Source organism: Numenius arquata, chromosome 2, assembly GCF_964106895.1.
Source record: "Numenius arquata chromosome 2, bNumArq3.hap1.1, whole genome shotgun sequence".
NCBI lineage: Eukaryota > Metazoa > Chordata > Aves > Charadriiformes > Scolopacidae > Numenius > Numenius arquata.
In genome coordinates, this window is record NC_133577.1 from 98,324,174 (window position 1) to 98,396,262 (window position 72,089).

General features: G+C 40.9%; 1 protein-coding gene across 1 annotated transcript; it reads left to right on the top strand.

Moving 5' to 3' along the window:
* The first annotated feature begins 19,113 nt into the window (after nucleotides 1–19,113).
* On the top strand, nucleotides 19,114–20,679 carry AMIGO2 (adhesion molecule with Ig like domain 2). The gene has a single exon (XM_074144287.1). The coding sequence runs from the start codon at nucleotides 19,114–19,116 to the stop codon at nucleotides 20,677–20,679; it is 1,566 nt and encodes a 521-aa protein (XP_074000388.1).
* The last annotated feature ends 51,410 nt before the right edge of the window (nucleotides 20,680–72,089 follow it).

Genomic DNA, 72,089 nt, shown 5'->3' on the forward strand with positions numbered 1-72,089 from the left:
CCTGCCTGACTTGAACCTTGCAGGACTCCAAAGGGACTTTCCTCGCTGAACAACTCTTCTGAAGGTTGGTTGGAGGACTCTCAAAGCTAGAAGAAAAGGACTTCAACAATGAAACAAGACAGCCTAACATCACAACAACCATTTCACTACCGGAAATGATCCATCAGTCATATCTGCAATTTTTTTTGACCATAGAGGAAAAGGCTTTTTTAGGTTCTAAGTGCTTATAAAGCGTGTAAATGTCATTGTGAATTAAGTGTTTCAGAGCAACAATTTACTACCGCACAGTGTACTAAGTTTGGAATGAATGTACTGTTCCCAGGCCAAACACAAACTCCTTAAAAGCAGATAAAGTCCAGCGGAGCTTCAGATCAGAATTCAGAACTGCAAGGAGGCTGCTAGAATTGTATTTAACCATAGTGGGTAACTTACTATAAAACGTCACCGTGGCTTTAAATTACAAAGTATCAAGCTGTTTCAACAGAGGAATTAATGAGGCTTTGTTCCTTATGGATCTTGCAATGCTATATGTTCCCCTGTCAAGGTAACTCTGGCTTCTCTCCTTGTGATGAGTCCCCTTTGTCTTCCACAGTGCCACCCATCTCCCCACATAACTCCTCACTATCCATGTCCACCAAGCCAGTGCTGGGGATGGTTCCCAGCTTTGCTATGCTGAATTGCTGAGCAGCATTCATCTGGTGACTGGCCAGCAACAGGACAACAGAGACAGCAACTTGCAGGTTTCCTCCCAGGAAGGGTTTCTCTTACCCAGCTGCCATACACACTAAATTTTAGTAACTTAATAACAAAAGGTCTGTTAATCTGAGAAATGTGATTAAGATTGGACAGTAGAGTAAAAATTTGTTCTCATGGAACAGAAATGCACAGATACATGGACTGAGTGACTGCATAGCCCTTATTGCCTTAGAAAACCTGCTTAAAAATGCTGCGTCAATGAAACCCACACAAGGAAATCTGTATTCATCACCTCACGCTTTCAAAGAGAAGCTGAGCAAGGTTTGGTTTCCTGATTTGTTTTTGTCCATTTAGACTCTATGTGAAGGAATGGGCAAAAATCACAAATACAAAAGAAGGCTGCTATTTTGTACAATATCTGACAAATGACTTTGTGCTGCTGATCGCACACACCAGATGGTATACTGCCATAACCAAAACTGGTGCTGACACAAATATTGTCCATACTTGCAAATTTTAATTATTTTTGGATGCAAGACACAAACACGCATTCTTTTTTTCTAGGAGGCTTTGCCATACAACTTTGAAACAACCAAATACTGCTAATCAAAATATTGCTCTAAATTTTCAAACATTCTCTGTTTGTATAACTGGGATGGGGAAAAAATAGCTTTTCCTTATTTTTTTTTTTGTTTTTGCAATGTGGGGTGATTTTTACTTTTAAAAAATCTTTGATAACTTGCTGTATTTTGTGATATGCTTGAATGGATGTGAGGATAAATTGTAAAGCTGATTTCCCTGAGAACCTTGAGTTGTGCCAAGTTAAATCCCCCAGCTGAGTGGGGTGGCTATTAGGAGTGGGTTGTGGCTCTTTCACCCAGCAGTGCCATGCAGAGCCAGGTGTAGTTGAACGAAAGCTTAGTTTCCAGTAAGATCTCCTTCCCATTAGATTAGAAACATGGAAACTGGGGGAAGGGAGGAAAGATAGAGGAAAAGTACATTTCTGGCCGTGATCAAAATGAGGGGAATACAGAAGAGAGCTCTGTAACTCCAGACAGATGCTGTAGGCTACCTGTACACTTCATTTTATACAAGTGACTGTCTTGCAGAAAATTAGTGTCAGAAAGCTCACAAAAAGCTGCCATCCACCATAAGTTTACATGAGAACGTACTTGCTCTCTAACACCAAGTACCCACCAGTCATGTACTGTAAGCCCAAATCAAACTGAAAGCCAAGCCTGGTTAAAATAAAATCTTGATATGACTTTGTCTAAATAAAAGCTCTGAACAGGAATGCGCATGTCTCACAAGCACTGCTTTGCCTCAGGTGATGTTAGCTGTTACCAGAGCTTTGCCAAATATACCATGCTTATTTTTGTCTAACATACCAAATTCTATTTCCTTCAAAAACAACTGAACTATTCCTCCACAGTTATGACAGAGTTCAGAAGAGTGAGAGAAGCAGATGACCCCTGGAAACTCACCATCAGATGTGAATAGGCAAGGTTTGAAAATAGAGTACTGACTGTATCCTCCCAGTTTCCCACCCAAAAGATCTGTAGAAATGCAAAGATGAAATCATCCTGCAGCTACTGACGGCACTAACCAAACTAAGGAATAAAGAGCATAGATGACCCAATAGCTTCAGTAAAACTATTCATACATACTACCTGAGGATGTGCTTTGATGTTTGGCTGGGTCCAAGGCATGGATCACATCACAAAACTCATGAGCATCGAAAGGATAAAAGAAAATACACTATACTGACTGTTCAAGATGAGAAAGATAGCAGTGGCTGAAGATGAAAAAGGCAAAGTTGTTCCAATACAAAAAAAAAAAACTGACTCTCAACATTTAGTTCTACAAGTTAGGAAAATTCCCCTTTGCATTTCAATTGCTAAAAAAGGAACTACTACTAAAACCAGATTCAGATTCTTACTTGGACCTTAATCTTACCATTGTCTCCGCTCACACTGGCCTTTGTGACATCCTGCTGAATACTAACATGAATACAGAAATCAGCACTATCAAATGCACTAGAGAGAGGTATTAATGAATTTATATGAGGCCAAGAATAACCAGAAAAGATACCCGAATTGTCATTTTCTTGCAGCTTCTCCCAATGTGTATGATCATAACTATTGTAGCGATGCCAAAAAAACAGGGAACTATATTTAAACTCCAAAGAAGGTATTTGGAGTTCAAAATGCTAATCATATTTACGTAGAAAGGGAAGGAAACCTTGTAATAACAAACATACAAATTTTATTGGCTTATTTGTGTTCATTAAAATCAGATGCTCTCTGTAGCCAAAAGAACAGGAGCTACAGCAAGAGAAAAGCAGACTTGGATGGTTAAAGCACAGCAGTTATTTTACCTCACCATGTGTTGTTTTTCAAGCTTCTAGCAGTCAGATGTCTGCCGGAAAAACACGGTCATCTGTGAGGGCACAGAGAGTTGATCAAATAATAAAGGCTTTGTTTGACAAAACCCGATCTAGTTCTAGGGGCAAAAGAGCAAAATTCCTTCCACAGGTTAAAATGACATTGTATTTCCACCACTTGAAATGCAGGCTTCTTGTTTAAAGTATTTTACTTAATAATATAAAAAAAATAATCTGTTGCACTGATTTTTTTCTGTTTCCTTGAACACAGTAGTTCATACAAGAATAAACTTACAAAAAAAATCAGCTGAAGGCAGATCTGACATTCTTCTGACATCAAAATTTGCTGCTTTATACATCTTTTTCCTCTGGTTACTTACTGACATGAATGATAGAGATTTGTGTGTCCTGGGCAAAAAAAAAAAAAGGTAACTTAGATACCATCATGATCTTAGGCAACCTCAGACTTTGCAGTAGATCTGAAATGCCAAAAATATAGTCCAAGAAGGGGAAAAATAAGATCAGTTCAGGCAACAGTGATAATGATGAGATGAGTTTACCTGAATGAATAATGGATAGAGGGACATCCATTCTGCCCTGCATTTTTGAAGCTTTTTGAATCAAGCAGGTCAGAAGACAGAAGTGTCATTTACCAGAACTATACAATACCTTTTTCACTTCAGTAAAACCTACCAATGTAACTCTTTTAGACTGTTATCAATTAGATCAGCCATAAACAAGGCTATACTGGTTGCTAAGTGAAAGTACACGCTGAAATCAATTATACCATATGCACATAACCATTAATGCAGCTGACTACAGTCCTCCACACTTAAAGGCACAAATGGCAGAGGTGGTGCCCAGGATCTCCCACTTTTCCTTCTTCAGGGCCTGGGCACTCTAAATCCTATGCTCAGCTCCTCTGTTTCTAACGTGGTGCCTGAAGTAAATGAGGCTTATGCAGACAGGCTGTCTGTCTCCCCAAAGACGTCGAGTTTCAGCCAAACTTACAGAGGAGCGGAATTGTCAGACATAATGGTAAACCTACAAGCTTCATAAAAATAATCGCCCAGGTAAAGGAGAAGTAGCAAGCAAATGCTCTGACTGTGGGAAGAAGAACCGAGCAAGTGAACTCGAGCTTTTTAACTTTACTAGAGGCTCCATCTGGACAGGACACCTGGCAGACTCTCCAGTCATGAAAATTTTCAACTGGAGCTTGTAATCAAGTGCGAAACACAAATATAAATTTTTTTTTCTTGTTTCAGGATTTGGAAGAACTAATTGCTTTTTCAGGACATTGAAATGAGAACAGAAATTAACCAGGAGGCAGAGAAGCTCAGTCTCTTCCATATGGTCTTCCACAGCCCCAAACATTTCTGCTTTACTTAATGTTACTGCAGGTGGTGGCTACAGCAATGGCATGGGGAAACTTCTAATTGCAGCAATCTTTTTGCACAAGATCAAAAGATGTTTCTTTGCTTCATTTGCTGGGTACCCATTTTTTGAAACATTCTTTTCCTCCACTTTAAAATTGGTCTCAGGTTCTAGACTTGTCAAGTTTTTTTCCAGCTACATCTGAAGTTCAAAGGACAAGCTGTTTTGAAATATTTTGAGGTTATTCTGAATATGTTATTGTTTTTCTCAGTTCTCCATTTTTCAAAACCCAAGCACTCGGACACCATCAGGCATCCAGATACCACAAGTGTTTTGGGAATGAATCCTTACTAGCAGAGACCATAACCTCTACTGAGTATAGTGGTAAGGATATATATTACATTCCTGAAATTTACTCTTAATAAAAATGTATTAATTTATATACAGGCATTAACCTCTATATTGAAACAAGGATACTGTCAAGTCCACAGTTTGATCTCATAACTCTTCCCAGATCATATGCCTCAAAACATAGTCAAATAAAAAAACCCACCTCATAGTTATTTTAATGAACCTTCCCCTTCGTAGCAATAGCAGGTTTTAAAGGGGACTCTTGGGCACCCCTTAGTATGAAACTTAGCCCAGAACAGATGCTGATACTGACTTTCATCTTAGTGCAAGATACAAGTCAGACCAAGAGAGTAGGACAGGAAATTCCAGTTTCTGCAAACACAAATAAACTTCAGAGCAAACTCCGCTGCACAACATTACGATTATTTCAGTCCTGAAATCTAAGGATCGGGAAGAAGAAGAGAAAGGTTCTCTTCAAAAACTGGAGTGGGTCAGAGGCACACTCAGTGTGGGAGGCCACCCCAGCACTCCTGCAGGCACTACAAATGCGAAGGCAACACATGGTCATTATGGAGACACGTTGCTGCGTTGGACCGTGCTGGTTTACGGCTGTAACAGAAAGAATGAGCCACATACTGAACTCAACTCTGCATGTAAACTAAATTTTACCCTTATGGTAACCCTTGTGGATTTCAAGATGCATGGTTATAAATAATGGGCAACATGTCCTTTTATTTCCAGCTCATATATTGCCAAAAGAAATAAGCAGGGAAGCTGCATTCATGTCCAGGATCACAGTGGCAGTTCCTTACAGATTTTTTTTCCTTATATCCTTTGGGGTTTTTATTTTTTTCTAAAAGTGACTAATGATAATGGATGGTTGTGCTTATCCCTGTTATTAGTTGAAGCAAAGTCAGAGTAGTTTCAGCCTGGATTAATATGGATCATAAAAGCCTTTGTAAAGTAAGTGTTGTTCACCAAAGTAATACACAATTTTCTTTCTTTCCTACATAGTTTTCCTATGTTATTTGGCAACTGCTTGCTAAATGCTAGTAGTAAAATATCTGCTTTAAAAAGGACACAGGCTTGGGGGGAAGGCATCATAGTAATTGTTAGGAGCTTCAGTTTGTTGTTTTATAAAAAGTAAAAATATAACATTGCTTCACATCTCCCAAAGAGTATTTCTGGTGCCTTGCAGCCATAACGCATTATCGTGAGGACCTACAGATCTGAAACCACTTTTTGCAGGAATTTGTGGGCAGAAAGCTGTCTGTCCCTTGCCACTCTGTAACTACACCCCCCCAGAGCAACCTCAAAGCACTGCTCTACCTAGTGTCTTCATGTCAGCCTGGACGATCCTGTGGCACCATGCTCTGGGGTTCCATGTGCAGATCACAGAATGGGAGCCCACATCTGGCACCTTGAGTCAGATGAGAAGAAAGAGATGCAGAGGAAGGCTGCAGGTGGGGACTGACCTTGCAGATGGGTTTTTTGTTGGTTTGTTGGGGTTTTTTTTCCCCTTCTATACAATGCACCACCTCCTGTACTCTCTCCCACTCCATGATTTTGGGCATCAAGGACGCTCACCTGACAGATCGTGCTTAAGACTAACCATTCATGATCTGCCATATCCAAGATGTGGGGTACTGGATTGGGAGAGAAAATGTGAGGAAGATCCACGAAAAAAAGCTTAAGAGGGAGCAGGAGGTAGGAGCCAATTAAATGAGTAACACATTCACTATGAAATACCTCACAGAACTTCCTTAATCTCCTACCAATGCTGCGTATCCACAAAATGGGTTTGCACTATATCTCCTGAGAAGTATAGCCACTCCAGTGAAGAGAAGTCTATTGCTATATCCCTGAACAATTCAAGTCAAGAGGGTGAGATCGCCCACCTTTCTTTCCTTATGCCCGATATTGCAAATCTAGAGACTATTCACAAATACTTCATATATTGCCATGGGGTAGTAATCAAGTTTTAATAAAAAATCCACTTGCATATTCTCTCTTTAGTTGTTATTTTAGAGTTACTGCAGTAACTCACAACAGCCCATTATACCTCAAAATGAATCTGGTGTTCTAAAAAGCTTTCCTGCTTTTATTTTGGCTGCATGAGAGACATATGGTCTCTCAAGAAATAAGTAATGCCTGAGTGCATTCAAAATCACCTTTTGAAGTCCATCAGCAAAGTTTATTTGCATGAAGAACTGCATTCTAAAGGTTAGGTTACCTACCTGTTATCATAGAAAAGCTATCCTACTGCTTTAAAAGAGACTGCTTGAGGCCATGAGAAATTACTTCCCCAAATGTTCTTACTATTAAAGGCTAAATTCACTGAACCAATAACTTTCTGTTAATTTGTAACATTTTCTCAAGTGCTGCCTTTGGAATAGAAAATGAAAATAAATTATCCTTTGGTGCTTAACAATGCCTTCCTTGCATATAAATGTGCTCCAAAGACTTGAAGACTGCTTAACAATGTCTCTGGGTGCATTTGAGCTCTACAAACTCTAAGACTTAAGGGACCCTGAAAATCCACAAGGACAAACAAGCCACTGACACTTACCTCAGTGTTTTCTAAACTTTTAGATGTCAATGGCCAATCTAGCTCAGAATAAGAATGCATCTCAGAATGCTCATTTACTTTTCATAACACACATGAAACACACCTGTAGATGGTGAACGCCTCAGCTCAAGCTCTTTCAGTGTTTTAGAAATCCTGGACATAAACTGCATGTTCTGTAAGTTATACACAAACTGGATGACACCAGCATACAACAAGGAGACCCTTAAAGTAAATTAATATGATTAAGAGAAACAATTAAGATATATCTGCTGATCTTTTCCCCATCTTCAGTCTTATGAAATCCTTGAGATAGCAAAGATATCAGAGAGGACTGAAGTGACAGCAAACCTGCCAAACTGAACTGACATTTTGGGTACTAAAGAGGCATTTGAATGAAGAAAGGGCAAGAAGTCAGGGCTAAATCAATAAATATAAGTACTAAAAAGCTTTTTGTCCTGCAGTATAGTAATCCCTAATGAGAACCTCAACGCTAGCCAGTCTGACTCCCTTCTTCAACAGTACTTACCATCTGAGGACAGAATGGGGAAAGATGTCACTGGCAGATAGGTGATACTCCATGTCTCTTTTAACATCCCCTCCAGACCTGCAGACCTATTAAACTGAAAATAAGGAGCAATAGAATAGATTTGAGTGACAGAGAGAAAGAAAAGGCAGCTCTGAATGTCTACGGATGGGGAGCGAGGAACAACTTGCCCAGGTAGGGAATGAGCACAATCCTCCCACGCACTGGGCTAAGGAATCAGTCTCTTATTTTCTTTACCCTTAGTCTAATGAATAGTATTCGTTCCCATGTGGGAGTAAAAAAGGAGCTTTTCAGCCGAAAAAAAAAAAGAAGAAGAAAGAGGCTGAGCCCTTGGAGACTGAGCAGCCTGGTGAACAGTGTCCTGGTGGAACAGAAGAGTTGGGCTTAGGGACCAGCTTCAAACTGCTCAGAAAAGAGTTGAAAAGAGCAATGACAGTGCTCGGGTGACAGTCCTGCTCATCATCTGATGTATACCAACAACTTTAAAACTCAAACCTGCCACTGCCACCCCTGCCAGACCTGCCTTTTGTTCTTTGTCCCCTGAGGCACAGCAGGATTTGACCCTAGACTTCCCCAGACAGAACTGAGTCATGTTCTGCTTCAGGGCATGCCAGAAGCATTAGAGCTTTGACAGGACCAGGCATCTGTGCTTGTACCTCATGGATCCAGTCAGGAGCCATGGACCCAGTGTTCTCTGTTAGTTGGTCCACTAGATGTCAAAGTTGTTTGGTTTAGACTTTATTCAAAATACAGTGTCAGCTATCACTTTCTTCTATAACATGACTGGGTACTTGCAAACTGATGTTTAAGTCCTCAGTTTGCTTCCCTGCCTTCCCCCGGGGGTTCAGGGTTCATGCACTTGGGACTGCAGCCCACGTCTCCCAGTTCACTGAGGTACCCTAACCACCAGACTGGACTTACGCTGAAACAGAATTAATTCAGGACCAAGAGAGGGGAATCATAAAAAAGGAAGATGGCTCTCTAACCCTTTTTGCTGTGTGCTATCTAATGGCTATAATGTATATAACCAGACCTTAAAACGGAGACTGGAAATTCTTTTTCCTCCATGAGCATGATGTCAGAAAACTCATGCCCTTGCCAGAAGCAGAGTGTAAGAGGAGAGGTGGAGGATATTCCCTTCTTTCAGTATCCCCTTCCTAATTAGACTGTAGCCCAACAGCTACATTGCTTACTCATGGACTGCAAACTCCCTGAAGCCAATGTGAATAAGGATGCTGCTTTTGAAAAAAAAAAAAAAAAAGTCCTTTTCTGTAGTTGTGGGGGCTTTCAAGAGCACAAGAGAAATATTGTTATTAAAAGCTCTTCTCAAGCCCCATCAGTCTGGTGCTGCACAGGACATGAAAACAAGAACTGAAAAGCTTTCACTCTAATAGATAGTTTGGTACAGGGGCAGGGAAACACAGACAGGATCCCGATGGTTTTGGAAGAAGGAGACAGCTATCAGCAATTGTCTGCAATAAAAGTCTCTACTGGTGATGCCAGAAACCTTACATTTGTACAGATTATCAAGAGAAAGGTTTCACATCCTAATTAATGTACTGTCAGCCTCACACAGCTTGTGCCCATGTATGATCAACAAAGATTTTGGGTAGGTACTGTTTTCGCATCAGTACTATATGGTAGAAGAAAGCTAGTTACCGATTGCTCCCACCCAAATTAGATTTTAAAAAACAATATTCCATGTAATTTAGTATGTAACAAGTGACAAAAGCACCTTCATGTTGTGAAATAGCACAATGAATTAGATTGCATCATGCCATGAGTAAACTTGTCAACATTCAGTGGGAACAAAGAATTGCTGGGCTTACAACCAGCTGTTTCCAGACTTACAAGAATCCTGTGGTTCTGAACTCATTTCAGACCATTCGATGCATCCCTTGATCATGATTTCTCTGCAAAGTCTGCTCATTGGCAGATGGCCTCTATCCGTAAGCTGAGCAGCTCATGTAAGGATCATCACAACTCCCATCAATTTCTTGAGCATCTGGGCCCTGAGATCTCCAACATAAAAAACAAATCCCAGTCAGCATTAGCGAGAAAAATAAAATTGGAAAACAAAATTCCTATTGCCTTAAGTATTAGACACTTCACTGTGATTTGGGTCCTGTCTTCCCCAAAGTAATTACCAGCATGTCCAAATCTCATGGCTGGAATCTAAATAACTTGGCTACAAGCAGTACTGCCACTTTGCACCAACCAGTGCTCCACACTTACTAAGGTCTGAAGAAACCACAATTAAAATTGTTAGTGTTTTAAAACCAGTTTAGTTTAAGGAAAGTGAGCAAAATATTCACAAATGGACATCTACTCCATATGCTACTGCAGACAGTATTTTCATTCCATAAGTAGGTCTTTAAGAAGAATTCAGGCTCAACATTTTCAGTTTTGATAGCAGGGGAAGGAGACTAAAAAAGTTATTATCATCTTCCTCGGATTGTATTGGCCATGTGATCAACTTAAATTTCACCCAATTTTGATACATCGAGGCAACTAGAAGAGTGTAATGTTTTAGTCTAAATGAAGACAACAAGCTTCTTTAAACAAATGAATATTCCAGTGGGAGGTCTGAAACCGACCAATGTTGAATCAATAACCTGGAGATTAAAATTACTTCACTGGTGTATCATCCAAATGCACAAAAATGCAGGAATTCAAGACAAAATAAGAATGATGAAGAAAAAGCTGAAATTTTATGATGAGGTAGTACTCAAAAAGTCTTTGAAATCAATAGCAGTATCACCCACAGCTCACTGGGCTTCAATCTATACTGAATTACATCTTTAACAGATACCTTGTACCATACTAAAGAATTTTAGTTTGCCTGTAGCATGGATTTTAGGACAAGAAGGAACCCTTGAGCATTATATGTAGCCACGAACTCTCATATTAAAAGTCACTTTGCTATGTGCCCTTGGAAGAAAAGTGTGATTTATAGCAGCTTTAATACTTAAGCTCATTTGCTGAGAGTTATTCTGTAAACTGTATGTCTAAATGACAATAAATCCACAACCTCTATTATTTCCTAAACTAGCCCCTGTTCAGTTTCAGTCTCTAAATGTAGGGTACTCTAAATTACGGTGGAAATGTAATGAGAAACTTCGCTGGGGGGTCTTAAAATCAACGTGTATGAGAGGGAAGGGTGTTCTTGGGCTTTCAGTTGCAGCTTTGCCTCTTCCTGACCTGGTCGCGCTTCCCCACTTGCAGCAGCTTTCCCACCGATCCCATGGTCAAGATAAGCCGGGTACACGGCAATTAGCTTTAGATAACGCCTTGTGTCATTTGATAGACTCTTTCATTGTCATCAAAGCCCAGTTTACTACGGAGCCTCCGTGGGGTTTGATCATTTAATTAACTGGAGGACTGTTTCCCACAGCTAGCACGACGCCGTTTAAATTTATCTGCCCCTTACGAACACCCTGCGGTTCCATCTCCGCTCACGGGGAGTTTTCATGCATTTCGCGGGGACCGCATCTTCCCCGGCGCCCTCCCGAGAACCCTCAAGCCCCTGTGGCGGCTGCAGAGCCCGGGCTGCCTGCCCTCCCAGCCCGGAGCTGCCGGGTGGGCTCGGGGCTGCTTTCCTCCGGAGGGGCTGAGCCCAGCCGGGCGGGGAAGCTTTGCCCTGGCTCGGCGGAGGCAGCGGCGCGGTGAAGGCGCGGAGCGGAGCGGATCAGCGGGCACCCCCCCCCCCCCCCCCCCCCCGTGCTGGGCCGCGGCTCCCCCGGGGAGGCGAGGGGCGGAGCGGGGGCAGGCGGTGCGCTCCTCCCCCGGGGCACCGACGGCTCCGTCCCGTTGCCGCGGAAGCCCCCGGGAGCACGTCGGGGCGAAGCGGAGTCGGGTCCGGCGCTGAGCGGCGGGGGGGGACCGAGAGGGCGGAGGCAGGAGGGGATAAAAACGCCGGCGCCGCAGTGACCGGGAGTCTCCTGTCTTCCCTCCTCACCCGCCGCCGGCACCGGGCTCCGGGCCTCGGCTCCATCTCCGTGGGGCATCGGGCTTATCGCTGCTTGCGCCCGCGGGGGAGCGCAGCGGAGCCGCTACCGCCTTCTCGGCGGCCCCCAGTTTCCCCCGGAGCGGAGCATGCGGGGCCGGGGCTGGCGACGGCGGCGGGGCCGGCATCGCGCTCCCCGGACATGAAGCGGCCGCCGAGAGCTCCAGGTAAACGCTGCCCGGCGGGGTGGCGGAGCAGGCATCTCCCCGGCACCTCGGGTATGGCGGGCGGGCAGGCTCCGGAGGGGCAGGAGCCGGGGATGAGAGGGGCCGCCGGAGCCACGAGCACCCGGGAGAGACCCAGCTCCTGCCTCCGCCGCGGAGTGGAGCGGCCCTGCCCGGGGAAGGCGGTCTGAGACCCTTCGGCGAGGGGTGGGGGGGCGAGGCGAGGGGAGGCACGGTGGCTGTGGGTGCCCCCGGTCCGGTGCCGGCTTAGCCCGCCCGGCCGCCGGGCTGGCCGAAAGTTTGCCCTCCGCCAACCCCCCCCAGTAGGGATCTGTGGGGATGCAGTCCCCATCGGGAGGCTGCTAGGAGCAACCCCACCCCATTTTAGGCAGGAGGGTTTCTCTGAAGTTTAGCCCATCAAAGAAGCTATTGGAGGCGGTGAGGATCCTACGCTGGGCAACTAAACTTTCATCAGATCTGGCATTGCTTGGAGACTGGTTACTGATACTGATACTGTAACAGGCATTGCCTCTTATAATTGCATTTTTTTCTTAATTATTTGCTGATCTCCTTAGCAACTGAAGTCATTTGCAAGGTTTAAGCTAGGGTACAGCCTCATTTACAAAGTAACACAGGAAAAAAGATGCATTGCTGTTTCCCTTGTATTCTCTCAAGACGGCTAAAAGCTGCAGAGTGTTGACTTCATTGAGCTGGTACTGCCGTAGACAGACTGCTGATGATTAGTCCAACTCAGGCTCTGTAGTACGTCACCCAGTTGCTCATCTGTGTCTCAGTTTTCTTTAAGCCAAGTGAGTTATCATGGGTGCAAAAAAAAAAAAAAATCTGTCTTCAGAGAAATTTAGTCTTTATTGAGGGATGAGCCAGAGAAGGTAGTTTTAGCTGGCTAAGGTTAGTAGGACAAATTCATCTCTAATTCAGCACTACTGAGGTTGGGCCAGGTGCTGGCCAGAGAGACCACTGCATTTGCCAAACTGACCTCAGGATCGGTGTGCTGCAAAGGTGATGTAAAGCCATTTTTTTCATCACTGTTAGGTCCTGCATCACGCAGAGCTTAGCCCAGTTCAGGGATTTAGTCCAGTGTATCAAGACATCACCCAGATGTAGTTCACCAACAGTCTCTGCTGTCCAATCCATCATGTCACTAAATCTCATGGATTACGACGATTGGGTAATCCAGATCTGCTCAGTCAGAAATGCTGAGCACAGCTGTCAGGCAGATTTGATGCAGAGAGTGCCGTTCCCACTCAAGAGTGATAAAAGCACAGTACAGCCTGGAGACTGGAGTGAGGTGGCCACTAAGGGGGTATTTCCTCCGACAGCATCCCACCCACAAGCGCATAAGGAACGGAAGTTTATGCAGACCTTCCTTACAAGTGTAACATTTTAAAAGATTAATTATGTGGGATGCCACTAGTCTGTTTGTAATTAATGGCTATGTCATGTACTTAAGCAGGATTCATAAAGTTAGGATTAAAAGCATGAATAATTGTGCTTGTATAATATTGTTGTTATAAATTAATAAAACCCCATTCTAACAGTCACTTTTTCTTCTGAGTTCACGAGGAAAGCTTTGTCAAATGCCATGTCAAAAAAAAAAAAAGGGCTGTGAGGAAACATTGCTAACACCTGAGCCATAACCATTTCTTTCATGTCATGTTTTTTATACTTAACTAATAAAGCCCTGATTCATCTGATATGTTGACTGGCAAGAGGGGAGAGCAACTGTGTGGGCATTGGAAATCAATGGGAAGGTGCAAAGGTGTGTGAGTGATTTGTGGTCTGGTGAGGCCGGGGGACAGAGGAGTCAGAGGAGACAGTCACAGGGGATGTGGCACAAAGGAAAGAGCTAGGAAATGTAGAAATGGTGTGGACCTTCTGGAGGGTGGACTTAGATCTGTAATATTTCGTAGTGTTTGAGCTCTCTAGAGGCTCAGCAGTATTCCTGCAGTAGTACAGGGGGATTGTGTGCAAATATTTGCATTTTCACTCTGCAGAAGCTGCCAGCCAGACGTGGGACTATTTGCAGCACCAATGTGCAGGAAGGTGTTATTCCTGCTGTAAAGCATTTATCCATCCTGTTTGTTTAATGCTGAAAAGACTAATGGTAGCATTTGCAAGAGCACTCGGGTGACTTGTGATCTCCAGTCCAATTCGCTGCTTAAACTAAGAGATGTGCCACACAAGGATTTTTTTAGCAAAGTCTCAAATGAACTGGGAAAGATAGCTTGGTGTACAGGTTTCCCTGGAAGAAACAGTCATAATCTTGAAGGTACTTACAGGAGAAGAGAAAGCTGGTGTAGAGATTATTAAGGTAGCATTAATGGAAGAGAGAGCCCCGAGAAAATGGAAACGAGTGTTTAGGACATTAGTTTAGTTGCAGTGATAACTGATGGTGAGGATATTTATGGTTGCCCAGTATTCCCCTTTTCCATAAGCAGCTCTAGGCACTCATTACTTTTAAAAAAAAAAAAAAACAAAAACCAAAAACCAAACCAAAACAAAACAAAAAACCAAAACAAACAAAAAACCCCCAACAACCCAACAAACACATGTATTAAAAAGATCAAATCCAGGAGCCAAATCCTTAACTCCTCTCTAGGAGCTGATCTGTCAATAGAGCTGTTACTGATAACAGAGGATATTCCCTACTATATGAAGATATGTCCTGCATTTCTTCTCAAACAGTTAAGAAGCATATGCACCATTACCGCACAGATGATTCATCTCAGGGAGTACTGTGTTTTTGGCAGTGAACTTAAAATATCACATTTTAACACCACAAAGATATGATTTCTTTGAAAAAAATTCAAGTACAAAACTCCCAGCCATGCCCTTCACTTTACTATAAATCAAAAAAGCTATTTACCGAGCTCATTCAGAAATAATGGTGAAGTACTTAGCCAGAGTCTGTTGGCTCATGTTAGCGGATAGTATTTAATAGCAATAACTCTCTTGAGAAAATATGCAATATTGAAGTTTGTAAAATAGTACATTTCTAAGACCTGAAGTAGTGGTTTTGGGTTACAATATGCGACTTTTTAATATGAGGCTAATTGTAGGCTTTGTTCTTCCATGCCACCTAACATGTACACATTACTAACCTGCATAAATGTTATTTTCATAGAATCATAGAATGGTTTGGGTTGGAAGGGACCTTAAAGATCACCTTGTTCCAATTCCCCTGCCATGGGCAGGGACACCTCCCACTAGACCAAGTTGCTCAAATTTCTGAAAAATTTCAAATTTTGAAGAAGTTCAAATGATCACATAGGTTATAAATATTTATGTTGAGCGTGCTTGCCTTTACAGACCATCCTGTGTAATTTATGCAGAAATTTTGGGGAACACAGGTTAAGTGGCAAGTTGCAGCTCAACAGTCCTACTCTCCCAAAGGCAAAGAACCTGTTGGGAATGTAGGCACTACACTGTGAGCTGGACACAGCAAGGAAGGTTTCTACTTGTCAGGGTACTCTCAAAATAGCCTTGTGTGGCCCGTGGTACATTTAAGATACCTGTAATTTGAATTTGCCTCATCAGACAAGGTAAGTTATCTGAAACAGTTCTCATTGGGAAACTTCAATGAGCTTTGGAAATTCACAACCCAGTTTTCAGCCCTTGCAGAGTGTTTTTGCACCTTAGAACTCAAAGGTATTATGCTGATTTACACCAGTCGCTGATCTGACCTTGGGATTTGGTTGCAGACTATCTCAGAGTACCTGGTGAGATAATTCTAGGTATGGACAGAAACAAATGTGCAAGGTCATTTAGGCTATTTAAACCTGGTAACCTTTCCAAAACCGAGCATTGACCTAGCATGTCCCATTTGGAGTATCTCCAGGATCACAGTTATATTCAGCATAGGAGCTGATTTTTGGAAGTGCCATTAATCTTTTTGCAAGTGCAGTTACGTTAAAAATCAGACTTCGTAGGTTACAAACCCAGACATTCAAATATTAGTGGGAAAGGCAACCTGTGCAACAGTGGTTTGTCTCCCACTGTGTGGATGCTTTATAATTCACTTGTCACACACACGGTATACAGTTTTCAGATATCTCACTTCATGCAATATACTAACTAAACAAGCAGCTATTAAACTCTTTTTTTCATCTGTCAGTGTTTCTCCACTGTGCCTTATGTACTGCATGCCATACAAATCCACACTGAGGTACAGAATTACTTCCTCGCAGTCATTTCTATAATGCTTTCATAGGTCTCGCCCTGTAGAAGAATTTCTATCTGTTAATTGTTGCCATAAAAGGTTAGCTAGTTAGCTAGCAAAACCAACTAAGTTAGGTGCTTAGGACTAGTTAAAAAAATAATTCCTCTGGGTTCCTAACCTCCCACTGGAAACCCCATGCAGTTAGATTCTTCAGTAGGATCTAAAAGACTAGAAAACATTATGAATCTTGACACTAAGCTTTTATTCTAATCAATTAATTTGTTTTTACAATATTCTTATAGTTGGTATCATGTTGCTATATCCCTTTTATAGACAGGGAAGCAAGGAGAAGCCTTTATAGTCATAAGTGCCAGCTAGACTCATAGCATTTTGACTCTCATCTCAGCACTTCTTGAGATCAGTCCCTCCCAAACCTAATACACAGAGGTTCCTTATTTTCTAACTCTCAAGGTGGTGACTGTAATATGTTCTTTGTTTTCTAACAGTCACTAGTTCATATAATTTGCCTGACCTCACAAGAACTCTGTGGCAGAGGCTAGGATATGCTCTGCTTCTCAGGTATAGGCATTTACTTAGCTCTTGATGTAATCACCCTTTCTTTTTCCTGTCCTTCCTCAGATCCCATGCATAGTGAGAGGAAAGGTTCTGGAGAAAAAATTAAGCAGTCGTGTAACTAAGGACTGTATATAAAATCTTAAATGGCACAGAAAACCCTAATTCTGACACTTTAATTTTTGAGCAATTGACTTGGCAGTCTTGCCATTCTCTTAATATAGTTTTTTTGGAATGTGAACATTTAAAGCCAATTTATATATAAATTCTTGTGAAAGGTGAATTCTCCCATCCTGCTGCCTTCATATTTCTTCTTTTAATGGGTCATTAGAAGGTTCAGCTCTTTAGATTCATAGCACATCCTCTACCACTTGACTTAAGCGTAGAAGATCTGTCAGCAGAAGACAGCAGCCTGCCAGATTGGCAGAGGGTTAGAGATGAGGGGAATAAGGACCTGAGGAGGACTGGAAATTAGTGCAGTTCACATATATCAATTAATTACGTAGATAATCTTAGATTCATAAGTAGCAGATGCAAATTCTCCAGAGAAGTGTGTTCTAAGGTTCACGTCCTGAAACTCTTGCCTCTCTTCTGCTTAACCCTCTTGTTCTTTACACCATCCCCATCTGCTTTTTCAGTCTTAAATGCCTTGGCTGACTTCTGCACCCTCACTGCCTCCAAACTCCTCCTCAGTTGCTTCATTAGTAATGATGATGACGCTCCATTAGCATCCTCCTTCCCTGGTTTTGCCCTTCCCTCCCTTCACATCTTTTATTGTCATTTTACCTCTCTCCCCTTCTTTGGCTGCTCTGTGCCCTGCTATCCTCCACCCTTTAGGTCTTGATTTTAATGTTGTTGTACTCAAGACTCATCCTTTCTTCATCCATCTTGCCTCATCAGAGAATACGACTTCTCCTTTAACTCTGCTTCTTTCCCTTTGAGGTCACTGCTCTCTCCTCCTCCCTGCTGCCCACAGGCAGTGTCCCAGCTCCTGGGCATAGCCACCATCAACAGCACACAGCAGACATTGTGGGGTTTGTCGCCCTCAGATGCTGTACCAACGGGTGGGTGAGCTTGGAGGAATGAGTATGAGGTTAATATGTGGGAGCTGAATGCCATGTTTGAGCTGTGAAGGGGTGGGGATGATCAATGCATAAGGATTCACCTGGGAATTTACTGACAAACTCTCAGCAGGTATCCAGGGAGAGCAAGAGTGAACAGAAATCTTCATTACCCTGCTATGTATGTGTACATTTTGTTAGAAGAAGGCAAAAAGCATATCCCTTGGCACAAATCACTACCCTGCCAAATGTTATGTCTCTGCTTCAAACCATAGTGACACTAAAATATTCTCAGAAAAGAGAATATTTGGTTGGGTTTGTTCTTACTATTTAAGTATGAGCAAAATATTTTTTTCCTTTACTAAGTTTTGAGAAATATCTGACTCATTCTTACTGAAAGTTCCTAAAACTTGCACCTGAGCTAGGTACCAGGCATAGAAAATTTTCTCCTCAACAGTTATTTTGGCAAAGGTAGAAGTAGTAGAATACAAAATATTCCAATTGGACATCTTGAATAACTTTAAAAATAGGCTGTTGCTACCTGAACTATCAGTTACTGAATTAAAAAAAGGGGGAAAAAAAAAAAAGAAATAAATTCGTATGACATTTAAAGCTAAGTACTCTGAGAAAATTCTTTTCTTGAAAATGTGTGACATTTTCTGATTGGGAAGAAACACATGTTGAAACTGCTCCCCACTAGACAAGAAAATAGCATTTTTGGATGAGCATTTTTCTTTCCTGTACCAGGAGTTTTCTATTTGGGTTGGTTCGGAAACAGGTAGGGGATGCCATAGCCCAGTCACGTCCTGCAGAGGATTTTTTTTTTTCATTTTTTTGATTCTTTTTTTTTATGAACTGTCAAAAGTTGCACTCCTTAGTCCAAGACTGAAGAACAGTTGGATTGGGTTTGAAGACAAAAAGTATCATATCTGTAGTGCGAATATTCACACATGGGTGCAGAATTTCATGTTAACAATGTTAAGCTTACATCACCTAAGAACAACTAGATTTTATAATTAACCATATGAAACATTAAGGATTAATTCCCAGCATTTTTTCAAAAGGCATGTTTAAGAAACCAGGCAGGGTATGAATCGTAAATGTTAACGTGCTGTACCTCTGTATCCCTCTTTTGACAGCAATTAGTGCAAAGCTAACGGCACATATAATCTGCAGCAAGGAGCACGGGGAGACAGCTAAGAGACAGTGACAATGTCTTTAAACTGGCGGGCGATTCCTACTCGACTTGGAGTTTTTAAAGTGAACTGCAAAGGGCTGGCATGCCTCTTGGTCTTCACAGTGAGCGTTTGTGGCAGTGCCCCAGGGATGTGTCCAACAGCCTGCATCTGTGCCAGTGATATCGTGAGCTGCACCAATAAGAACCTCTCTCGGGTGCCAGGAAATCTGTATAAAAGTATGAAAAGGCTGGATCTGAGTTATAACAGAATTGGGTTTTTGGAGCCTGAATGGGTCCCAGTGCTGTTTGAGAAACTGAACACTTTAATAATCAATCATAATAGCATTAGCAGCATTATCACTGGAAGCTTTTCCACAACCCCAAATCTGAAGTATCTAGACTTGTCCTCCAACAGCCTGAAGACACTGGGTGGCCCTGTGTTTCAGGAGCTAAAGACACTGGAGGTTCTCCTGCTGTACAACAATCAGATAACACAGATAGAGTCTTCAGCCTTCGGAGGATTGTACAAATTGCAGAAACTGTACTTAAGCTATAACTTCCTCTCGCATTTCCCACTGGACTTGTACACTGGAAAACATAAACTGACAGATCTTGTGCTGCTGGACATTTCCTTTAACCACATCCAGTCAATGCCTATTCAGCGCCTGAGTTCAGTGCCGGCCAAACATCTTAGTGGAATTTATCTTCATGGCAACCCATTTTATTGTGACTGTGTGCTGTACTCCATGCTAATCTTCTGGTATCAAAGGCACTTTGGCTCGGTGGTGGACTTCAAAAACGAGTACACCTGCTTGTTGCGATCAGACCCAAGAGGTTACAATAAACTGCCTTTACTGCACGACAACTTTCTGAATTGCTCCGAAAGCACTGTCAACAGCTCTTTCCAAGCCTTTGGGTTTATTCACGATGCCCAGGTTGGTGACAGGCTGATTGTACACTGTGACAGCAGAATCAGCGATGCAGGCACGCACTTTGTTTGGGTTAGCCCGGACAACAGATTGCTGGAGCCAGACAGGGAGACCGACAACTTTAAGGTGTTTCATAATGGCAGCCTGGAGATAACAGATGCCCAGCTGGAGGACTCAGGGCTGTATTCCTGCATCGCAATAAATAAGAAAAGACTATTGAATGAAACCATAGAGGTTAGAATAAATGTTAGCAATTTCACAGTGAACAGGTCCCACGCTCATGAAGCATTTAATACAGCTTTTACCACCCTTGCTGCCTGTGTAGCCAGTATTGTTTTAGTACTGCTGTATCTCTATCTGACCCCCTGTCCGTGCCAATGTAAGGCAAAAAGGAGGAAGAGGAAGCTGAACCAAAGCAGTGCCCATTCATCCATACTGAATTCCACACCACCGCAAGAGCTGCCAGCCGACGAGAAGAAGGCTAGCACAGGTAAACGGGTGGTTTTCCTGGAACCTGTGCATGAACCAAAACATGGTCAGAATGGGAAAGTAAAACTGTTCCCTAATGACAATATCATTGCTGAGAGTATCTTGAAAACTACTCGAACAAAATCTGACTCCGATTCTGTCAACTCCGTGTTCTCAGATACGCCTTTCATGCCATCAACTTAGTTTGCTGCCTGTGTTTGTATTGTGCAGTTACGTTTCTGATTACCTCCTTTGCTTGTAGCAGCCATCAGGAAATATAAATAAAAAGAGAGAAAATGTTTTAAAAAAAGCTATCTATTGTCAGTCCTTGAACTGTGTCTCCTTTCTCTGTGAGTGCAGGCCCGTGCGACAGTGATACCTCGTTGGGGAAAAGCAAATAGGGTGGCATTAATGTGAATGTCTTCAATGCAAGCTTAGCCTTGGCTTTTACTCCCTGGTCCATCCATAGCTATTTCTCATGCATGTTTAGAGACGCTTTCAGTGCATACAGCTGACTCTTCAGAGGCAGAAGCTGACCCCTATGAAACACTCTCAGTCGTGCTGATAACTCAGCTCCTCTGCAGTGAGCACAGAAGCAAACTCAGACAGCTACTGAGAAAAATGCCCAAGCTTCCTGCAGTTCCTTTCACAGGCTCATAAAATCTTTACAGTAAAATCACTAAGGGAAAAAAGTCATGAGTTCTCTTGGACTGATCAGAACAAAAAGATTAGATTTGCCACCAGGACGCCTAGAAGCACTGGATAAATGTTTATCGCCTTCAGCTGATAAAGTGTTTGCCCATAATTTCTTGAAAACCTTAAATGGGGGGCATTGTACTCATTTCATTCAAAACTTAGTCATGGGATTACTCATGAGAAGTAGAGTGGCTATATTTGATTACAAATATTGACACATAATGAGAACAGGTGAAAGTTAATGTGTTACATTTGCAATTGCCTTAGTCAAGAAATGAAAGTTGTCAGTCATGAGGACTCAAGCTAATCAGCAGTAACTCATTAAGCTGCAATAACTGGATTGATTCCAATCAGTTGTCTTAACCTCCGCTGTATGGTTGGCATTACATGTGGTGAACAAGCCTGCCACCATCACCAGGGCTCCTGCTTCTTCTTAGGGCTGGGTAGCTTCTCTTCAGAGGTAACTTCATGAAATAGGGAAAATATTTCAATTAATCTTTTCAGTGGCACATGTTCCAGCAGTCTTATAAAATTTTCTTCCTAAAGATTTTTCTTAAAAGAGGAAATACAGTATTTGGACAAACTCATGAAAAATATAGAAGACTTTACACACTGTGAATTCAGAAAGCACAGCTTTTCTCTAGACTTGGTCCTTGTCTTGTATGTAGTCTTCCTTGCTTGCCCAAATGTGTCGTTGTCAAAGTTTATGAACTTGATAAGACTGGCCTGGACTGGAAAGTGTTGTGTTATTGTAATGAGAATAGTGTTCTATTTGCTATTTCTTTTTCTCTTATATTTGCCTTTTTTGTTGTTTTTTTTTAAAGTTACTTATGTTGGGACTGGGCTGGACTTTGCCAATCTTCCTCACATTGATTAGTACCAACTTCAAAAGAGTTTTGCAAGGATTTGCAGGTTACCGAAGAAGAGTAATTGGAACATATCTGTCTCATTATAACTTTGGGGAATATACTGAAAGGGTAAAGGATAAACAAATCAGAATCAAAAGGCTACATGGTAGGGCAACTATAATTTATTTTTGAGAGGCTTACTGTAACAGCTACTTGCCATTTTTTGTGATTTATTTTAAGAGGCATGTCGTCAAGCCAAAGCTTATATCTGGCTGAGCCAAGGCTATCAACAATTGATTTGCTATGGAGAAATACTGATGTAGCTAATTGTTTGAAAGCAAGCTATCTGGAAAACAGATTAGATCAGGAAACGGTGTTGCTGTGATCTATGCAAATTATGTGGAAATAGAAAACTGCTGGAGATTTTCATTCAGCTGTTCAGGGAAACAGAAGATGGAAATTCTTTTTCTAGGCAGAAGGTAATAAATATTGGGAGATAAAGTTGACATGGGGTTTGGGTCTTTTATTTGTCCATTTATCTGTGCAAATTTAAAAATGGCTTCTGCTATCAAGCAGGTTAGCATCCTTTCATAAAGCTCTGTCCCCCTTTTGTCTATATACATGCAATAAACCAAAATCCTTATATTTATATATAAGGTATGATAGCAAAACAGCAACTGTCTTGTTAAAATCAGTGATACAGTTGGGTCATCTGTCAATTAGGCAAAGGCTTGACACTGTCTCTTCTCAAAGATTCTCTTATAGAAAAGATTCAAGTAAGCTGCGTGACCTGCTACTGTGCCATGCCCGTGGTGGGTGGGTGTCCTCCGTGTTGGGCAAGGAGACGATCAGTAATTTGGGGCCAAAGGACTGAAAGGGTGGTGAGGCAGAGTGGGAAATGGAGAGGCGAAAATTCCTATAGAAAGTTGTACAGATCAGTTGCAGTTCTTGGCAGATATTATGCTCTGTTGTCCTACATGAGGTTAATTGACCCAGATTTTGGTGTTTACACAAAAGCGCTGACGGTCAGTTCCAAATTGGGCTGAAAAAAAAAATAGGCTGTTGTCGGTGTCTCTGGGAGGCAGATGTACACATCTCCTTAGCAGCCTCTTGCCGTTGGCAGTGCAAGCCAGTGACGCCGTGTATTGGACTGACCGCACATTTTAAACTGCATAGTAGCCCTAAATAAAAAACATAGAGATCCCGCAGCCTGCCTTCCAGAGGGCTGCTGTCCTGCAGCAAGAGTGTGGGGATTTGTGGGATCAGAGTAAAGTTACCAGGTGACTAGAGAAGCTGAGCATTGCTCTAAAGAGCAGATATTTACTGTGATTATTAAGTGGCTGTATTTTACTGTCTGCTTCAAAGTGCTCATAGTTGTAACTGTGATTAGGAATAAGGTGGTAAAACTGAAGCTTTGGAAGGAGCTGTTCACTTGTTTGCTACTTTTTTATTACAGTCTCTTGAGTTCAGTAGGCGCACTTTTAATAAAGATTTTTAAAGTCTTTACTGAATATTTACCATAAGCACTAACACCACAAATCTACAGTCCCGGTCCTCTCCTTGGAAGGCTGTGGAAAGACAATGCAGCTGTTCCTCTTTTCCCACCGCAACAGAAGTCCTCCGAGAGCTGTTAGGAGGGAGCTGCCATCCAGCTCCACAGCCGCAAAGTACCCTGGGGTGGTTGCATGGGCAGGAGAGGAGGCTCCCCAGATGCCACACCTGCACTTCCCCATTACTCTATGTCCTGGATTTCATGTTGCTGTCTCCAGCAACTATCGAAGACTTGAATGATATTTTTAATACCTTCTGCAAGGTGATGAGTGCTCTGGCACCAGTCCAGCCATGCTCTTAAAATGGGTTTGCAGCAGGGCAGAGGTACCAACCCACTGGCGAGAAGCCTCTGGCTGGGCGTGGGGCCACTCACTGCCTCTGCAAGCTGCCCAGAATGAGATATTCCCCATACAGCTCAGATAACCCCGGGTGAGTTCTGCTCTCCCTTGTCTTCTTTGCAGTGCCTAAGACTGTGCCATACAAGGTCATATACAGGGCTCTAAACTGTAGCTCAATACTGTGTCTTTTTGTGGTCCTCCTTTGAACCTGGGCCCTCCACCACTTCAACGGTGGTGAATAGCTTTTCTCTTACGCAAGGGCCTGTTGCATCAGTTCCAGCTGTCTCACAGATCAAAAATAAAGGTAATGGCCACAAACAGCTCTGGGAGGTCATGTCCTTGCTTCTCTGTGTTTCCAGTACCACACATGCCTGCAAGGTATAAGCTTTTGTGGAGTGCATTAGAAACCGGTCATATGGGGCCATCATGAAACCTCTCAGGCCAGCCCTGAGCAACAGCAGCAACTGTGTTGTCCCCATATTACCCACCTGTAGTGGCAGGTGAGAGGGGAGGCTGCTAGTCATGTCTCCTGACCTCAATAAGGTTAAGTATCTGACCACAGCCACCTCACTAACAATGAACACATACAAAGGCTGAGTGCCCCTCAAATACACTGAGCAGCTGTGAACTACGCTGGAAGCTGAGGGTGAACCAAATCAGCCCTTTATCTACTGTTGGTTTTGACAGCCAACGCCATGTCCTTTTAGACCAGATGTTCACTCCCTGCTTGTTAGGCAAATAGTGCTCCTGGTTAGTAATATGTCTATCTCCTCAGCGTTGCTTCTTCAAAAAGTCAGATTTCTGAGGACTGCTAATAACTGTGTCAAAGGACTAACAGACTTTATAGCTTATTTTTTTTAACAAGCAAAACCCTAGGGTCAAGTTGTGATTAAACCATAGGCTTTCATTTGGAATAGTACAAGATTATTTCTTCCTGTTGGACTAAGTCAATCTCCTTCAGAGTTCTTTTATACCTCAACTGCAGGTGTTCCTAACAACCTCTCATGTCTCTGAACTGGGTGAGAATAAACCAGCCTCTATGGGCCAAAGCATGCCATCGTGACCATCTCTAAAGCAATGTAGAATTGACAGTTCCCTATGGACTACAGCCACTGGCCATCCCACCCAGCACACGCTTCTTCTATCTTCATCGAGGCTGAGCCATCACCATCTGGCAGGTTCAGGGACTGTTTCCAGCCTCTTCCTTCGTAGTTTTCTGTGTCGACTAGCTTCCTGAAGACAGTTTCTGGATGTACAGTAAAGTTGCTGGAAGGGATCATTTTAATTGATAAATTGAAACAGCTACTTCCAAATGGCTTCTAAATGATGAGAACTGGCATTGGTAAGTAATAGCTTTTCAGAAGACAGGATACGCGTTTCATTTACAAATTGATCCATTTAGATTTTACTGACTTTCTTTTTGCTCTTTCAGGTAAATAATACTTGAATCATTATATATAAAGAAAAAGAGAGTGCATATTTAAGGAATTTTTCCTGTGATATTTAAGGAATTTTTCCTGTGTTTCTTTTTTGTTTTTCCTGGTAGGGCTCAGATGTGGATAGGGGTAGAAATTTGAGGATGAGGGAGATAAGGGCAAGAAGTAATTTTGGCCAAAGTTCACTTGATATTTTTTAAAAAGGCTAATATCTGAGCTCTTGCCTTCAGTGGGTACATGATAAAAATTAAAAGATGAAACACTTTATACATTTACCTAAATATGGAATTCATGGGTATTTTGGAGGGCGGGTGCTAACAGAATTCTGACAGTATCACAGGTATGAAAGCGATTCATACAAAATCAAAGTGTAAGAGTACTAGTATTTGTTTTTGAAGAAGCGATATCCCAAACTTACTGAAGAGATCATGTCATAGGTAAAAGGGTCTTGCCTTTCTGCCTTACTTAATAGAAAGCTCTAGTTTTAATATTAAATAACTGAACAGATGCAGTGGAGAAAATATTTTTCTTTTGAATTACTGGTTTGTGCTCTCATTATGTTAGGTGGATTTTTTCCTTGTATAAATGTATTTTCCTTTAATTTGCAAAATAACTTAATTTACTGGAATAATATCTTATTTAGTTCTCCTAATGAAGTCTACATTTGGTAGGGGAGGGGACGAGGGTCTGGAATGATACAATCAGTTTGATGACACCCAGATATCAGGAGAAGTTAGTTGTGGATTCAAGTGTTTTCTTTAATCAAACACAGAATGATAGAATCATTTAGGTTGGAAAAGACCTTTAAGATAATCGAGTCCAACTCCATCCAACTGAATCCAACATGAGATTATCCAGACATAGACCTGTAGGTTGTTTCAATTTAACTGAAATTTTCTATCTCATTTGACTAATTTAAAATGGCATATTTCGAGCCTTTTATTTTTTTAAAGGAGAAAGACTATTCATGAAACTTCTTGCATCCACTTAACTAAATTGATTTAGAAACCATCACTAATGTGAAACAACAACTCTGTTGCAGAAAGCAACCCTCATATACAGAAAGGCTCTATGAATATTTCTGATGACAGTACAGGATCTACTGTAAGTATTGCCTTGGCAAGCTAGAGCCAAATTGCAACATGCAGACCTTTCCTAGACAAGTGGGAAGATGTTTTCTTCAATCACATTAGCTCAATCACCAAATTCAATTGAAATCCTCATTTAGCCCTTACCACAGATCACCTTTTGAATTCAGTGACTTTATTTGCACTTTTGAACTGTGCATGGAGCATCGCAGGCTGCTGCAGTGTGTGTCCCTGATAGGGATGTCAGGAGAAGGGAAGAGCCATGGGGAGGGAGTGAACACATTTGCTCAAGAGCTGCTTAATACGGTACACTGCCAATTTATCTCCTCAGGGGTCAATGGCCCTAAAATCAAAATGCTCACCAGGACCAAACAGACCTCAGACACCCTCTCCAGAAGGGTGATGAGGCTCTGATATCTGCTCCTTTGGCAGAGCACAGAGCCACAACAACTGCAAATGCTGCCCTTTGCATAAGACAAAATGTCCTTTCACAGAAACAAAAGGATTTCTAGCACTTTCCCTGGTAGCTGAGGTGCTGTTGGCAATAATATACCACAAAATAAATTAACTCAGATAAGCACTGCTGTTGCCTGGAGCAGCTCAATTAGCCTTTTGCACTTGGAGCAGAGGGTTTTATTGCACCAGACAGAACCTCAGACCAGGCTACATCTGACTTTGGTCCTCTTTGCTCTTTTTACCTGGCACCAGAATCACTGAAAACCACTGGTTTTGTTATATTTTTTACCTGAGTATTTAGACCAAACAAAATCTGGAGCCTTTCCCCAGGCAGTCCACTGTTACCTAAATGTTCGTGGAAGAGAAACAAAGCTTTTCTCCTTGGTTTTAGTGCCAGAACGGAGATTCTTTCTGATTTAATCCATGGAACAGTGTTGGTATGATGTTACTACTGCTACTAACACTCTCAGATGTGTCAGTCAAAGTGAGATCCTGCTGAAGGAGATGTTTTGCAAAAGAGCAGAAGGTGTACTTGTTTCTCTGACCTTGTTTTTTAAAGGAGAAATGAATATACTTGAGCTATTGCCTTAAATAATTTCAAACCCTATTTTTTAAACTAGCATTCATGAAGGCAAGTGCATGACATTTGTAATTGCAATCCGATCAGTAATTTTGTAATTTTGGGATGAGAGAACTTTCCCTTGATTTTATCTACTCTCCTTTCCTTTCTGTCCATATACTAAAAAGACAGTTGATCTATTTTTCAATGCATGTGTCCCCCCTCCACTGTTTATTTTCAAGCATGGATAATCAATGCATACAATTTAAGCAAAATGATCATGTTGCAGTGAATGGTCTCTATGATCCATATGTTCTGTAGAGATAAGCTGATTTGTTGAATATGCTGTCCTGTATATCATTTCACATTTTAAAAATATATTTAGACAAGCTGCTATTATTCTTGCTACATTTGTGGTATGTAATTTTCTTAAAATTTCCTTCCCATTACAGAAAAAAAATACAGTAAAATGTCAGAAATCACTGCATTTACTAAAAACAGTCATTTTTGTCCTTTAACGCTGTAATGTTTTTGTCTTCAGCAGTAGCAGTCCCTCCTATTAATTCACACCTAATGCAGAGTAAGTCTGGCTTTCAACAGCACCTGCTTTGTGTCAATTGTGAAAACAGGCTTCTTCCTTTCACCAAACTTGGCAAACACTTCTTTTCTGAATAACAATACCCCACATCTACGAGGTCTGTCATAAAATTTCATCCTAGGCGGAGTCTCTGTCTCATATAAGAAATGTTACAGGTACCTAGAAGCTACATTCTCATCATTTATTCCCCAATGATTTTATTATAGGGTTAGCATTGTGGCTGTTGGCATTATAATTTTGTATTGAAGAAAACAAATTCTCATTGCTGCTCCATCTGCAAAATAGCAGTTGCAAAGTTCTGTTTGCTGTATTCAGGCTGCTTGTGATGAATTCCCAACTCAATCATGGGCATGTCATCTCGTGTAAGTGCCTGAGAGTGATATGGCCAGCTCTCCACTACGGCCAGACCCTGCTCCTCTTATACTCAGCGGGGAGAAATTGTTGGAAAGCACGCCAGAAGAATCAATGTGCTATGTGCTTGGCAAATTCATGATGATTTGTAATTGCTTCACAATAAAGAAATGCAATAGAAGGAAGTTTTAAAATTCTCATCATCACGATGCATAAAAACGTTATAAAGCTTCCTTGTTGTTACTGTGCCGCTTTCTTACTCTTCAGCAGTGTAAGTAAATCTCTCCCTCTCCAGTGTATACAATAGTATCAAATTAGGCCTGTACAAAATACTACACTCTCTGGGAATAACTCAGAATTATGGGTATATATAGACTCCTACAGGTCTTGCTCAGTAAGGCATAACTAGCAAAATTTATGTTCACCAACTACAAAGAATCACAGACTGCACTAATTTTCATTATCAGTGCAGATATGTCCCCTGCTGAATTAGGCAGGGTGCATTTCACAGTGTGAATGATATGTGTGAAGGGGGCCCTTTTTCTTGTCAAAATGGTATTCAAAAGGCAGAGCGAGGTCTGGGGCTCAGAAGCAATGCTGTTTTCTTGCCACCCAGAAGTGATGAGCTGCTCTTGTGGAGAGCACAGGCTGCTCCCTGCCTTGGCCATGCAATTTGTTAAAAATAGAAATGCTGTAGAGGGAAATTTTTGCCAGAGGAAAGACAGTACCCTTTGAGTTAAAGGTGAGAAAATAACACAGAGGAGTTAAAACTGAAAACATAAGCAGTACCTGAACCTTGGTAGGGACGCTGGCTTTTGGATATATATTAAATCTTAATACTGCCTTAATGATTTCCTCCTGTGTAGAAAACTGGAAGATTACTTGTTGTCTCAGTAGTACAGCTGCAGATCATTCATCCCAGAAATGAGAAGACCTTATTGTCAACAGAAAAGAAGTACTTTCTGGTTTTTGATTTTAATTGTCATCATGTTATGAGTTCAGGCAACGTTGCTCACAGTATGTAAATGATGGTAATATTAATCCATGATCTCCCTAAAAGGCAGTGGATAATTGGATTGATTTGTAAGGGTGGCACAGGACAAGTGACGTGGGTATTTCCTTAAGTTTTTGTGCTTTTGAGTAGATTTCTTACTATATCCAAGCCATCACTTGTAAAAATAAGTACCTTTCAGAAGAGATGCTAAAATCTTGCAACTGAAGTAGGAATGCTTAGGATTTTTATTTTTCCTCTACAAAAAATCAAGTAACTAACTTAATTGTGTCCTAAAACCAGAACATAACATTTTCGTCTTTGAGGATGTACTCACTAAAAGGGGTGACTTGCAACAGGGTATGTGTGCTGCTGTCAGCTTTGCCAATTAATATTGCACCCTTGTAGTGGGAGGAGAAGAACTGGCACAGTAGCAGGGGGAAATGGGTGTGTATCTCTGGAGGCTAAATATAAAACTATGAGGATGACTCTGTGTTGTTCCCCAAACAGCCAGGATGGGAATTCATGTTCTCATGGGAGCCAGAAGAAACTCCACTCTTATGGCTGCTGTTTCCGGACAGACCAACTGCAGCTGTCACCACAATGGATGGATGCCACAAATTTCAGGTATTCGAATACACCCATATAGAGCAAAGTGGGATAAGCCTTATCTTTCTGATAAGGAATGGGTTTTTTTTTCCCCAAAGCTTGTGAGAGGAATTTGACCAGACTTGAAAAAGGACCTTCATGTAAGTATAGGAAGCTGTGAGCTACAATTTATGACCATTGATAACCACTGTGGAAATACTGTGTAATGGTATTTTGGTAATGCCTGCTTTAAAATCTGACTCTGAGCATCTTTGTAGAGCTTGATTCATCAATAACTGCAAAACATGTTGATTCTTGTGACAGGAAGCATTATAGTAGCCTGTATTATATTAGGTTCTTTCTACACGGTGGAAGTTTTTTGAATGTCTTTCAGCAACACATTAAGTGTGCGTTGTACTTCAAGGAGAAAATACTTTCACAGGTAGGTACTTATCAATACACAATGTCTGCATTTTTAAAAATATGATGACATTACTTGCTATGACCATAATATTTTCACACAAATACCCCCAGACTACAGCATGCTGCCATCTGTGTAAGTTGAAGAGAAATATTTTCCTCCAGAGGATAGTTTAGAGCTTCAGAAAGCCTTTCTCTCTGCACTGACCACACAGGAAAACTAATGTCTGAACGTACATTAGCCTGTGGGAATACTGCCATAATGGACCATTTGAATCCTTTCAAAAGGCCGTGTTCTCAGCAGTGGCAAGTGTTTTTCTGTAACATCCACACTGAAAGACTCTCCAAAAACTGACACATGAAGCCAATCCTTGAAGTCAAGCTGCATGCTGTAGCAGCCAGAAAGGAGCCTCGCTGATCAGTGAAGATTCAATGCCAGCTGACCTTTCCAGGCTGCCAGAAGTACTGATTTTGGCTGTAAGGAATCAAAACCTCTCATTGCTGAGAAAGAGTTGTCATCACTGACTGCTCCATGAAGCAGCCCGGCATATTACTGATATTAATCTGCTGACACAACTCGAGTTCAGGCTTTGCGCTCTGCCAACTCTACTTCCTTCTGTGAATAATAGCAGAATCTGGAAGTTTTTGTGGTTTTGTTTTTTTACATCTTCTTTTTATTTAGTTTCTATATGAATTCATGAACATAAGCCAGACTTAACTGCACTGCCCCTATGCGACCTCTTTTTCCTTTGTCTCTTCTTCTCCGATCTCAAGGGCATTGCTCATGGCCAGGCTGAGGTTGTGATGTGCAACCAGCAAGAGGTCCAAGGAGGATCCAAGAGGTCCAAGGAGGCCTTTTTACTCCTGAGGAGTCCCTGCAAAGGTGAATAGTTTTGAAATATCCAGGTAAAGTCTGACAACATAGGATACATCACTCTCAATCTACGCCAAAGTCTAAAATTGTCTTTTGATATTCAAAGAAGGGTTTCTTGAATATTTCAAAAATCCTCTGAGCCCGTCAGTAATCTTTACATGAACAATATATATAAATATATGGTGTCTGTGAGCAATTCTAATTTTCGCCATTGAAGTACAAAGCCACTGCAGTTTTCTATCACTGTTTCCAATTTAAGAATATCAGTAACAAAAACCCTCCAATTTAGTCACCCACAAAATAGCAATCACAACATCAGCGAGGCTGTTAAAGCTAGAAGAGAATTGACATAAATTTTAGAAGGAACAATGAGAGAAGCCTCGAGATCAGTAAAAAGAAGTGTGACTTGAGTCTCTGAAGTAGGTAATCTAAGGGATAGAGCACATCAGGAAAGGTAGGAACTGGTGATAGCAACTACATCAAATGCACAATAATAAACTTACAGAAGATAATTTAAAAAATTGGGAGTAAAGTGCATTAAAACTGCACCAAGACCTTCCTAAGAACCTAAAATCAAAAGGAGTCATACAAAAAGCAGAAATAAGGAACATAATTAGATATGAATTTAAAAGGAATTGAGAAAGTTCAGATGGTTAAAGTGTTAACATTATTTTGGAATATAAAGGCAGCAAAAATATGCAACATGCAAGGCCTAATAAGTACATGAGAAGCAAAAGAAGGGCAAAGTAAAGGTTCATTGCTTAACAGGCAATGCACAGAGTACTAAAGTGTTCACTGTCTTTACACAAAAAGATTAATTTCTGATCAGATACTTAACCTCATTAATTTTAATGTGAAAATAGGAGCATAGCCAGAATAGGGAGATATTAAGTTAAAAAATGTCTGGATAAGCTAAGCGTAATTGAAGCCATCAGGACCTGATGACATTCAACTTCACTTGTTTAAAAGAATAGAAAGAAATCTCTAAAATATTCACTGCTATCTTTGAAAACTCACAGAACATGAGCGGGTCTTAGATAATGCAAAAAAAGCAAATACAGTTCCTACCTTATAGAAACACACAGGGAATTACAGATTATTCAGTGAAATGTGAATTCCGGGAATGATTCTGGAACGAGTGGTTAGATAACCAATTTATAAGTGCCTGGAGCATACTAAGATGGCAAAAACAGCTGACAGATTTGACAAGAACAAATTGTATTGACCCTGCTCACTGCTGACAAGTTAACTGGCCTTGGCTGGATAATAGGAACAGCTTTTTGGCCACCTGGACAGTGAAACAGTGGGAGAGACTATTGACTGATGCTGTTACATCTTTTTTTTTTTTTTTTTCTGAGGATTTTTAAAAACAAGTTACGCACACATCTTCTGGTAATGGTGTAGGCATCTCTGATCTTTCTTCATTGTAGGGTGTTGAACTAGAAGAGCTACAAGGTCTTTTCCTGCCCTATTGCTTTATGTAGGTAATATTTGTTTAGAGTCTCCATTGCCCCATGACTTGCGTTGCATGTTTCCTGCCCTGGATGCAAGTTACTAAAGATTGTCTGGAATCTGGAACTACATACAAACTCTTTTATTCAAAAGTGACCCAAGATTGAAATGGTTCATGTGGGCTTAATTTTCCTTTGGAAATTTGAGCAGAAAGCAAGCAACATTTTTCCCCAGAAGTTTGGTTTGGTTCTGTTCCTTAGGTTCATCTACATAGCACTTCTGAAATCTGCCCTATCCCAACAGTACCTCTGAAATAGATGTCATACGTATGATGATGAATGAATTAGTTGGGGGACAAACTGTTGTCCCTCCATTGCAGAAGTGAATGTAATTTTGCCCTGAAAGCATCTCACACTGAACACTAGCGTGTTGGGAAAATCTTGAGCCATACTATTACTTGTGAAGCAGCTCCATAAACAAAGTGTCATTTGGGTTCACTTTTCAAAGTTCCAAGCCACTGGACCAAGATATTGCCTTAGCTGTAAGTGCTGATCGTTCAAGATGAATCTTCCTCTGTTTCATAGTTTCTGTCAGTGCAGGCAAGTTTAACAGAGATGGGAAAACTTCTCAAACACTCTTGGGACCTCTTGTAAGTCTGAAGTTTGCTTTGCAGCGAATGCAGCCCAGCCCAGCATAAAAGAATGCGGTGCACAGTCAGTGAGACTGCTGGCATGATTTAGTGTTACTCAGCAGGAGGGAATTGCACAGTCTGGGCTGGACTTCTGAAAATGAGAGAGGTCTGTTTCCCCTCTCAAAACGTCACCATAGAGTGCCCCAAAATGGGACTGAATTATTCCTTCCAGCCGTTCCCCAATTTATATGACTGTAACAAATCTTCAAAGACAGTGTTGTCTTCACTGTGTATAATACACCTAAGTTGATTGTCTACTATTTGGCAGTGAAACTAGTAGGTATTTTTTCAGGTACTAAAAACCTTCATCCCCATATGGTAGGTAGTCCTTTCATATTTCTGATAGCACTTCCACTAAAAGGAGACATTAATCTGCTGGGTGAGCAAGGCAAAGCTACCTCACTGCAGTTATCTCCTTACCACTTTTTCTGCCTACCCTTTTTTGGGATCCAACCTCTCTAGAAAAAATGGAAGATACTAAAACATCCTTAGTAAGTAGCATATATAAGCATTCAGACCTATTCAAAGTATGTTTTGCTGATTATCATTTAACAAAAACAGAATTATATCTTGAACAAGCTTGTGATGTTAAACACATCTTAAAACTCAATCTGTCGGTAGTTTTTTTATTAAAATAATGAGACCTTATTAAAAGCTAATTGCCACATTTCATTTTAAAGTGGAAGCTCTTAAAGAATACAAGATATATATTAGCTTCATACAGATTTAGGGCTTGATTGTTCTCTTTCAGATGGTTGCATCAGAACTATTAAACATAATAAAATGACAATAAACTAGATTGAGAGCAGAACTAGGGCCCACAGTGCAATCAGTAACCTTTTGAGATCCTGACAGCAAAGTAACAATGAGATGGAGCTTTGAAAAACTAGTAATATACTTCTTAATTTTTACCCCAAGTATGAACTCTGGTTAAGAAATTTAGGAATTTCCACATTATTTATATGCTATTATACTGAAGAGTTCAGGACACATTCAGTCATCAGAAGCATGAGACTGGGCTTCTAAATATTTTATGTACTTGATGGAATAGAAAAAAAAAAAGACAGAGTTATCAGCATTCAGCTGAACAATGTCTTTTTATGTAACATGATGTTTTCCATCCTTTACTTTATGGACACTTGGCATTTGTGACACTTTGAGATACCTTTGCAGAAAGCTGTTTGGGAGAGTGGTGGATGATAAAGTCAACTCTGGAGAGCACAAAATGTTGCCAACTGAATGGACCATATTTTGGTCTAGGCTTCTCTTTTGTCCCATACTAGAATTGCAACTGTATTTTAAGCAAGGGATGGGCCTTTATCCTGAGACTGTCCTGTATCTTGGGATTATCTGTGTGTCTTCATGCAAAGTAACTGAGTTCATCTGTGCCTTGATTTCCCACAGATAAAATGTGGAGAATGTAAATGAGCTAATTCACAGTGGCACTGTGGGTATAAAAAAATTACTGAGGACTGTCAGAAGCCTGGGAACTGTGGCTGGTCTGGGACCACCAGCTTTGAAAGTGTACACATGCCCTCAGCTTGATCCATCATGACTCACCCAGGGCCAAAGTGGGACCCAGCCTCAGTGTTTTCTGCCAGCCCCTGGAAGTGTGTACCCCCTGCTGCACGTCTTCCTAATCCAAGCACAAAAACAGAGATCCAGAAGAGCTGTTTCCTGGAGTCAGGTTTACGGCTAGAAATTTTTGCTATGGACAATTTTCAGATTTTCTGTACGCTTTATAAAGAAAGAAAATTATTTTATAAATACAGTTTTACCAATTTCTCTTGAGAATATGACACCATTGCAGAAAAGGACAACTGTTTCCTCAGGTTAAATATGATGCCAGACATTTGCATCAGTAAAGTCAAATAAATTCATTTCAGGGCATGCAGGTGTAACTAAAATCAGATTCCAGCCTTTTGTAAGTAATCCATGTTCCTGTGGTGGAAAGTCGCCTCTGTTTATGCACATTGGATGCATCTTTCAGGCAGAGAACTCATCCTGTGAGAGATGTTTCAGTTCACTGAGCAGCATTTCACAAAATATTACAACTGCTTCTTGTATTTTGCAGATGTAATTTCCTTTCTATTATCTTTTCTCCAACACATTATTCTGAGAGAGTTACATAAGGAGAAAAATCTCATCAGTAGCCTGCCACAGTGAAAAATTATGTGATCAATGTAACGTGTGCATTGATTAAGTTCCCTGTGGAGTCCCCAATTCCATGTCATCTTTTTGAGCACTAGATTTTGCCTTTACATCTCCGATGTAGCCAAGATGTGTAAAAATTAATGTAAGCTGACAACTTCTTATTAGTTACACATCTGAGGAGTCTCAAGTGGATAAGCTGTTCCTCCCCAAGTCAGTTGTGAGTTATACTTGCTAATTGACTCAAATCTGCCTGGTTGAGGTACTAGCTTCTTAATAACCAAGGGCAAATGGTGGCTAGAATTAGGGCTTTTGAGTCATATCATGCCAAAACAATTTTCATTAAATCCACCTGCTATCATTGTATTTCCTCAAGCCAGAATCCTTATATAATAAAAAAAATGTGTTTCAGAGCCAGTCCCAATTCTCTGCTCTGTCAACTGACTGTCAGAGCTCTTGCTGCGAGCTGGAAGATGGGATCTCCAGCTTCCTGCGTAGAAATGGGGCAGCCTACAGCTCTTCAGTGCCCAGAAAGAGACCAGGCACATCACTCTCCTGACAGCCATCGGAGCAGAGAGGGAGGAAGGACCAGGAGGAGCAGGAGAGAAAAAGGTTGGGAGAAAGAGGTAGGAACAAGAAAAAGAATGAGAGGAACAAATGAAGAAATCAAGAATAAAACTACCATGAGACAAGGAGAAGAAATGTATAAACACAAGTCTGTGAGGTCAAAATAGGTGCTGAGCAAAGGCATTGCTCAGGTCTGAGCTTGGCTGTCTCTGGGCCATGGGAAACTCCAGAGAAACAGGCATCTCTTTGGGATGTCTGAAAGCCTGATTGAGCTTGGGTCTTGTTCTGCTGCACTGGCTCGCTCATCACACTAGTGTCCAAAAGTAGCCATTCTTGTGTTGTCTGGGTGCACTCTGAATGAATTTAAGTAGTTATTATCATTTATTTTCATTTAAGATCACTTTATTGTGAGAATTCTAAAATACTTTTGAAAATACATACTAGTACATAATAAGAAATACAGATTTCATGCTACATTGTTATATACAAGCTTTGAGCATACAGCAAATTGAAATGAAAATAAAGAAACCCAAAAATCTGTATTTCTGTATAGCCAGCAGAAAAGATTTTGATACTATCATGACAGCTTTAATGTGGGGTTTTTTTTCCTGTTACAATTTATTCACCTTTTGATACATGCTTGGGAAAGATCTGTTCTTTGGAGCATATCCAAAAGAAAATTATTCTCTAGAAAATTCTTCAGCCACCTTTATTAAAGTTAGCCTCCTGTACCTGCAGTCAAAACTTAACGGCTAAAATAAAATACATTCTCAAAGGGGTAAGTCTGAAGCTGTGAGGGATATGGATTAGAAATTAAATGCTTAATAATTATTTCATCTCTAACTGTGCTGTCTCCACAGTGAGAGGAAAAGCTGAATAAAAGACACATGTATGGGAAGAAGAGGAGGGAATGTGAACAAATAAACCAAAAGAAAAATTTTATTACAATTATTTTGTATAAAGCGGGTATTCGAATTAGCATACTGAATTATGTGAACATTTTTGTTGTTCATAGTCAGAAGGCTGTAGTGAATACAATAGAAACAGGACATAAAAAGAAAAGATCTCCAGGAGCACTAGTATGGAAAAGAAAAGGGGGCAGGTGCCCAGTTTGTAAGTACAATTTAATGTGTAACATGTTTTAGTTTTAAGGACTGACGTTAACTATATATTTCCATATGAATACCCGTGACATTTGAGTATTTAAGGCGTCCTTAAAAAAATATGGTTTTAAAACATTGAAATCTCTTCCTCTCAGCTTGGGCTGGTTATTCCTATACCACATTCCAGATAACAAAAATACTTGGCAAGACATGGTATTTCGAGCACAAGCAACAGTAATGGACAGATGGCTTCTGGCCTGGAGCTGGAGAACAGCAAGGTTGCATCTGTCTGCTACCAGTACATAGGCATTCCCCAGCAATACTCATGCACCTTTATTGAGACAATCTGGGATAAAGCATGCCAAATTAGGCTCTTTGTCCTTTCTTTAAAAACGTTACACATTTTTTCTAAGATTCTGAGGACATCTTTGAAATGGAGAAACTTTTCAGTGTTCCCTTTATATTATCTTCTCTCTCTGCAAACAAACTTCCAGGAAACAATGCACTCAGCTCGTGAAGATGCGGACTGACTGAGATTTCAGGATGGGCTGAGTTACAAGTGTGTAAACCTAGAGTAACAGCTGCACAGTCCGTGGCTTTGCTTTAGATTCAGACTGGTTCAGCTGAGATCAGATTCCAGCCAAACTGATGTCTGCATACACAGAAAATGTAGGCCTCCTTCCAAAGAGCTGCCATTACACATATGAAGAATGTGTGAACGTGAGGCTAATTCTGCAGCACAGGGTATCGGGCACTCAAACAGTTAATTTATTACTATTTTCTGTGACTTAATGCAAAAATCAATAATTTTCTTTAAAAATGCAGGGGGAAAAACACCACATGTGAGAGATGAGAGATTATATGGTTTACAAAATACTGTCTCCTCTCTGAGCCACATCCCTGTTATTTCAGCTAAGGTCAAATTTTGCAGATGAAGTATTGCCCTTCTGAAAAGCGTCTGCCTTATGTGTCTTGAGATCTGGAATTTAAAAAGAAATCGGCTTAGCCTAGTCCCTCAAAAGAATTATCTTTTAAAAAAAGATAGGCCATGTGCACAGGATGAAGAACCATGCTCTGGGATGTGGTTATTTGGAAAGGATTTGAGGGTCAGGGGAGAAAATTACTCATGCTGAGGTCTCAAAGCAATGTGCTGATGTGGTCCTTATATTTTCAAATGGGAATCTCAAGTAGGAGCAGGGGAGTGTGGTACTATGCTGGAAGAGTGTCCACTTCTGGTGTCCACTCTTTGTGAGGAGTGATAAGAAAGTCAGGAGACTTCAGTGAAGAATAGCATAACAGACAAGGGAAAAGGGGGAAGGAAGGGAAGACAATCTTTAAAGGCTGATTCCAGCAGCTTAATATGTTTAATTTAATGAATCAAAGGTCAGGAATGTCATGAGCACATGTCAGAGAGGACTTTATTCCACCTGGTTTTAGCTGATCTAATGTCATCTAGCGTAAACCACCTCTTCCAGGCCCTCTCTGAAACTGATGGAAAGAGAAAGTATCATCACACCAGGATGCTTTTGCTCCAGCCTAAACTAAATGTCCTAAAGAGCTTGGATAAATCATTATGTGTCTCCATGGACTACTGGAGGAAACGAAATGATTCATTCAGACTAGGCACCTGATTCTGAGACAAGTGAATTAAGAAGAGATTAATCCCCACATGCACTGCATCGGAGCAAAGCTATGCAATAGCTCACTGGAGCAGGCCAGGGATTAACAATATCTATCAGCTAAAAGTTGAAGTTAGACTAATTTAGGCTATAAATAAAGCAAAGAGCTTTAAAAACAGTATAAACATAATTAACAGCTGGAACAATTTACTAGAAAATGCAGTAGATCCTTCATGACTGGTCATTTTAAAACCAAGCTTTGTTGTTTTTTCCATAAAATGCTTTAGCTCAAAAAATTAATTTCAGAGAAGTCCTACATCTCACATTAGTTTAGTAGTGGGATTCAACTGTCCTAAATCAGGGATCTAAAAATATATCATTTACAACTAAACTTGGCACCTCAGACTGAGGTGCCTTCCTTATTCCTTACAAAAAATAGGCACCTTCAGAGGGTGATACATTTAATCCTAAAAGCAAGGCAGAGAAACTGTTTATTGGAGACACCTGTTTCTTTCCATTGTTTCTGAAGGGCACACCAGGCAATTCACATTGACATAGGGCATTTAACTAACCAAGTGAGATTATTCTCATGCTTGATGGTTTCTCCTAGCCTGACAACTCATGAAGCTCCAACCAAAGTGACGGGCACTGCTTTCTCATCTAGTCCAAGTTTGCACACATTTCTTCACATTAATGCAGATCTTGACATAAAATGCCAAATTCCCTCAGGTTTCCCGGAGCATATCACTGTCTTACAGTGTTTTTATATTTATATGCTAACTATTAAAATGCAATTCTGTTCAGTTGCATGACCATGTAGGAACAGCAATGTTTTATTCATTCATTTGATTCCAGTGCCCATTCTGAACAGCATTAACTTATTTCCACCTATTTTTATGGCAAGTAGAAAAACAAAGCTGTTCCCAGTTTTCTACTCTAGAAAGTCCAGCAAAGCAGGATAAGCAGAACATTTTTATTAATGTATTCTCAGCTGAGGGAGTTCATCTGAAGAATCATTAAGCCTCGGTCATAATAGCATGAGGACAACATAATGGTTATATATTCCCAACCCACCATTAGAAAAGCATTTGTTCCACTTCTACCCTGAATAATTTGAGAAGAAAGACAGTTAGAGACAATGCTGTCCCTGTCCTAGGCCTTGTCCTCTATTGGTCAGCCCTTTGTTCAGAGGGAATCTGAAACGCCATTGCTTGGTTATATCTCATGTTAAGACACTCAGACAAAATTTCTCTCTCTTCTCTCCATGCATTTAAAGGTATGTTTCACAGATGTGTTTAGAGGCATGAAAAAAATTCAAAATTCTATCTTGTACAAAAAAGACATTGACAGCAGATGTTTCTTCCAACTCTTGACTAATAACAACATGACTCTCTCTGAAGTCTCCACGTAGCCCTTCATCTTCATTAAATGCAAAAGCAGTTTCAGACTTCTTCTCACAGGCTTTGGGCTCATGCAATGAATCAGTCCCAAAGGTGAGTGTAAAAAGCTGCAAACTCCCCCCCACCATCAGCACCACTCTATCTTTCCCACAGAGATCCTCAAGGAGAAGAATTGTGTTTTGCAGAGAGAAGCAGCACAGTCTGTGCAGCAGAACCACATTTATCCCTCTGCCAAAGTGCTTTATGCATCTGCAGTACGGGGGCCAGATTTGCCTCTTCATGCCAATTTCTCATAAGAAAAGCCTCAGCTTTCCAGATTAGTGGTAGAATATGCCTCAGCAAATCAGCCAGACAAGCAGATCAGATACACTTCCATCTGTACTGGGCCTGGACATAAACCTTAAAAAAATCCCACTTCACAAAAACTTTGTGACAAATTATAACTTCTATCCACCATGAGACAAGAAACCCTAAAGATGGGTAGAATTGTGTTATGAGCTCCCTCAAAGTGCTACTGACACACAAAACTCTTTACAGAGAAATTTTCCCTGGAAGTAGGTAGTCAAATGTACCCTGAGCAAATCATCAGAGAAGTCAGTCTGTGAGCAGATCAACACACGAGGGGGACAGTCATATGTTACGTGCCCTACAGGACTCTACTGACTACAAAGTGCATCCCTATGACTAGCTTGGATGTAGACAACTGTACTACAGAGATCTACCCTTCAGTGAAACCTATCCCAAAATAAATGTCTGACAGTGCAAAGACACCAGGGGAGAAAACAACTTATGTGAGAAGCATCAGCCTCCTCTTCTGTTCTGTGTGCCGGACTGTGGCTTAAACAGGCTGTGACCCCTTCACAGATGGAAGAGAAGTTTTAATCCTGCTGCAACAGACGTGGCTCCTTGACTTGAGGCTTGTCCACAGGATCAGACTTTGGCGCTGAACTTCTATGGGGTACATTCACTCATAACTCTATAATACTAGAGGGAATTTTTAATACTAAAAAACACAGACATTCATCACAAAATACAGTTTCACCAATCACAACATATAACAGAAATGCACAAGGCCTTTAGATTGCAGAGCAGCCTCAGGATCTCAGAGCTGCGGAAGGGCAGTTCTCATGGTGGAGGATCTTGCAAACTGTAGTGCTCTGGAAGCCTCAGTTGTTGCCTCAATGTGACATTTCTGCTACTTCTCTTTGTATTCTTTTTGCTCAAAGCAGGCACCTGACAAAAATGTCAGTTCCTTTCAGTTGCTGCCAGAGTCTGGGGAAATACATGCTGTGTGGAAATGCTTTACTGCTCTCTAAATTACAACAACAACAATTATAATTTCCTTTTTTTAATTATTTGTGAAAAAAAAATTTAAAAAGAAAGCCTGTTTTATTCCATATCCATCAAGAGCAAAATCTGAAGGGACCAAACTTCCTAGGAACAAGAAATCCCAAATCTGGATTATCTCCAAGCCAATATATCTGAAACAATCCTCAAGAAGAATAGAAACAAAGGAAGAGGAATTAAGGCCCATTGCTGCAAGAAGCCATTTCCATGAGCAATATGTAACTTGCTCTTAAACAAGCACTATATAATCTGTGATGCCTTTCTTTCAAGGAAACTAACAGCCAGAAAATTATTTAATACTTTTAAGTGAAATTTATATTTTAGGCAAATCTTTTCAGCCTAGTGGACCAACAATCTTGATTTTAATTTGACTTCTATGATATATCCTATCTTCAAATAAGAAAAGACTCATCAGTTTTCCACTGCAAACTATTGATGTTGGCTACAGTAGCATAACATGTGCTATAGCTCTGGCTAGCCTTAGTGTAAAATGTCATACATGCGTTCCTGCCAGCACTGGATTTGGAAGAGAAGGAGAACAGGCAGAGGATGAGGTGGACAGGTACTGGATGTCTGCACTCTGTTGGTATTCCCAAGTCCCATCGACTTGCATAGGTGACCCTCTTGGGCTGCAATCCATTTTTAGAAGCACATAGCTCCTATAACCCAGCTTCTGGGTATTCTGCTAATTTAAAAAAAAATAAAAAAAACCTCTTTGAAAACAGAAAAGCTAACAAAGTTGACCAGGAATTTCTATAGGTAGAAATACATAACAGCAGAAAGAGGGGAAATGCAGCAGGTATCTTCATTACTTGCAAGACCACCACCCTCCGGGGACCATGACAAAGGATTATGGAGGGCACAGCACACCCACTGAAGCAAACCAGTGTACCTTCCTTTCCGAGATAGTGCAGAGCCCTCTGATTTCAGGACAAACCCTCCTAATTGCTGGAGGAAAGTAATCAACCCTTCTTTCCTCATATGCTGTTCTGAAAGAAACAGCAGTTACATCTCGAGCACCCTCAAAGACTGGCAGAGGAGCAGCTGGGAGCACAGCCCGTGACATGCTGAACTGCCCAGAAGCTTCCTCATGTGCTCTCCAGGAAACTCTCTTACCAATGGTTGGGGTTCCCATCTAGATGGACCACAAATCTGGATTTAAAAATGGCCACAGGTTAGCGCTTGGGAGGAAACACTGACTTCTACTCTGTGTTTATTCTGGGGATACGGTTATTTTCTTTTCTAGTTATTCCTGCATCTCACACTTCCCATAGGCTCTATAGAAATGTTTTCTGGCTATGCGATACCATCGGTAGACAGGGTTACCCCACTCATTATACTTGCTTGATTGGTTAGTTCTAGCACAGATGGAAAGTCAACAATGTCACTGGATTTGCATATGGCTTGCTCTTCAAGCTTAACCTCTAATAGAATAACAAAATGACTGACATACAAGAACTGATTAGAGGGAACATGAAAATATAGCCATCAAATGCACAGGCACACACTGCAATTTGATAGAGGCCAAAAGTCACAGTGCGGTGCAGTGCCAAGTTCATATGGATCACATCTAATTCAATGACATCTCTTACCTATAGGCAAGTTAGAATCACGCTACAGAATTTCCTGTCATTTCTTTCTTTTTGCCTCAATAATCTCCAAGATCTGTTTAATACTCCAACTACACTGGGGACCATGCTTTTAAATAGCTTTTAAATAGCATCCTCATTCTCAAAGCAAAGATTTTCAGCTTTCCCATGCCATGAACTGAAGTCCTAGAAATGTCACCTTTCTCATAATCTCAGCACCTCCTCCTTGTCCAGCTACAAATACAGGAAGGAATACTGTGGGCTCATTAATTTTCTTTCCAAATCTCAACAAAAAAACCCAGTCACTAAGCAAAAGTAACCAGCAATATATCTTCTTGATGCACTGAGCATATTGCTGATCTAGTGCTGGTGAAATGTTGTTTCCTAGGAGCTGAGCAACCCTGTTGTTACACCAGAATTTTCTAAGTGTCTTTTTTTGAATAGTTCTTATATTGACTCAAATATTCACTCAATCAAACTATTAGATTCTGAAACCAGAAAATGAATATTTTATCTATGTAGTACTGGATTTTATGTTGAGAGAAGGTTTTTAAACAAGCATTTCTAATTTCACTGCAGCTAGAGATGTTTGCCTTTGTGTCATGGCCAGTAATAAGCTTTGACTACCATGCCTCATTTGCAACAACCTAATATTCAGAACTGAAATAAAAAGCAAGAATACAGAAAATATTCAAAAGTCTTTTTGCTTCTACATCAGTATTTTCATGTTTCCTTCAGTCACTGCTAATTGACTGTTCCTCAGTTCTCAAGAAAAACCCATGCTTTTTTGCTTACATTGATCACCCCTTTTCACATGAAATATGTTTCAGGTATAACTCTGTCAATTTAGACACCATGGCCAGATTCAAATAACCTAATTTCCATACATCTCAGCCCTATGTCTACTGTATCTTACTGACCAGACAAGAAGAGCAAAGAACAATACCTATGCAGAGGGACAGAACATTTGGGCTTTGTGAATGAGAACCCTGGTGTAAATATTGATGCAGGATGAGAGACTGTAAACAGGTAAGCTAATGACACACTTGTGCTGATTCCTCAAGGTGGATTCCTTCATTATTTAATATTATTGTTTTCTCAATGGTTCAAATGTCATTACTGCTAGCAATGGCTGTTACTAACTTGCTGCTGTCTTACTGCATCATCTGCTTTGCTACAGGTCTAATTTAGATGTTAATCATCTATCTAGTCTAAGCTACTCAGGTAGGCTTTTCCATAATCAGTGGTCTATTTAAAATATGTATCTAAGAATCTTTGAAAAATTTGCTCTGTGAAGGTGTCAGCTTCTCTCCCCTTATATGAAAGAAGCTACAGGACTCTTTGTTAGTCCAGTTCCCCTGTGTGCTCTTAATTTGCTTTGACAGCTAGAGTTAGGCAAGACAGATTCCATACTAAAACATTAAATTGCCTTTTAGTCTTATATTCAGTGACCTGTTATAATTAGCACATGTAATATAAGTTCTTTCCAATTTTCCTCTAAAACCATTTATTCTAAGCCCTGAGTTGCCTGGGTAATTCATACCTTGACATTGGTGTTTCAGAGCTGTGCTATCTTAGTGAAGCGACGCAAAGAATCATGTCAGGTCCAGAGGTGTATTCTGTGATTCTAAGACAGAGACAGCAAAAACACACATTAACTAACTTTTCGCAAGAAGGCCAAGTGAAAATACAGAGCAAACAGCTGTTCGGAAAAATGGCTCCAAAAGGTGGGACCATCATCAGCCTAATTAAGCAGATTCTTCCTCATTCAGCTCCTCTCATCAATAACATGAATTCAGACTACAATTATGTATGAAAAGGTTTCACAGTATATTTATTTCCAGAGTCCCTTTATTACAAGGATTTCTTTTCTTTCGGCTAGTGCTCCCAGTTTCTCCACTGGGCAGGACACGGGGTATTTGTAGCTATGTAGATTGACCCCTCTTGTACTAACCCTTCAACGTAAAAGGGAAGAAGGGCACACCAACCCAGTGCCTGGCCAAAGCTCAGTTCACTTCTCCAGCCCCCATCTTCACTCCAGACAGCTACAGGGAGACTTGGGTCATCAAGCAACACGCACAGGTGACCTGTGAACACAGCATGTCTAGCAAAAAGGTTATCACACTTTGGGTTCCTGAAAGCCACAACGATAGCGTGGCACAAGTAGAAAGCAAGACAGATTGAGGTCATCACTGCTCCCTTTAACAGCAGAACATGTGCTATGTCCTGTGCCCTCACTGCTTCTGTGTCAGGAGCATCTGGGTCGTGTTGGGGATGGCTGGGATGGAGGTGGAGATACAATCAGGAGCACAAAGAAAGATTCTACTGGGAAGGACTCCCCTGAGACACCACAACATCATTGTTATGCTCAACCAATACTTCCTCCAAGTAATTAATAAGCATCATGTATTATAACATGATATTTCCATTTTAATAATTAACAGCATTAATAATTAAATTTTATTGGCATTCCTATTTAATGCAAATAGTACAGGAAATATTACTCAATTGAGATTTTTGCATGCCTGGATAGCTCTACCCAGGACAACTTTACAACTATCTTGGCTCAAACTAAGCCCTAATGCAATTAGTTTTTAAAAGGAATCATTGCATTACTTTAAGAGGCATAGCTGTAAAAACAGACTAAGGCAATCCTAGGTCTAGAAGATGTGGGGTGACTTGGCCCTCTGGTCTTTGTGCAAGACCCTAGCCTGCATTATAAATACACAACTCCAGTTGCAAATAGCAGAGTTAAACATGTTCTTTGCAAACTCTGCAGCAGCTGGACCATGGAAAGGTCAAGCATGTGTGCAGTGGGTCTTACTAAAAGGTCACAAGAGATGCAAATATGAATCATCTTTAGCGTGGTCCGCACTGTTTCTCCCTTTGGAAAATGTTCGCTAAGTCCCTCTGGCCAAACCTCCCCCCTTCTCCCTGAATCCAGAGAGAGCAGATCGAGTGGTCGGTGCTTCACTGGTGGCTCCCCTACAGGGCAGCGCTCCAAGAGACGGCTCCTGCCAGGACAGGCTGTAAGGAGGGTGGTACAGCACAGCCAGGTCATATTGGGCCCACAAAAACATTACAGGAGTAATGTATACAAATACATACAGGATTAGCCATCTTCCTTAATCTTTTTCTTCTTTTATTTAGATATTTCTTCTGTATATTTTTTTATTCAAAATGTGCCTGCTACCTGCCTTCACTGAGGCTCTGAAAGACAAATACACATTAATGTGGGAAGATAGAGGGTTTACACTTACTGTTCTTTACCTCATCCTCTGCAGTTAATCATACCTTAGATTAAACCACCTGAAATCTAACACATGGGTTTAAGACTAGAAATAATAAACACGTATGTAACTACTTCAGGATTGAGACCCAGCTCATTGCTATCCATTGACCATATTTTTTCAAATATACAGGAATGCCCCCAAGTTCTACATATCAGTGTATAAACAATATGACAAAATCAAAATTAATTTAAAAAATGTTTTTCCAAATGTTATTTCAATTGGTGAATTCTAAGAAATTTCACTTGGCCATTAGAGTTCAGTACCATACCTTTTAAATCTGCTTATTATTTAACAACTGAGTGGATGGGAGGTATAGGATTCCCTGGCCAACAAGATACTAAAGTGAGACCTTTCATTCTATTTCAGAAAAAGTACCTGGAATTAATGACAAATTATTTGGGGGCCACCAAGCCAAACTTTTCATATGGTGTAAACACACTCTGAACCAGAGCTGAGCCTAGATGTCTGTATGGTTGGGTGACCCAGGGCACCACTCGCCGCAGTCCCAGGACATGGCCAGAGGCCAGTCACAGTGTAGCCATGGCTTGGGGCTGCTCTCCCTGGGACATTCTCCCAGCAAAGCCATGCTAACCCTACAGTCAGGCATCACCTTCTACCTCCTGTTCTGCATGGTGAAAAGACCACTCATTACACCAAATTTATTGTCCCTCCTGCCTGGCCATCGCCACCTCCCCAGCTCTGCCAGAGCAGAAGCACTTCTTATTCCAGGCATTTCTTAATCCATTTCCTTGCTCCAAGAGTGGTCTGTCAGGCGAAGTCAAACCATCTTTTAGACATGCTGAAGTTCAGTGAAGCAGAGCAGGGAACGCCAGTAAAAATCACACCGCTGGTGGAAAAGAGCAGATCAGGCATTTGCATCACCAAACAACACAGCTCCGACCTGATGAGAAAGCCCATCAAAAGCCCATGGTAATGTCTAGGAAGATCTTCTGTTACTGAGAGCACTCTTTGCAAAGCATCTTTCATGTTTGTTTTAGTGGAAATATTGGTGAGAGAAAATGCCGTCGGAAGCAGCTGATGTTTCCTGGTCTATTTAATCTTGCTCAGTGCCCTGTAAGTACCCTTTCTACTGAGCCAATTGTTAGTGCACCTATTTGAAGATCAAGCTCTATATGAATAATTGTGAACTGACTACCTTTCTAAGGTAGACAATTAAATAAAATATCTAGGTATATATTGCACAACAGTATTTATAAATAAACTAGAATGGTTGCATTGAACCACAGAGAGTTATAGAAACAGACAAAAAATCAGCCTCATCCTGTCAATTAAAGAACAACAGCAATAAAACAAGGTGGCAAAAAACTCATTTGTTTAAAAATTTGTTTAAATCTCAACAAGCAACAGTGTACAATAGACAAATTTAGCATATTTCCAAAGAGTCTGTTTTCCAAAGTAGATGTTGATCTATTCCCTAAAGCAGGGCACTTGAGAGACTGAAAGCAAAAGGCTTTTTTCCTCTGAAGAACATTTCTGGCCACCTCCAAGCCTGGAGGTTGGGCAGGAGGACAACTGAACTGGAGGTGATCCTTCCCTCCCAGCAATCTCCCTGTGCCTCCCTTGTGTTGTTCGTGCCCCTGAACCTTCAGCTCCACGCACAGGAGGGGTGGTGAGCACCAGGGCTCAGCCATGGCTCTGCACCTCAATTTCATTCCATTGCCCACCGACAACAGAAAAGCTATTTATCCTTATGGTCCACACAGCCAACAAACAAGCAGCTACCACACGTGGCTCACAAGTCAGCTGGACATGGAGTTTAATGTCATTATGCTAGATGGAAACCCAAGCTATTTCTATGAGCCCTTCTCAGCAGCAGAAGCAGCCACCCCGCATGCAATCACGGCTAGACAAATTTTTTGATTGAATAAAGCCCTCAAAGATAAACAAGTTTGCCATTAGTGCAGTGCAATGAAAATAAAATCGATGGCAGATGGTTGCCAATGTGTCTTGTTCAGACACTTCAGATAAACACAGGGAATGGCAGAGAGACACAACAAGTGTAAAACAAAAATTGGTGGAAATGAACAATGTTGTGGATTTGCCACTCTCTTACCGACTGCTTTAACCATGTGAAAGCCAAGGTTGGAGTTTCTGCTTCCTCCACTCTAAAAATTTTGTTTAAATGTATACTACATCTTTTACATACAAATTAAAAACCCTGAATAAAGTAATAAATTTGAATATAGAAGCCTAGAAACATGACATTAGAAGTATAACATTATATGCCTCCTGCACAGAAAGGGAAATAATATAGAAAAGTCTATTGTTATTGTAAGAGTTTATTATTGTCATCTAAAAGACTAGGGATGTGTTTTTGAGTGATCTTGTCCAATTGTTTGGACATACATTTTAAGTAACAGGTCTGAAAGTAGAGCAGAATGGAAAAATAACTATTTTTGCAAGCATCTCACAAAAACAAAGACTAGCTGCATTGAAGAGCAGCATCTCTTACTGATTTCTTTTATATTGCATCGAAAGCAAAATCCACTTACGTTTGTTAATAAGGACATCATAAAAGACAAGGATATATGATTTAATATTTGTGTGTGTGTCTATGCACATTTAAGTGCCGATTTTATTTCAGCGTTTTACCGTCAGCTGTCTCAGTATTCCAGCAAGTCATGGTCAGCCCAGCCAAAAGCTGCCTGTGATAGGAATTGTGAGGAGTTCCAGGCTAATAGCATGCTGAGTAACAACACATTTTCTTTTTTCAGTTTTAAAATGGCTTTCTCTCAGTTTCACAGTAAGTTGCCTTGTTCTTCTACTATAGAGTTGAATAGAACTACTATTCTTGTACTATGCGTTACATAATTTTGTCAAATCTCTTTAAACTAGATAGGTCCTACTGTTTTCAGAATCTGCTACCTTCAGTTTTAGCTTTAATTGCATCTGTCAAACAAGTTTCTAGATATTGATCAAAGATCTCGTAGAGCACCTTTTCTTCCTGCAGCTCCAGCTTCCAGCACTGAGGAGAGGAAAAGCACATGAGGAGATCTAGGAGGATGGCTCCGTTGTTTCCCTCTTCATTAACCCTCCTAGCTTTAGGGGGGGAATCCCATCAAAATATCCCAGTTACTCCGCTGCCTCATATTTTTATGAGAACAGAACAAGGCCTGAGAGACTCTCCTTGCACCACTGCTGTCTGACATCTGTGTAGTGCCATCCGCAGAGGTGGCACCCCATGGGGATGCTATCAGCCCTAAGCTGTGGCAACCATTACAACCCACTTCTAGCTTCAGACTCTTCTCCACCTTGCAAAGGGATGGGGCAAGATGAGGATTTATTGTTAGGAGGCGAGCCAGAAATCTGTGGCAAGTGGTATGTTTGATCGTATGTCAACGATAAAAAATCAATGATAATGATAAAACAATGCAGGAATGAGAATGCAAGGCAGATAATTGGGCGTACAAAAAAGAAAAGACTCATATTGTGAAAAGCAAAAAAAATATATTATAGAGAACTGCTCATTTCTCACAAAGCACTTTGCATTCTTACCATCATTCTTTCATTAAAATCTATTCAGGTGATATAGACTCCCAGGACCACCTGCAAAGTACATGCTATGCCTTGCAGCTACCAGTTGTCTCAAGGACTCAACCTGAGGAACATCAGAGCAGGGTCAATGCCACTATTTAGTGAAAGAGGGGCTCTTCTGGTTGAGTTTCTACTCTGTAATTGAATCAAGGTCAGGAGTGCCTGCAAGCCCCACTACAGTAGTACCTACTACTGGTACTAGTGCAATTCCCCAAACCAGGATGACGCTCTTGATGGAGAAAAACTGTTGGAAAATAAAATGCATATACTTCAGGAAGAGTTCTCATAAAATTGGGGGGTTTTCCATCAAATTTTGGTGTGTTTTCTTTTTCCCTCCCAATGCTACCCCAAATGCTGCAGAAGCTGGAAAACATGACTGGTTGTCCTTCCTCTCCCAGTGATGTTTTCCTTATCTCAGGGTTTGTTTGTTTTGGTTTGTTTTGGTTTTTTTCTATCATTACTAAAACAAATGAATTGAATTAAGTCACAACTTCAAGATAAAATTGCTAACCACCTCCTTAGGGAAAGCTATCAGTCACTGGTCAAAACTTGTCTTTTTTCTTTCCCTTAAAGAAGACAGGACTGCTTATGTTATGGCTGTACCAGTAAATTATTACTACTTCCTCTTTGTTTATGTTACCTTCAAAAATCAGTGCTCCTGTTTTTCCTACCACAAACTTGATTACTAGCAGGGTTTATGCTGAATTTTCTGTGCCTTTTCCTCTTCCCAATTGTTAGTCTGAGTGTAGCCTGTTTTATTATTTATGATAATATGAAGTGCTACCACCTATCATAAGCAGCTAAGAAAATAGCATACTTTACTTTTTAAATTCATTATCAACTACAAAACATAGTATTTTCCAGCCAGATAAAAAACTGAAACTTTTGAAAATGTTGCAGTATCAATGCATTGAATTATTTCTAGCTGAAGAGGATATTTTTTTTTACAGAAACATCATAAATCAATGTGCTTTCAGTGCTGTCTTTTTAAAAAAAATGTAGTGATTTTGATGAAATCAAAGGAGAGTTTGGAAAGTGAAGCATTTTACTTTGAAAAATGTTGAAATGAACCCTTGTGACAAATGGTTTTGATTATTGGTTCAAATCTGCAAAATAACAAAAGCTCACAAAATATCTCAGTATCTTTTTAGTTTTATGGTTTTTCCCAAGCCATTTGTCCACATTTTTCATTCAAAACATTCCTTATAACTCTGTTTCTGTACTCTTATCCATAAACCCACTTATTTTTCCAGACCTATTCTTTGCTCATCTCTTAGCTCTCGGCTGTTGAGAGAAGCAGAGAGTAGATATGGACACCAAATAAAAAGCAGGGACTCGATAACCTTATCAAAAAAATCAACTAATTAAAATTGTTTTCCTAACATTCACTCAGCACTGTTTTTTGTAAGACAGCAATAAAAGAAATCACAGCTAAGCTGATGCTAGTCCCAAATATGTTTTTATGCTAGAGCACTGATATGATCAGTTCCTGCAAGTGAAGTGATGGTGGTTTGAAAAGTCCATGGTCTGTGACAGAAGCATTTTGGTTTTTCTCTTCTAGGAGAAACATTTTTCCCCAATGCCTCATTCTTCAAACTACTGAAAAATTATATTATGGGTTTTTTTCTCAAATTATAAAAGTATTACAACTGACGTTCTGCCAGAGAGAACTTTAAACCCCACATATCTTAAATGTAGACAAAAACCTTTACCTTTCTCAAGTAATTTTCACTTTGTTGGGCTAGCGAGTCTAATTTTCTTTTGCTTTCCTAGGTGATCTTGCACCTATATTGTCAGGTCTCATAACAAGGGATCAGAGCAGGCACTAAGAAGTTCTAATTAAAACTTAGACTTTCTGCCATGAAGCCTGTCCTGCTTTTTTATCCACAAACATGTACGGGTACAGCTTATCTGCTTGTTATCCTGAGAAATGCAAGTTTTGCAAGCTGCCATAGGAGCCTGTTTCAAGAAACACCCAGAAACAGTGGGCTCTAAGGAACTTTGGAATAACCCTGCAGGCTCCACAGAGCAGTCTTGGAAGGTGATTTCAAAGATCACATTAAAGCATAATCAAGGACATCTGAAAAAGGTTTGTAAAAGCAAGTGCCTGCATTAGAGTTATTTTTTTTTCTAATTTTGCACCGGGTTACAATAGCAATATCCTATTAAAATCAATGGAGTTTAACAAAAGAATTAGACTACAGCATTTTGAATAAAATAGTCCATACATCAGTAATATGTGAGAGAGATTGAAAGCATCAGTACATTTCTGAACATATAAATGTGCACTCTACTTTTAACAAACTACACTTTGCATTTAAATTATTTTATCCACTTCAGTACTTTGGGCCTGATTCCTCTTTTGTCTGTTTCTATTCAATGAGACCACTTGAATAAAAATACAGATTCAGAGACACTGAAAAGTACTGTGAATTTCTATTCATTTTGCAGAATTCTGATGCCAGAACATGCCTTAGCTTATTTCTCAAAGTGTTTTCAAAGTGAAATGACTGAGAAAAAACCCTTGCTAAGACTTTAATAAGAGCAGATTCTCGTTCCTTCTAACTCCCCATAGCAGTAACTTTTTGGTGATTTCAGATTCTTAATGGTTTTCTTGGTTTATTGTCTATAGCCCTATTATCTTTACAGAAGCTACAGATTTCATTAACTCGGTATATAAGACTTATCTCTTCTTATTTTTTTAAGTTGTCTGCGTAAATATTACTGTCCCTGGGGGAGAGTGGAATTGCTTGTGTTGAATTTAGTGCATCTATAACTCCTTCAGCTTCGTATTGGAATAAATACAGAAGATTCATCTTTCAAGGCCTTTACTGCATGACTGGGGTGGGAGGAGAGGGCATGGGGCAAGGGGGATCCTCCTCACATAATTTTTCCTCTGCTGTATTTTCTTTGGTTCTTGTATTTGTCCATTTGCTTTCTATTACTTTCTTCTGGAAGCTGCTGGTGGTTGGAGACAAAGGTTCACCTGGTGCTCTGAGGTAGCAAAGAAAATGCCTCAGGTGTTTAGCTAGTGTTGTTTCTTCTCCCATCAGGGCTGAGAAGGGCATGACTTTCATGACTTTGGGGCTTTACAGTGCTCCATGACCTTGGTTGACCTCAGCGTATCCTCCAGGAGAGTATATTTCAGCTGTGCCCCAGGGGCCAATGCTGCCCACAGCAAGGAGATCTACCTGAGCTCTGGGAATGCGGCTGAGTGCTTGGAACAGGAGGCAGGTCTCTTCCCATGCTCCCAGTGTAATTAAGGGAGGGAGACAGGCTTCTCCACACAGGAAGGTGTCAAAGCAGCTCAGATGGCAACCTGCAGTGAACTGTCATCCCAAGGCTCAGGCACCACCTGAGGCAGGGAGCCCAGGAACTCCATGGACTGGGCACCCACTGCCGATCTTCCCTTGCGGGAACCACTGTTTCATTTGGGCACATATGTTTGGACCTAACTACTGCTTTTAGTCTTGATATAACATTCCAAAAGTCTCTATGTGGGTTTGCCAGCTCATTTGCTTCAGTATGTGCCACACATAACACCAGGGGCTGTTTTTAAGGGTCAGTCTGAGAGCGCTGGGTAGTTCATTTGGTAGCACTCAGACTAGGCAGATGACCTACAGGCACGTTGCATTCTTTGGATGCAAAGTCCCAAGTGATTTTTTTTTTCTGTGTCTTTAGTGAGAAAATGTTGAAGGAATCGGAGGGGTTGTTCACCCTGGAGAAGAGAAGAGTGAGGAGGGAATGACATCAGTCTTGCAAAGTGTGCAAGACCCTTGAGAGAGAAAGTGTATAAACTCTGCTCAGTGACCACTGTGGCGAGAAGACACATTAATGGGATCCTAGGGCCAACTGTCGCTGAAGTTTCACTTAGATATCAAGAAACTTTTTCTAATAGTAAGGATCATTAACCATTGGAAACATTGCCAGAAACAATTTAGGTACAGTTAACTCTGCCTGGGGACAAAGAGACAGACTACACAACCTTCAAAGATCTTATTTTACTATTAACTCATTTGGACTAGGCATTATAGCATGTACAGAGGTTCAGATTGGATGTCTGTACTGTCCATTCTGGTCTTTGGCTCTATTTAACTATGGAAATGAAGAGATCTGTTTCTCAGTCTGTAATTCAACATAAAACCAGTTTCAAAACCTCATGCGTGCACAGAAACTACTGCAGCATCAAGCCTGCTCAGCCCGAGCTGGTCCTGGCTCTTGTCGAATTGCAGAAACTGTGGCAGAAACACAGAAGGGCAGAGGCTGGAGATGATATAGTGCAACCCCTCTGCTCAAGCAGGGTCACCCAGAGCAGGCTGCCCAGGACTGTGTCCAGATGGCTTTTGAATATCTCCAAGGATGGAGATGCCACAACCTCTCTGGGCAACCTGTGCCAGAGTTCAACCACCCTCCCAGTAGAAAGGTGTTTTCTTGTGTTTAGAGGGAACCTCCTTTGTGTCAGTTTGTGCCCATTGCCTCTGGTCCTGTCACTGGGCACCTCTGAGGTTAGTCTGGCTCCCTCTTCTTTACTGTCACCCATCACATTTACACACATTGATGAGATCCCCCTGGAGCCATCTTATCTTGAGGCTTAACATTCTCAGCTGTCTCAGCCTCTCCTCATGTGTCAGATGCTCCCATACCTTCATGTTTCTTTGCTGGACTTGGCCCCAGTATGTCCCTGTCTCTCTTGTACTTGGGAGCCCAGCACTGGACACAGTACTCCAGCTATGTCTCACCAGTGCTGGAGATAGTGTCAATGAGAGAAATCATCAAAAGCAGTGTAAAGTGGATCTGAAGTTCAAGGAGAGACTAATTTGTATGAGGCTGCCACAAGCGTCCTGCTTACTGCATGGGATCAATCAACAAGATTTAGCTGTGATGATATCATGTTTCTAAAGATACCTTTCTCCAGCTGAATATGTTATCATTCACTAGCCTGAAGGAGAGTGCGATAAACTTCACTGATATTTCAGAAAACTTTCTCTTTTCTGAGAATGCAATTTAATTTTTTTAATTATTTTTTTATTAAGTGAGCTTCCTATTTTTTTTCTGAACTCCCCAGCAGCGTTATTTAAAAAAACCAAAACAACAGACACCCATTACTTGAAAGGAAATCTTGCTTCTCATCCAATATTGGATGAACTATACAATCAGCCACTAAACTGCAGTGTCTTGCCCAGGGTTATTTTATATTTTATATAATATCTCACTGCAAGAACACCTTCCTCTCCCCATACCATTAATGTACAGAGACTTTTTAGGAGTTTGTAAACCACTTACAACCGAAAAGAAAAAATGAGTTGCTAAATGATGAGAGCTGGTTGCAAAAGAATACATAACAGTTCCTAAAGAACAGTAAGAGTATCCTAAAAGTATATAGAAGCTTACAGCAAGCAAGTGCTTTAGACAATCCCTTTTTAAAATTAGACAGGAATGTTTAATTTTCTCGCAAGGATAAAACATTTTTCATGCTGTCAACCCAACATATGAGCTATAAAAATAATAGATATTCTGTCATCCTATCTGGCTATGCCCCAAAACACAAGGGTTTTAAGAAGAAAGGTACTTGGAACTAGGCCACATGTTTGGTATGAACATCCCTCAAGATCCCAGATATGCTTATGAAAGAAATCCAGAAGGAATTAAAATACTATAGAGCATTTTATAATTCCATTTATGCCCTCTTAAAAAAATAATTGTTCTGTGTTACTGCTAATTCAAACCACTCCTTAACAGGAAAGCTTTATTATTTTGAGAAAAGAACATTCACCCATAAAACAAATAAAATATCTGCAGTAGGAGACTAACCAAGAAAGCAGACAGTGGATTAAGCTGCTCCCTGAAGAGTGATAGTATATTTTAAATTATTTACTAGACCCCTCTGTCTCCACCCTTCCAACCTCCTCCTGTGTCACCCTCCTTGTGTGCCCTGTGTCCCAGCTCAGGCAGCTGGGCAGAGCACACTCATCGCTCCTACAGGGATGCTGGCAGATGAGATTGAGAAGGGACCCCAAAAGGTGGCCCGTGAAGGTGCTCAGGACATGGAATTGTGTTACACTTGACCCAAAGCCCTCTAGACAGGCTTTCTTCAGGCAGCAACTTGGGAACAGCTGCCCACACCGTTCCTCCAGAGTTCCCATCGCTGCAGAAGGGTAATGTGCTCCTGCATCTCCAAAGAGTCCCAAGCTGGCAAAGGCCCCTCCTTTGGAATAACTGGACTCTACCCGATCATTCCCAGGAGCTGCAGTTTCCTCCGGCCTGTTTGTGCTGGCAACTGCCTGCTGTGTATGCTTTCCTCTCTCAAGTGCTGCAGCTACCACATACACATCAGAGAAACTGTACCTGGCAATTTAGCACAAACAAATGTGAGATTTGCATGACCACACCGACAGGGCCCATGGGTTATCTTGTCAAAAAGCTAGGTATGTATAATATACCTAGTTCTGGGTTCTGGGCCCCTCACCACAGGAAGGACATTGAGCTGCTGGAGTGTGTCCAGAGGAGAGCCACCAAGCTGGTGAGGGGTCTAGAGAACAAGTCATATGAGGAGAGGCTGAGGGAACTGGGCATGTTTAGTTTGGAGAAGAGGAGGCTGAGGGGGGACCTCATTGCCCTCTACAACTACCTGAAAGGAGGGTGTAGAGAGGTGGGTGTTGGCCTCTTCTCCCAAGTGAATAATGGCAGGACCAGAGGAAATGGTCTGAAGTTGCAGCAGGGGAGGATTAGATTAGATGTTAGGAAGAATTACTTTACTGAGAGAGTGGTCAGGCGCTGGAACAGCCTCCCCAGGGAGGTGGTGGAGTCGCCATCCCTGGAGGTATTTAAGAAACGTGTAGACATGGCACTTCAGGGCATGCTCTAGTGCCCGAGATTGTTGGTTTGTGTCTGCCTGTGGGTGGGTGTGGTGTGTGGTGTGTGTTGTTTTTTGGTTTTGGTTTTGGTTTTTTCTGTGGTTGGACTTGATGATCTCAAAGGTCCTTTCCAACCACGAAGATTCTGTGATTCTGTGTAATATGCAACCCATGTAGTTATCTAGACTTCCTTTGTAATTAAAGGAGATGAATGTATACTTCTCAGGTATGAGCTACATAATGTATTTTAGTCATCCAGATTAAGATGAAGTGAATAATTTCTTAGAAGTACCTTTTTTTCCCTTTACTTACCATAGAAGGAATCCAGGTGACTAAGTCAGATGCTAAAAAGTTGTCTGAGATTAATCCCACCTATTCTATCTTGCTGGAGAGTTAACAAGCCTTTGTATACAAAAAACATGGTGGCTACTCACATGTGCATTATTATGTCCCATATCACTGCTAATGAGGAAAAGATTTGCTTAAAAAGACCAGGAGGGGATGTTCGTTCTTTAGCATCCATTCATCCATTACCACTAATCACAATCACTAGCCCGGCAGCTACACATTTGTCTGAAACATTGTTTCTTAGGCAAATGTATAATTCGTTTCTGGAAAGTCAAAATTAACCCTGAGGGAAAATCCACAGTTTATGCCTCATTTGTATCCAGTGACAGCCCTCCAAAAGATGGGGCTGTGTATGCACAGTGCATTAAATGGATGACAGAGGTCACTTTGAACAGCTACTCGTTACTCTGGGATGAAAGTGCTGCTGGTATTACGCAGGTCATTTCAAGCAAATGCCAGTAGAGCCAGTCTACACTGCAGCATTTCATTCTATGTCACAGGCAAAATATTTTAGGAAGGTTTCTGGCAATCTTCATGTTTTATTATTGGAACCCATTTTGCCCTCTTTGGATTGTGGAGTCAGCTGCTCTAGCTATCATCCATCAAATTATATAGGTTTCAGCAAAACCCATAAAACTCACAGTGACATTTTTGTGTTTCAGTGCCCAACACTTCAGACTTCCAGGTTAGGGGTGAGTGAATTGTTGGTCCCAATGACAAACTCTCTCTTCATATGATCCAGCTTCCAGCTTTCAGTCCTGAAAGGGCTGTCAAAAATTTAACATCATTTTACACCTTTCTATCTAAACATCTCAGAGAGAGACTACAGCATGTGGGATGGAAGGCAAATCTAATAAAGGGGTTGTGGAGAAGTGAATGGGGAGAGGAACAAAAAAGAAAACTCCCTGGAGTTATTTTTAAACTTTGCATGTTTCTGAGCATGTTTAAAGGTCTGGGTGTTACTCTAGACTGCAAGGAGATAGAGCACAAGGAAGTGCTCTTCTGGCAGGATGATCGAAGGCACAGATGTGCTCTGCTCACACACATTCACTTTTTCTTTCCACAAACACAGAGCTGAACAGCATGCCCGCCCGCCACATTCTACTGCACAAGGAGAAAGAAACATGGCTCTAAAGGAGTCTTTTCCTGTTTTTTAAAGTATTCACCCTGCCCATACCTCACACTCACAAGGGGAATCAAACTCTTCACTCATCCACAACCAAAAGACAAGCTATGGAGGTATGGCTTGAGGTAAGGCTTAACATAAGGCAAATGTCTTCACAGGGAGTGGTATGAAATCACAATCCTCCTGTGCACACACAGGGAACCTACTACATATATGTCTGGCTGGTAAAATAGAAAGGCCACATGTGAAACGCAGGTACTGCTGAGGAGATACCACCCCCACCAAATTCCAAAAAGCCATGCTTTTCTTTAGAGGGTGGAAGTAACTTGGTGACACTACCCTTCAAGTTATCTTCTTTCCCACATCCTTATTTTATTGTGTTCACCCTACACATCACATTGGTAAGAGCAACCCCAAAAGTGCAAGAATTGTGGAAAGCCCATTCACTTTTGTTTATGGTCTTTTCAAAAGTGCCAACTTGCCAAACATGTTAAGGTGGACTTCGGGGCCCTCTAGTGGCTTGGGAGAGGGGAAATTATGAAAGAGGAATGGCAATTAAATCTTTAAAAAAGACAGCAACATTTCCTACCCCTTTTGAACCAAAACACCAAGCATAAGCAGAGTTTCTCCATTACTTCCAGTAGAATTGAAAGTCTGCATTAGCCCATGTCCCTGCTTTGCTCTTCCATCAAACTTTTCTTCTTTGAAGGAGGACTAAACTGGACGTTGCACATTGCCATCAATTTTCTAGTGCTAAAGGCCAATTGTGGTCCCAATGTAAATGCCAAACTCTTCTCATCAAGGGGAAAGGCATTCTCAGAACGTTACAGATATGGCAAGTCTGTAAACTGTATGATCTGTCAAAGCTTGTGAACCAAGAGTGGGACACAAAATTGGCTTCCATCTTATTCTGCTTAAGTGCAGTGATTTTTTTTTGCGGGATACTCATTTACAGCACGCTTTTCTAGCCCATATCTTGTTGTATAACTCCAGTACCTGGGAAGCAGGTCAGTGGGCACTTTGAACCTCTTACTGCCGTGCATGAAGATGTCCCAGCATGTGAATGGAGCCATAAGGCTGCACTACAGCCAGGGAAGCAGCACTGTCACCTCAGCCCTGGAAGGATGCTGCAGCAGGCCAGCACTGTGTCCCCTCAAATGTCACATGGCCTGAGGGCTGTTTAAGACTTTGCAAAGAGGCTACAGCTGAACCTCAAAACCATATTCAGCAGTAAGGTAAGAGGTTGCTCAAGTGTTTTCTCTTAAAAATGACATGCTATTTTGCAAGAAAGTTGGATAGCTCTCTCTAAATACCTGAAACTTGTAAAGCAGTAGGAAAAAGACAAAAATACTCGGTGAGCCTGAGGTAGTTCCTATAGAGGCAATTTCAGTATTGCTAGCCCAGAATGTTTGAAATTTGGGGTAAATGTCTTCGGCTGCGTAATCTTAAGATTTTTGTTAAAATCTTGACAGTGTAGGGAAGGCAGTATGTGTTTCTTTCTGCCTAACTTCTGGTCTTCTACCTTCTTTATAGCTTTTTCTGTATAAAATTTTCTTTAGATCCCAGCTAGAAACCTATTTTTATGTAAAATCTGAGATTTCCACAGACCTCTTAGAGTTCCAGAGAAAAGCAGCTTCTAGGCAGGACTTGCAATAAAATCACAATTGGCAGCAGAGCAATGTACTGCTGCTGCCTTGCTTATAAACATCTAGTGCAGATAATCTCAGGTCTTTTTTTAACCAAGGAAAACTTCATGCCAGATTATTGTCCACTTTCAGAAGAGACTTTAGAGCACACACAGGCTGAGACATAAAAGAGAAGTGCTGCAGCTTAGTTTATGGGCTGTACCCAGGCTGCTTTCAGCAGGGAGCTGAGGGGCAGGTGCTTGAAGAGACCCCAAAAGCCCTGTTGTGGACACTGCAAAGGGGAAGGTTTAGGTATGAACACAGAAATATCTTCAGCTAACCAGTGCTGTGACTGTTCAGTAATCATTATAGACTGTTGAGACCCAAAGATTTGGTGGACACAACCCCATTTAAAGTTGGTGCCCTCCTCTCTTGTGTGAGCCTGATTTCATGACTTGGAAATGCTGCAGAGAGGATGCTGACTTTAGCAAGCTGCCGATAACAACAGACAGTATATCTATACAACATAACAGCATGTCAAGCAAAGATACCTCGCCCCTGGAAGCAGTCTAGTCGCATGAGCACAGTGGTTTGTTGTGTTAAGTAGCCAAGAGGAGGCCAGCACTGCGGTAGGACAGCAATACTGCCTCTGGTTACACTTACCTATGCCGAGCATGGCATCATGCTGGTCCTCGACACCTGAAGTGTGAATCAGCAGCTCAGGTCTCCCACTGGAATAAAACAAGTGTTTCTTTAGATGTATCTCCTGTTCAAAACCTAGTTTCCTTTTTCCTTGTTTTTCTTTTTACTTCTCTTTGCTGATTTCACACCAATTATCACATTTACGTAGATAATAAAACATAAGGGCTCGTCCAGACTTGAAAGTTAAAGCAGATTTATGCTGAGTGTGAATTTACACCACCACAATAGCTTTTTCTGAGTAATTTCCTGTATGGACAGGCCCACTGCTATTATAGAGTACAGGGAGCAATCCCCAAGTCTCTCCTGAACATCACCCTAGTTAAACCGATTCAGACTACCTCTTGTGGGCACACGGGGAAGGAATCTCCAAGTGCCCCAGCCTCCTTTCTTGAATGAGACATTACTGAGAAAAAAAGACAGTGGCCAGACCAGTGAAAATGCCTGAATTATTGGATGGAGGTCTCAGGGCTGTGGTTCCCCAGTGCCTTCAGCACCGATGATGGTGGCTGTTCTCCACCTCCCACCATACTCCACTCCTCTCCTGAGCAAAACTTGAATAAAGCAGAAGATGTAACCTTACATATCTTATATTTGGCCTACAATCTGAATGCACTTTTCCTCCCACATGCTGTCATACTGAATTATCAGTTCATCTGTAAGTCCATTTTCCCTTGTACTCTGGTAGAACATTGTTTCTAAATGACCAAGATGGAATAAAATGTACCATGAAGAGCCCAAAAGGATTAAATTAGTGGAGAGTGGATTAAATGTGCAACATTTTCCATTTCTCTAACACTCACAGAGAAAGAAATGAATCTGTGGGATATTAGGAAATGTTGCATTAATTGACATTTCAACCTGCCTGTGACATTTGCTTTTGAAGTCATCCAGTAAATCACAACGTGCCTAGTCAGTACATGTAGCAATGTATTGTTATTGTCACAGTGCTTCAAGTACTTCATCCACATTACGCTGCAAGTAAAATTACTCCATCTGTTTACAATCTTATTCTGTATCATTTCATATTTTTATTAGGACCCTCGTTTCCTTAGTTTCGTAGAAAGATGTTGCGGTAATTATTCTAATTGGAGACCTGCAAATGCTATGGTTTTATTTTGCACTTCTCAAAGCTGATCATGGCATTTAAAACTAAAACTATTCAAGTGCTAAATCAAAGGAAAACTTAGTAAGTAGGAGAAAGGATTACTAGATAACTGGTATATTTTTTAATAATGTGGATAATAATTTGAACTTTAATTTCAGAACCCATTGAAGTAAAAGATAATTCTCCTTTTGACTTTCTGTTTCTTTTTTCTCTTCAGGAGTCCTTCTCCAAAATACCTAGTAATATCCGTTATCAGAGAGAACATGGTCTGGTCAACGGTCTGGTGTTTTTAAAGATTCCTTTGGTTCTAAAAGTAAAATAGTTTGTGTTCTACTAAGTTCACTACACAGCTTCTCCAGACGTAGTTTTCTAGTTTTCTTCTTTGGACGTGGTTTTCAAGTAGTTTCCGAGCTTCAGCACATCTGCAACACTCCGCTGGAAACCTTAGCTCAAAGTGCAGTTGCAATGAAAACACAAGGATGTTAAGGGATAAAATGCAAAATAACTCAAAAATATAATAATTTGCCACTGTGCATTCATTGGACTAGCATATCTGCAACACTGTGCGAGCATCTGTCAACCTCATCTCAGTAAGAAGTTACTGATTATACATGAAGTGTGGAGAGGGACTATAAGAGGAAATAAAGATGAAAAATACCTCTGTGGGAAAGTAAAATGAAACATATGTGAGAGTTTTCTTTAGAAAGAATTTAATAGAGGCATTAAAAATAAGCAGGAGTTAGACAAAAAGTGAACCAGACTTTCCCACTTGCTCTTACTTATAATATAAAGACTTGGGGAACTCCAGTGGAATGCTACAATTTACAATGAACAAATAGAAATATTTTTATTTATTTATGCATTAGTTAGTGCTAGAATTCTTTGTCAAAGGACCATAGCTGCCTTATCAGATTGGGGCAGAGTTTGGGGAAACAATTAGCCAATGGTTCTGGCAACAAGAACTTTCCAATATACTTGTGAAAGGTTGTTAATAAAGGAAAAGAAGGGGTTATGTCTCAGGACAGAAAGAAACTGCTAGTTTGCGTGGAAAGAACAGCTACCTTAATGGAAAGTTTTTTCTTTATTACCCGGTGTCATGCTCCTACCTAAAAGGGATGTGGCATGAGCAGGCACCAGGGCCAGAAGTCTGGTGAAGACGGTCACACTGGGATCTTCTAATAGGGAATGATGACCCCTACACCTTCAGGGACTGAAGTCCTCACACAAATGCAAGTTTAGTCCTCAGTGTGTGTCTTCACATTGCCTCTCTCAAATAAGGAGATGAGAACCTGAAGCACAAAGGCTGAGTGACTTGTCCAAAACCACCAAAATATCTTCTGCAAAGTGCTGAAAGGCTGTCTTACAGCTCAGGTCCTCAGAGCCCAGCCTTCTGGTTCACATGTCCAATGCTCTGAACACAGGCAGTAGCTGCAGCCAAGCTGAAAATCAGTTTACTCCACAGAAGGCCTTACACTCCCCTAGTCATCCAGACTGGAGACCTCTGTGTCTAGTCCAAGCATCCATGTTTCCCTTCCGTGACGCCAGGTAAGTCCAGCAAGCACACCTACACCCAGGAACTGGGAAGCTCAGGCACATCCCCTGAGAAACAGCCCTGCATCACTTACGGAGTGTATCACTTAATATCTCTGCTGTTGGAGTATCTGTTTCCCACTGTTTTTTAAATAGGTGGTTGTTCTCAGCATGGAAATAGTTTCACTAAAATGAGCATGGGGCAATGCAAAAGCTTAAGAACTCTGAATGCAAGCTGTGTTTCTCCTGTGGTTACATTTTCTTTACTCAGTGAAAATAGTTGTTTTCCTTTGCTCCATGTGCAGTTACCTAATTTGGTTTACTGTTCCCTTATTCTGCACCACTTCCACAAAAAACACAACTAAGAGTCTCACCTGAATTTTTTTTTTTCTCTCTTTGGTCATCTGTCAATCACTCTGAGACTTAGGCTCGTCCTCCAAACCCTCATAAATAAGTCATGATCATGGTAAAGTGAAAAGAAAATAACTTGGTCTGTGTTCAAAAGTACTTACCAATACAAATTGCCCAGAGGTGTTTCAGCTCAGGTTTCCCTTTCCTCTCATTTATCCATCCTATAGTGTTTTCCTGACAGCTATCTAGGAACTATATGACTCACAATTCAAGAATAGAAACTTTGGAAAATTTCTTATGGAAATTTTTTCTTCTTTTCTTTGGAAAATGTCTTATTGCAGATGAACGGATTTTAAATCATTTCCCCAGAGTTAAGAACTCAAAATACAGACACATGCACACGCAAGCATAATTTAATTTTTTTTAACAAACAACAAGTTCTATGTTTTGTGCCAGGAGTGTAGACTGGAGTAGAGAGATTACAAACATGAACGCGTGACTAAAAATATACATACAGATGGGAGGGTATTAAAACCCATGTTGCTTATTTCAGAACAGATGGAGACTATGCTGTATTACAACTAATATTTTGGGAAAATACTAAGCTGTGCAACTCCCAAATTAAAGTGTAAGTACAACAAAGCAGGCAGTATTTTTTGTGTCACTAACCAGATGCTTTTAGAGGCAATATGTTTAAAAAAAAAGGGGGGGGGGAGAGTGAAGCAGCTGAACCACATAAATAGTTCTGTTGATTTCTCACAGGTGCTTAAGCTTTGGCAAAATAACGACCTTAATCACCAGTTCACTTCTTGTAATTAATAAGACAGTCTAATCTACTTTTCTCTTTGAAAACCACTGTTCTCTGACTCAGAGCTTTCCTATCAGCATTACAGGGTGATTTTAGGGCACGCAGACTGATATGATTACATTAAGATGGAAAAAAATCACAAAAAATTATTTGGCTGAATGTCAGGAAAAAGTTCCTGATAGTGAACTCTTTTTTGATTACAAAATAATTCCTCATTGAAAGAAGTAGGAACCAGCATCTCTTGGGACTAATTTGTTGTGAGGCTAAGAAATAAATGATGTAGTAGATTATTGCTCCCTCTAATTTCTGTGACTCGGCAGCTGCAATTTCAAACTGAGCTTCAGTGTAGAGTACTGTAGAAGTATTTGAACTCTCTAAAGATTTTATAATGAGCTCTGAAAGAAACCGAGCTATAGTAGAATGAAGGCCACAGATTTGTTTTGGCTTAAATCAATGTAAAAGCCCCTTTAAGCTAAGGCCAACAATTTAAGCTGGGTGAGTTATGGTGTTTGTCATTCTGGGGCAAAAGGGTCTCATGGAGGCATTGAGAATAAGTAGCTGAAGTTGCCTACCTGTCTTCTTGGGAAGAGTAACTCATATTTCCAAAGTACCCAAAGCAACTGAATATAATGGGAAAAATCTGACAAAATTAATGGAGGATTTCCAGGACTCCTCTCAAATAAAGGAACTGATATAGTTTCTGTTTTCTTCCACCATCTTTCCCTTCAGCCAGGTGACTCTGGCCATCTGTGTGACTACACCTTTTCTCTCCTGTCAATAACAGAACTTAGCTCTCAGCCACTACAAGGTTATAAGACACAACTCAAGGATGCACCAGCTCGTGTGATTTGTTTGCTTTCTGTTCACCTGATTTTCTTCCTCTGTAAGAGAGACAGAGGCGTAGTCAATATTTTTGTAGTGATTCCAGAGTTTTGCTGTCACAATATAAGCAACTGGTAGGGGATGGGCTATGTCAAAACTTAGTGTTTGACTTGTATTCAGTCAGCTCACGGAGTAAAGCAAGCAGCTTGGAAAGATCCTCCAGAACAGATGCACCCCGTTCTTCTGCTGCAAGATGAGAAAGAATGTGTTAAGATGATGACAGACATAACTCAGGATAGACACACTGAATTTGACAGCTGCCTGGCCGTTTTTAACTGAGATAAGATAATGATGACTAAGTTATGTTATAAAGAAGATTCTTCTCTCTTACAGTCTTTTGGCTAGCTTCACATTGAATATATTTCAAGTCTTGAAGTTTTGTGCCATACAGACTTCAAAGGTTATGCAATTTTCTACCTTATTCTCCATTTAAAATTTTGCCTCTGCACGCTGAATCACTGAAAATGGTGGAAAGTTTTGTTGTAGCTAGCGGAAACTTTCTTTTCTCCCTGTGTGTAAGGCAGGACAGCCCAGCCCATGCAGGTTCACTCAGTTACCAAATCAACCAACAGGTTTTCAGTACCACAAAGGTGATCGCTGGCTCTAGCTGTGGTTCTGTGTCTGTTCCCTCCAAGTAACGGGTACAGCAGTTCTGTTTTAATGTTTTGTCTCCACGAAACCATGGCTGTTACTGCAATGACTTCTGGGGACACTGAGCTCTCACCCACCAAACTGAACGCAGATATCTTGGAAGTATAAAGTATCTTGTTCTTCCATCTCTTGCAGTTTCAGTGGCATAGACATCTGTCTGAGACATCTTCATTATCCAGGGCTAGCTAAAGGCTCATTCATTAATCAAATACTTTGTAAAATATATGTGATCTAACAATTATTGTGCAACACAGAAGATTTTTCAGAAGTAAATGAAGAATCCTAGTGGCAAGATGGAGGAACATAATGCAAAGGAATAATAGTAAGGAAAACATCTTAAAAGTAACTAATCAACATATCAAAAAAAAGCTAATACATACATGTTCACCTTAAATACTGAAAACCCTTTCTGTTTTACAAATACTTTTTAATTAAAAGAAATGTGCCTTGGTTATTTAATGGGTTGTCACTATTGGCATTATTTTAAAAACAAAAGTGTGCTTGAAAATAATGAATATACTTAGTTGGTAGCTTTTTCTATATGACTGATTTTGAAGTGTCAGTATTGATAGGTCAGGTTAGTCATATACTGGAAATATCTTTAAAATTTAATAAACTTCAACCTAAGCAATAATCTAAAAATGTTCAAAAAATAAATTATATGGCTCAAAGGAAATGCTTTCTTTTTATTCTGATTTCCATACAACTATTTTCTATCAGGTGGAATACAACTCAAATACCTTTCAAATTCCATCCTCTGTGAGTGTCTTATGATTTGAAAATCTCAAAAGCACTTTACAAACAGTTTAGTAGGCTGTTATTAGCAGTTCAATGTAAAAAGTAAACATTTTTATTTGAATTTGTAAGAAAAGTTCTGAGTCTTCCTCTCCACTGGCTTGAAATTAAAACAAATCCAAGACAGCAGATAACAGTCAGTCCATGAAGAGGGACTATTCACACATTTTCTGAGTTTGATAGTGGGACCCAGTCCCATATTATCAATGTCAGCTACTATATTTAAACTCAGGTGAGTACCTTGCCAAATGGAGCTTTCAGAGCAGAGCTGGAAGGACAGATTTCCATATTGCTACTCCAAGGCTGAGCGATGCAAGCCTGCATGTCTCCAAAGGAAACAAAAAGGAAAATGTAGTTTACCCATTCTCATTTCAATAAGGAGCTTGATGACTTCCTTGAGTATCACTGTGTATATTTTTCTACATATCTACTTAATAAGAAGACAAATATAATGATTCCCATTTGTTGGGAGGGATATTTATGCCACATACAGCAGCTGCTTTTGCTTCTGCTTCTTGCTGTCACCAGCTCCTCTAGCTGTGCTTTGTCAGGATCTTGCTGTAGGGATCTACCTTAGATTTTAACATAGCTTACTGTCTAATTAGTACTGCCTTTTGTAAATTAAGATCTTTCTGATGGTGCTATGTCAGTGTCACAAGCAATGACTTTATTTTCCATCCATAACCACATTCCTTCTATTCCTTCCAGGAAGAAATCATGCCTGTTTTGAAAACATCTTTTTTCCCCGGCATAATATTTTGTGCAGTGTACTTATCCAGACTTTTTTCTGTGCAGGAATTTCTCAGTACCCAAGAAATTACTTGAACTAAAAAGTACCAAGGGGGAGCATACAACAGCTACTCTTCTGTTATACAAAGTCTGCAAGCCACTGCTGTCAGCTCCGCAACCAAGTACACTTATGCATCAGCTGAAGTTGGTTTGGCTATATTACTACCAAACAAATTAAAACTCTCAGCAGTATTTCTGAAAGATCCTTGCCCTTCAAGATAGTTCATGCTTCTCCAAAATGGCCCATTTTCTGCTGTTGACACTGCCACTTGCTGTTCCAGCCTTTCTTATTACCATTTAATTACCCTTTTCAAAAGCACAGTAAAACTAACAATGCAACATTTTGCATAAAAAACCTGCAGAGTAGATGAATTGCCCGTATGTACTGAGTTTGCCACAGAACTGAAATTTTCCCTGTCACGTTACAGTACTTCTTTCCCCAAATGGCTCTTCCATCTTCTGTCTCTCCTGTCTTGCTTTTTAGTGAGAAGTCTTAGCATGACAGAAGTAGCTTCATACAAGAGATCACAGGTATTTAGCATACCTTCCCATTCACAGGCTCAGTTCTACTATTTGGGAAGCCAGTCTCCTCTTCCAGTCACTACTGCAGTCAGGGTAAGAAAATTAAGTTCTACAGCTGATGGAAATGGTTTTTTGCCCTTTTGAGTACAAAGAGACAAAACAAGTGTTTCTCCCCAGTTTTCCTTTCCCTGTGGAGTTTCATATCTGAGACTTTTCTCAAAGCCAAATTTTCCCAAAGTAAGGTTCTTTTCTTCTTCCTTGTCATTTGTTCCTTCTTTATTTAAATCAGAAATGACTGGCTGATCAAAATTGCTTGAAGTTATTAGTGGTCTGTTTGGCTGAGCATGTTGCCAGCATAGCTATTGAAACTCCAGGGACTTTAAAATAACTGATGACAAAGACTTCAGACAGTGACTGGCTGTGCTGGGACTCTGGGCTCCATGTAACAGTAGTTTGTCTCTTCTCAACAACCAATAAATAGTACCCAAGCGATAACTATCTGTACCAATAGTCCATGTTCCTATCATATTTAAATGAATAAAGGGCATGGGAGTTACTATAGAAGACTAAAATATTCTTAACTGTACTCTTATGCTAAAGTGAAACAAATCTCAGACAGGGAGGTAATTCTGCCCCTCTACCCTGCTCCGGTGAGACCCCACCTGGAGTACTGTGTCCAGATCTGGGACCCCCAACATAAGAAGGACGTGGACCTGTTGGAGCGAGTTCAGAGGAGGGCCACGAAGATGATCTGAGGGCTGGAACACCTCTCCTCTGATGACAGCCTGAGAGGGTTGGGAGTGTTCAGCCTGGAGAAGAGAAAGCTCCGGGGAGACCTTATAGCAGTCTTCCAGTACTTAAAGGGGGCCTACAGGAAAGGTGGGGAGGGACTCTTTATCAGGCAGTGTAGTGATAGGATGAGGGGTAATGAATCATAGAATCATAGAATCATCTAGGTTGGAAGAGACCCTTGGGATCATCGAGTCCAACCATCTACCCTACTCTACAAAGTTCTCCCCTATACCATATCCCCCAACACCACATCTAAATGGCTCTTAAACACATCTAGGGATGGTGACTCAACCACCTCCCTGGGTAGCCTATTCTAATGCCCGACCACTCTTTCTGTGAAAAATTCTTAATTTGGTTAAAAACAAATTTTGGTTTCGTTTTAAACTGAAAGAAGGGAGATTTAGATTAGATATTAGGAAGCAATTCTTTACTGTGAGGGTGGTGGGACACTGGAACAGGTTGCCCAGAGAAGTTGTGGATGCCCCATCCCTGGAAGTGTTCAAGGCCAGGTTGTGTGGGACTTTGAGCAACCTGCTCTAGTGGAAGGTGACCCTGCCTATGGCAGGGGGGTTGAAACTCGATGGTCTTTATGGTCCCTTCCAACCCAAACCATTCTATGATTCCATAGAAAGTGTCACCCGTGCTCTGAAATGCTTTTTTTCCAGTTTCTCAACTCCTCTAACTGTATGTGATGGTTATGCCTCAACTCAGTCTTCCTCCCTGGACATTTTAACCTTCTTCAGACTGATCAGTTGAACGCCTTGGCTGGGATGAGGTTCCTGTCCCACAGCTTCTCAGTGGGGAGGTGATGAGCTGTCCCTCAGCAGCACCCCCAGGCTTTGCAGAGAAGTCGTATTTTCCCTTTGCAGTGTTGCCTCCAGAAGTCTATGGATCAGTGCTTTACGGGGTGACTGCCATGACCTTGGCAGCCCACCTGTGCTGCCCAAAGAGGTTTGAGAACTCTTGAGAATCAGAAATGTTTGTAGAACAGAAAGAACAAACATCTTCCAGGAGCCCTTGAGGTTTCACTGATCCTCCTGTGACCTGCCTTCTCACTGAAGGTCCATTGTCATACAGACAATGCGCTCTGAAGCACCATTCAGGTTCCGCTTTTTGAGATTCCCTGATACTTGTCTAAAAATAGATAGTTTTGTTCTCATAGCCTCACAAAAGACCACAGTAATACTGAAACCAGTAAGACCTAAGGTGGTCAGCAGCAGATGTATCTATACAGCAGTTCTCCTGTGAAGTCCAAAAGTTGTCCACACCCTGAGCCAGTCTGCTCCTTGAGAATCAAGTGCAAAGTCTAGGAATAAATATTAATTAATAATCACTGAGCAGAAGGTAATGGACTATCTTCTGCTAATAGATTACTAAAATCCGCTAGAATCTAGCAGAAAAACTAGCTCATGTTTGTGTTCTGGACTTCTCTGAGGCACCTTTCCACTGAAATTATGAAATATGATGTAAAATTGGGTTTTTTATATACCACTAGATGGCAAACTAGCAGTGTGATACACATCAAACTTCCTATCATGGAAATCTCTGATTAGGCATTATTGTAAAAAACACAGGCTATCTGTATGCAAATAAACAGAGACTTGATGTGATGCATGCTGATAGAAAACAAAGAATACTTCAGCTTTCATGTTTCAAATTAATTTGTGATGTTTTAAGGCTGGACAATACGGATCTTGTTGAAATCACAAAAGATTTCTAGGGCAAATGTTTCACACAGCCTTTGCTTTCCCTTTTGATATCCCATGGCCACACACCGCCTGGGGCTGAATGTCAGACAATGCTGTAGTGGCTTCACCTGGAAATAAGTGAGGGAGTTTGAACAAGACTATCACAAGGGCCTGTAACTGGACTGAGATGTGTAGAAGTACTCAAGGAGCGCAGTCAGGCTCTTTCCATTGTCTACATTTTGCAGGGATCTCATCATTAATATAAACTCAACTGCTGCTGTTGCTTCCTGGAAGGTCTGCAGGGGCAGAGCAATCAAAAAGAGTCCACTAAAGAGAGGGGAAAGGCACCAAAAAGTCTCCCAAGAGCTCCCAGTCATTTTCCCCGTTGCTAAAATGAAGTTATCTAAGGGTGTAATTGCTAACAGTTGGGTTTCCAGCTCTGAAAATCTCTAAGTTACAGAATAAGCACTAGAAATGCAGAATGCTCCATAACCCAACTAAAATGTATGGAAAATTGGGAAGAGTGAATGTGCTCATTTAAGCCAAAATGTAACCACATAGTGACTCAAGTCCCAAACAGAAGTGTACGCTGGGAGAGAAGAGAGTCACTTGACTTGTTTGTACATATTTAGTCCCTTGCATTTCGTTTATATCAGGGGAAGATGATGATGGAATCAGGTATTTCCTTGGACACAAGTGAGGATCTGCAAACTATGGAGAGAGAAGCTTTTCTCTGCTGTGCACCAAAGAGAGTCAAAACGCAGAGAGCACTCCTCGTCACAGCCCCCCAGACTGCTTTTTCCATAACCAGCAGGCCCAAATGCTTCCTGAGCTCTCTGAGGGTCATAGCTATGAATAAATTCCTTCTGGGTTCTCTGCCTGATGCCATTTCACAGATGCAACAGTTAATCCCCTACTATTATTTTAGTTAAAAGCTGCCACATGAACCCCAGTGCCCACATCTCCCAGAATCTGTCCGGGCTTCTAAGCAGTGCTGTTTATAGGGACTGATTTCCATTATTTCAGCTGTCACCAAACACACATTGAATCAAGACCTGCTTTTGCAGAATGGGGTTTCAGCAGGCTTCCTGTTCATCCTGGACAAATGAGTCGTGCTCCCAGCATTCAGAAATTGCCCGATGGCTCTCTTCATAACAGCAAAATTATAAAATACTGTATTATTGTTGTTGATATTATTAATTTTAGTCTTGGAAGTGCTCATTTCTGTTTTCTTTTTATTCACAACTGGAGGATCCAGGCAAAAGCAATAGACATGTACACAAGTTCTGAGGTATGCACTTATTTTTAATGTACTGCAGTGTTTGGACTGCAAGAAAACTGCTCATAACTAAGCCACCACAAATGCTTGTGATGCATTTTTTCTGCTTAGCCTGTGTATTTAAGTCTTAATTGATCGAGACCAAGTCTTACACTGCAGAATAAATGCTTTTTTTATGAACTAGGCCCTCAATTGTGTTTGATAAG

Excerpts from the sequence above, each read along its gene's own strand:
- AMIGO2 (XM_074144287.1), top strand. The coding sequence starts at position 19,114 with ATGTCTTTAAACTGGCGGGCGATTCCTACTCGACTTGGAGTTTTTAAA.